The sequence below is a fragment of the Leiobunum rupestre genome, chromosome 8 (genome assembly GCF_980474605.1).
Source record: "Leiobunum rupestre chromosome 8, qqLeiRupe1.1.hap1, whole genome shotgun sequence".
In the NCBI taxonomy this organism is placed as follows: domain Eukaryota; kingdom Metazoa; phylum Arthropoda; class Arachnida; order Opiliones; family Sclerosomatidae; genus Leiobunum; species Leiobunum rupestre.
Window position 1 is genome coordinate 18816647 of NC_143391.1, and position 59638 is coordinate 18876284.

Here is a 59638-nt window from a genome sequence, read left to right on the forward strand (position 1 = left end):
TGCACCCAAGAGTCAAAATAGTTCTTTAGTTCCGTCTGGTTTTGTTCTTTTCCTTAGAACTTTTTCGATTTTAAATAAGCAGTTTTCGAGGTCTTTCCCGATTTTCTGTATTTCCTCCTTGTAGAACACACCCGAAATGAGCTCAGTCTTCAGATCCTCCAGTTTATATACCGGAGGGTCTCTTAGTATGCATTGCACTACTTTGAATATTTCCTCGGTATAATTGGCTTTGTAACCCTTTTCGAAAGTTTTTTATTCTTGTTAATTCGAACCAAGTCACCAACGTCAAAAGGGGATGAAACGGGAGGGGAAAAATTAACTTTCCCGTATAAATTTTGCCATACTTGTTTGAATTTTCACTCGTCACTTCAACTGGTTTACATTTAATTTATTTGTAGTAGTTGTTGTTATAAGCGTCCAACAAATCCGGTAATACGTCGATGTATTTATGCGTATCGTTTTGCGTGAAATAACGGTACATACGACTTTTCCAGGTGCGATTAAACCGCTCTACGATGCTACTTTTCACCTCCGAATGGGTAGCGAAAAGCTTGATACCTCGACGTTTTAATTCCCGTTGTACCTCCTTGCAAAGGAATTCGTTCCCGTGGTCTGATTGTACAATCTTTGGTTTTCGACCTGATTCCAAGATTGATTTAAAAGCCTTAAGTATGGTCGTTCCTTTCTTATCCTTGGCAGCTACAGCGAAAGCGTATTTGCTAAATACGTCTATACAACATAATAGATATCGATATCCATTGTTCGTCTATCCCATACACTATTGTCTTGTTTCTTCTGAATTTATGTTTTATCGGCTTGTGTAAAGTATACGTATCCTGACGTTTTAGAAATTCCTGAACGTCATTTATGGAAACTTTAAGACCCTTTGCTCTGGTAGCCCGATAAAGACCGTGTATTCCACCATAACTTCCGGGGTCCTTTACACTAAAGTATATTTCTTCAAGCCTATCCATTCATCGTACAGTTCAGTTTCCGTTCGTGATACCAGTACGCGAAATCAAATAGCTCAAAAACGATAATAATAAATAATAACAAAAACGCAGTAATAACTTTAGGTGATTTTAAATAAGAAACAAATAAAGAGGTTATCAACCCAGACGGAGTAGGATCGATGCCTCCTTCCATGTTGAAGTCGAAAACGTAAGTGAAAGAACTGAAACCTGATGTATGATTATATTCTTTATTTCAAATTTATCCAACTCAATAATCCATTGCCATACATTGATTCGGGACTTGGGGGAAAATAATCTGAATCATCGTATACCTTCTCTGGTGAATCGTTAGAAATAATAGCTACATTATCAATGGGGGATTCAAAGGGGAATTTATTTTTTACAAGTGATTTGGGAACAATTTCCTTTGATAGCAATTCATAAAATTTATCCAATCCAACAATTTCGTGTTTCGGTTTGGTTTTGTATACTTTAACTGATTCGTGTAAAATGTCCATGATATTAGATCTAACTATAGGGCGTTCTTTATAAAAAAGTTCACCACTGGTAGACCATTCAATTTTACGGTTTCTTTCAATCCACTTGTACAAAGCAATGACGGGCTTAAGATGTGAATCTCGTATCGCGATAGCTATTTCCAAATACCAGTCTTTCTTTCTTTTCGGTTCTTCAACGAGTTTCGCTTTCTTAGTTCTTTTGTTACGTTGTAATAAATGGTTGTACAGCTCTACTTTTTGTGACTGATTAAGATTTTGATTATTTAAAACCACTTTCGTATCCAAGTTTTCGTCAAGTTTTGGTTGCGAATTAAGTCGTCGATACACGTCTTCGGGAACTAGGATCATCTTTCTAGCCATTTTTGATAGCTCTACTTATAGCCGCGCCTGCCGCACTGCTCACAATTGAAAGAAGTGGTGCTAAGAGTAACGGTAAAAATCCTCCCTTCTGTATTAATATCTTTTTCCGTTTTGCGATTGTATTGGGTTTAGATATCTTCCGCAAAATATGACAATGTCGCTTCAATCGCTTCTTATGATCATCTGACAGTTTCACATTGCCATGCACGCAGAACATTTATACAAGATTCCACAATAGCTTTAATCGCGTCGTTATTAGCATATTTGATGGCAGCATTTCTCTGACACGAATTACACGTAGACAGATATTTTAAAAACTCCTTATGATTATGAATTATCTTCATTTTGGGATAAAAACGGCAGCTTCTTCACTTGGTATAAGTCCGGTTCTTAGTCTGTGATCATCTGACGTAGTTGGTTTCAAGTCCACCCATAAAAATCCTCCCTTCTGTATTAATATCTTTTTCCGTTTTGCGATTGTATTGGGTTTAGATATCTTCCGCAAAATATGACAATGTCGCTTCAATCGCTTCTTATGATCATCTGACAGTTTCACATTGCCATGCACGCAGAACATTTATACAAGATTCCACAATAGCTTTAATCGCGTCGTTATTAGCATATTTGATGGCAGCATTTCTCTGACACGAATTACACGTAGACAGATATTTTAAAAACTCCTTATGATTATGAATTATCTTCATTTTGGGATAAAAACGGCAGCTTCTTCACTTGGTATAAGTCCGGTTCTTAGTCTGTGATCATCTGACGTAGTTGGTTTCAAGTCCACCCATAAATACCCAAAGTCTCTAGCAATTGCTTGATGAAAGGCGTCGATGACATATTTACTGTTAGTTGGATAAATCTGTCTAGCCAAATGAAATATCGCCGATTTGTCACGTGGTGTCTTGAAAATTATCAGATAGTGCGCGTTTAAATTTAACGTTCTAATTTCCTTCCCAGGATAATACAAATTTTGCATAAGTACAAAAACCGACGTGTTTTTATGATGAGAACCTCTTATAAACAAATTCGTGACATCCTTGTTATTTGATATTTCACAAAGTAAATCATCAAGAATAACAAAATTTGGGTCTAAAATATTCACGTCTAATAATCCTTCGTGAAATTCAACTGTAGGTGTATCATCTAATACCGAATTAAACAGTATGGGCTGATATTCCGTATAGCACCATATAATTCTCTCTGGTGGGGGCGAAATACACGTATCTTTATATTTGATAAGACTAGCCACGAAAAAGGATTTTCCCGACTGAGTCGCACCTGCGATCAGACCGTTAAAAGGATGTTGCAACCTGAAATCCATTTTAAAGAATGACACATTTTCCCAAAATCAAATAGTTTTTATTCATAAATGTTGTTTAGCGTTACAGACTATTCTAGCGACCATGCATTTACAAAATTCTTAATTTAAAAAGGTTTTTAAAGTAATAAGTTTATCGTTTCACTTCAGAACCGCTGAAAAAGCATGATGGTCCTGGCCCCCTGGGACGTCATCCTTCTCGAAGAATTTGAAATTCACCACCAGTGGTAGCCTAGCGTTGCTAGTTCACCACTCAGCACCACCCTGCCTTTGTACGTTCACCACCAGCATCACCCTGCCTTTGTACGTTCACCACCTAAGTATTTACCCTTCATCATCACCCCTGCCTTTGGCTGTTCACCACTTAAGTATTTACCACTATAGTCGCGGGAGGTGCGGTCGGTGCGGGAGGTGGCCTTCCACTGTATACTCCCTGGTGGAATGGGCGGAATGGGTGGAACGGGTGGAATGGGAGGAATGGGTGGAACGGGAGGTGGCCTTCCACTGTATACTCCCTGGTGGAATGGGTGGAATGGGAAGAATGGGTGGAATGGGTGGAACGGGAGGAGGCCTTCCACTGTGCCTTTTGGGACCCGCTCGAAAACCCTACTACTATGAGTTTTATTGATATCCGCCATTTTCCAAAATGGTGTCGGATTTCTATAAAAATCTAAAGTACGAATTCATTCGGGCAGGTAATGTAACGTAGAAAATCTTAGGTTAATCGGATACAAATTACCTAAATTATTACACCATGATTTATATTTGTAATCGCCATTTTATAAAATGGCGTCGTTTTTCAATCAAAATCTAAAAATCTGTTTACATCGTTCAGATAATGTAATGTAGAAATTTTAAGATTTATTAGCGAAAATATATGGCAGCTAGGAGCAACAAACACAACACCCCACACAAGGAGAACGCAACCCATCAAAAGTCGTGGATTTTCTCGTGTACATTTTTCATTGGCTAGACGCTTTAGCGCCTGCTGCCGTCAGAAGGGGGAAATTCGGAAATTGTCTTCCCCCCGCCCGTAAAACGTTCATCGTAAAGGCTCGTGACGCTCGTCCAATGAAATTCGTACACAACCCTTCGTTAGCGTGTTTAAGGCTAGCTGCGTTCTCCTTGTGTTTGTTGCTCCTAGATGGCAGTTATCACGGCATAAGTTTTACAAATATTTTGTATTATACTCAAAATTTCGACGTATTTATTCAAATTTGCTCGAGTTCACCCAAAATGGTTTTTATTCCCCCCTATTTGTCCAAAGTAATCCAAAAATGTTAAATTTACTATTTTTTTATTCTTTTTTAAATAATTTTTTTTGATTAATTGAAGTTTTGCTTAGAATTTGTCATTTTCGCATGTTATTTTACATTGACTTTTTCTTATTTTATGTTTTCAAAAACATTTTTGGTTGCCATGGCAAAACGGAAGCCCAGCGTACCTTTTCCCTTTAACGGGTTTCATGTTACATCTAGGTCTAACAATCCTCCAACTTTGAACCAAATCGGTGAGAGCCACCTCGAGTCGTCTCCTTGTGAGTTCCCATTGTCTGCGAGACTCTGGGTCGAGTTTTTCCTTGACTATGTGCAAGAGGATTGCATCCCATTGATCCACTGGCTCATTCAAAACCTTTAAAGCTCGTATACATTCGCTAGTGGTGTCGATGAGGCAACGAATCGCAGATGCCGATTCCTCCCGGACCGCTGGCTGGTTGAATAGACGCTTGATATGCGCGTCGATGACCTCTCTCGTATTATTGTACCGGTTGAGGATAATTTCCCAGGCTTCTATGTAGTTTCCGTTGGTTATAGGAATGGATTCTATTAGCAAGGCGGCTTCCCCTCGTAGCGACGTTTTCAGGTACTGCAGTTTCTGGGCTCCGGACAACGATGAATTGTGAACAGTGGCGGTGAATAAGTCATGGAACGTCAACCATTCCACGTAGTTTCCGCTGAATAGTGGTAGCTCTAATTTGGGAAGACGAATGTCCGACGTTGTTTGTTTTGTAGACATGGTGTTCATCGCTGTCTGTCGACTCATCAGCTCATTGAAGAAAAAACAGATTGTTTCCGCTCTTTCGATAAGTAGATTGTATTCTGTTTCGATGTCGTTGAAATTTCTATCGTCGCTTTTGTCTACGATTAAGCATTGTAAGTCATCAAGCTCGTTTTGTAGTTTGTCGGCTTTGTCCTGATATGTTCTCATAGCACTATCGGACATAGGTTTCATAGCATGTTTCTGTATGACAATCTCCAGTCTTGTTAATTGACCTTTTATCGCTCGTCTTTTGCTGAGAAGGGCATCCATTCTGAGTAACAAGGATTTGACCAGCTTCTTCGCTTAATTAACAACTCTCACCAATCTGCTTTTCGCGAAGTAAGTAGTGAATACCCTCGGCTGAGGTGTAACTTCAACGGTTGTGATGGGGATCCAGCTCGACGGACCAAAATGAAGGCGTGACAGACGATGACGGGTTGATTTCAAAAAAGACGATTATTTTACAGACATAAACAAGTTTATTTAAAATATTATTAATGAGCTATGTACATCGTAGTTTGAGAATGAAAATCAGCAAGTTGGCAAGCTTGCCAAAATATACCTCTCCTCGGAAGAATTGTCCCTAGTGGTATTAATTTCTCGAGATGATCCTCAAAGATATATCTCCGCAATTCAGAGTTATTTACTAAAAACGTAATCCCGGTTCCATCCCGCCTGGTATAAAATTTTAATTATAATTAAAATAAATGAGACGAAACAACCGATTTTAATTTATTCAAATTATTATAAATTAAGTAGTTACAACAGTGAGTTAGACGTACTAAAACAATGCACAATTGAATTTAACCCTTTTTACAGTACAAGTTTATCAGTTGAATATAATACGAAGCAAATTTTAATGAAAGAAATATCTACAGATGGTATTTGTATTTTTCTCGCTTACGAAATACTTGCCGCATGTTTAACGCTCATTTTATTTCAACACTCGTAGACTTCCAGTTGACGTTGTGACACATACCGCATGAAAAAGACCAATACCATCCAATTTCCAATATCTTATAATGACTCGCACACCCAGGAAATCATTGACTGCGTTAGAATTCGTAGATATCCAAATATCCACACCAAAAGTATTAACAAGAAGCAAAAACCTTACCATCAACAAAGCACAGAGAGCCACTTGACTAAACGGCAGCTCTTATATCAATAATCGTTAAATAAACGCATTTGCGTTATTACAACTATATTTAAGACGATAATAAAACCCATAAATAAATAACAAAAAACTAACAAAGTGGACCACCCACAGGTTCTACCCTTTAACCCTCTTATCTCTGCTGACTGCGCTAAAAGTAAAACAATTTGTAATAAACACATTACGACGAACTATACTTAGAATCACTTAAAATAGACCTAGATGTTATTATATTAACATAATCTTTTAAAATCTTAAATTGTATAGAATTCTCCATAAATGGATACCACCATGTCTTCTCGAATACCACTATAAATAAAAAATGATCGAATCATTATTTACATAATAGATAATTTAACCTACTTCGAAAACGATTTTGCTTTATCAGGAGTAACGATAAAATGTATTGATGTCAAATTACCTAATAATAATGTGGCAGATTTTATTAATGACTTAAACTTAAAACTTCCAACAATTACTGTAAATAAAAATGTAATTTGGACCGGTGACATCAATATAAACAGTCTAACACCAGAAGATAAAACAGTTAGGAATTACTTAAATATACTTATAAAGTCCTTATCTATTCCGTCTGTTCAAACTCGCCACAAAATCAATAATTTAAGCCTCCTCCACATTTTTTTTATAATAATTTAGATCTAAATTTCAATGACTATTTCTCTACATGCAATTCCTCCGGTACCAGGGGTCATAGTTTAAAACTTTCCAAACCAAGAGCTCAATCTAATGTCCGTTTGAAGTCTTTCTCCCACAGTGTAATAAATGACTGGAATTCACTCCCCAACAATATTGTAACTGAAAAATCCTATCCAAAATTTCGCGCCCTTCTATTTGATTTCTTAAAAACACCTTAAGTTTTTACCGCCTCCTATCTATATTGTTCTACGCTTTACTCTGACCTGATGTTTACACATAAGCCTCCGCCCAGGCTTTGTAGACCTTGTTATTATAACCAAATAAATAAACAAATAAAATAAATAAATACTATATGAAGAAGGCTTTGCCTCCTGCATCAACAATACAACCAGATAAACGAATACTTCTTGCAGCTGCATCGACCATTTTTTTATCAAACATAATATGAACAATGAAATTATAACCACTACCCACAAGGTTAAAATAACAGATCACTACCCTACCCTAATAAATATATCTAAGATCTACAATACCAAAAGAAACTACACTTAAAAACCTTTAACTCAATCGACTATACAAACTTATTTAAAATCATTGAAAAAGAGACATGGAATTCTGTTTTATATGAGAACGACGTAAATAAAGCCTCAGAAATATTTGTTAATACTCTTAAAACACATATCAAAGTGGCTTCTAATAGACGATCCAATTTCAATTCTCATAAAAATTAAAGTTAAAGCCCTGGATATCTTCTGCCTTAATTGTGTCAATCCGGAAAAGAGAAGCGTTAGAAAAACGTCTCAAAAAAGAACTATTTAATCGGTTTTTAAAAAAAATACCTAAAATATAGAAATAAACTAACCCAACTTATACGTTTAACAAAAAATAATTATTTTAAAACCGAAAGCGATAAAGATCCTAAAAAAATCTAGAAAGTGATAGATGAAGCTACAAATATTTATAAAAAACATTACTCTATAGAAAAAAATAAAGTTAATGATACAATCTACACCCTGGTGACGTAGCAAACTCATTTAATGACTTTTTTTCTTCGAATAAAAAAAATCCTATGTCACTGTTCCTCTCGCCAACAACCCCTTACGACGTTATGAATGTTATAAATTCACTAAATAATTCTAAATCTAACGGTCACGATGATGTAAGTATCGAAATTCTTAAAAAATTAAATAAAGTACTCGCAAAGCCATTATCACATATTATTAATTGGTCTTTATCGTCTGGGCCCTCTGGGGTATTTCCCAATACTTTTAAAACCGCCATAATTATACCAATTTTCAAATCTTTCACAAAAACTGAACTTGGAAAGTATGAACTGATAGCTCTTTTGAGTAATATTTCAAAAATTATTGAAAAAATTGGAAAAAAACAACTTAATAGTTTTTTGGAAAAATCTAAATATTTATCTTCTCACCAATTCGGCTTTAGAAAGGGACTTAATACAAACGATGCTATATTAGAATTAACTGAAACAATATATAGTGCCCTAGATACAGGGGGGGGGGCAAGGGGGGCAATGCCCCTCCCTAGAATTTTACTGGGAGGGGCAACTAATGTTATTGCCCCCTCCAACTTTTTGGTCAGTTGAAATCTTCGCAAGGCTCAAATTATCATTTTAAAAGCATATAAAGCTTATAGAACCTCAACTGCGTTTAAATTTCAATCTTTTCCCGCCAATGTATATAGTAGAAAAATGTACAAATGCATTGGGAGAAGCTAAACTCCATTAAAAATTCAAAAACATTCTCCAGACCCCTTTTGGTTTCACTTTGCCCCCTCCAACTTCTAGAACGTTCCTACGCCCCTGCCTAGATAAGAATACTAAAATAATAGACCCATAACAAAAGAGTGGCCGCAGACGAGGCTTAAGTGAGACCTCTGGACGGAACACAATCGTAAGCGTAGCTTTTTTCTAGGAACCTTGGTCTAGCCTTAGATTGGTTTAGGAGTTACCTACACCGAAGGGAAACCGTGACAAAAATTAATAAAAATTTCAGTAACCCACGTTCAATGAAATTTGGTATACCACAAGGGAAAATCATTGGTCCTATGTTATTTTTAATTTATATTAACGACATTTGAAACATGAAAATTGACGGAAAACTAATTTCTTTTGTTGATGACACTACACTCCTGTTTGAAGGCTCTACCTGGGATGAAGTTTTTTTATATAGCTCAAAAGTGTATTAATGAAATTCATGTTAAACTTCGAGATGATTTATTAACACCTAATATTAATAAAACCAATTATATCTGCTTCTCCTCTAGAAATCCTGAACTAACTCATAAACTAACAATACATAATAACAACTCTTATAATAATTGTTTGCGCTGTACCGCTAGCTGTTTACAACTTAAACGAGTATATAAAGTAAAATTCCTAGGTATAATTATCGACGCTAATTTAAAATGGAAAGACCATATATCCTATATAGTTAACAAAATAAGACTTTTCCTTTACAAATTTCGTGAAATCCGAAATGTTTTAACACTTTCATGGCTAAAAACAATATATTTTGCATTAATTCAGTCTATAATGTCGTACGGGGTGGTTGGCTGGGGAGGGACATATACAACAATTTTAGACCCATTAAAAACAATACAAAAGATAATTATACGAATATGTTTAAAGAAAGGCAATGATTATCAAATCAATTTATTGTTTCGTGAATTTAAGGTCTTCTCGTTTCGACAGTTATATGCGAAAGATATACTATTATATACTTTTAAAAACAAAAAAAAAATGAAAATCAAGTAACAACCTACAATACGAGATTTCAAGAAATAGGCAATTTAATTCCTGAGAGATCTTTTAAATCAATTGGTTAAAAACATGCCACGTACTTAGGTTCGAAAATATTTAATAATTTAAACCAAAATATTAAAAAATGTACTAATTTCCGAAAATATAAAAAACTGATAATTGAGTGGTTGCAAAAATTGAATATGTCGAACTCCCCCTTCTCGACACCCCTCTTAATATTAACATTCTTGGATCCCCTTTGACGAAATTCTGGCTACGCCACTGACGCTCTGAGCCTTCCAATCAGAAATAAATCCGAGTTACGAATAATATCATTTTTGCTGCCGAAGGTTATCATCGCACGGTGAACATACATATTGCTATTTTGATATGTTATTGTCCATTTAAATATAATTTAAGATATTATGATGTGATTTTATAAACGTATTGGACGTCTAAAATGCAGTATATCAAATGCTTCATTTATTGAATTTCAAGTAAAAAATTATTATCAGTCTCGGATTGGCCATAGAGGTAACCTGCCCGATGGCGTGGATCCCATGGACCGTTCATGATGTGGGCCTCCGTAAACATGGTAGCGTTATAGTTGTTAAATCTGGGACCCTTAGTCTCCTAGCAACCAAAAAATATTAGACCCAGTCCGCCACTGATTATTATAATGCAATTTTAGAAAACATATCGATAAACCAAGCAACATTTAAATTTAAAGATTATTATTATTATATTAGTGACTCTCTCTATAGCCAAGATAGCAATGCTGGAATCTATTGACGCGAAGTGAAAATTCTATACTCTGCGTCGACCGAAATCCGAAAACCAAAATTTGACGTTCGACGTCGTGTTCAAATGTAGTTATTTTCGCGTAAATGAAAACCAAGCTTAATATACCAAAAAAAGTCTATAAAGAAAAAAGAAAGGGCGGCGCGCCGTTCTTTGTATCGGCGGCGGCGGCGGCGTGCGCCGATTTTCGAACAATCGGCGGCGGCGCAATCTGCGCGTTCAAAATTATCGGCGGCGGCGGCGTTTAGCGGCGGCGCAAGCCTCTAACTACAAGTAGCTATTATAACACATTCTTTATAAAATTATATATATTTATAAATTGATAAATAATTTTCTTTATACCTTTGCTTATGAATAAAAATGATAAATAATATATACCTCCCTACCACGCACGAGTATGTTCTCATGTGGTAACTATGTGCTAATATTGATCTGTATCTTTTGTTTGCCTCAATAAATCAAATCAAATCAAATCAAAAATCACAGGTGTTCCGGAACAAAAGGTGTACACCTTTTAAGCTAAATTAAACAATTTGCTTGTTCTGGTGGAGATAATTACCGTACTTGGGTTACACTTTGTACTCCTCAAAAACAGGAATAAAGTGTAAGCTGATAAAATCGTCTGCTTATCCAGAATTTATCTGATAAAATCTATAGAAGCTCCATGATAAAAACCACTTGGTTCGTTCGTTCGTTTTCAAGCTTCTCTCTCTCGGGCTTTTTCCCACGGCCCGCGTTAGTCAATAAGGAAGGCGAAGGCGGGGCGGCGAAGAGAAAGCGATACGCGGAACAGAGGGAAATCGAGACTGCCTTTCGCTTCGTTATGAGGTAGTTCGACTGTAGACTGGGCATCGTGGTACTGCTAGTTATCCGTGCCTGGGTATATCTCTCTCATATCACTTATCTTGCTTGCAAGATACCCATGTAGGGCTCCATGGTGGGCGGTGAGTGGGTTTGATGAAATGTTTTGTTTTTCTTTATGGCTCACGAAAACAACTATCTTGAAACTGGATTCCTCGAGTTTCAAGAAATTTCCGATTCGGAAGACGTTGTCTTCCAGAGGTCCAAGCGACCTCGAAATGACTTTCCAGAGGTAGAAGAGGCGGTTAAAGAGAGTGTCGAAGTTACACTCGCTAGGGAATTCCTCGCCCTAGATAAAGTCCTTTGCAACAAGGACAATAAAGTGCAAATGGCAGTTGCACAGAAGATCAGAACGGTTTTCAAAAAGGTGGAGACCATGGTATATGCCAGTCACCTGGAACTTGCTAGGGTGCAGGGTGCTTTTGAACAACTTAATGAGACTGTGAAAGATCTCAGATAGCAGAAAATGAGCTTCGCTACTGTTGCAGCCAGTAACGTAAGTTCAAAGGTTCCTGAAATTTCCAAGGGCAGGAAGAAGTCCACCGTTAAGAAAGTGGGACCAAAAGTCCCACCAAGGGGTAAAAATGTGGTACTGCTCTATCCCACAGAGCAAGGTGAGACTTCTAGTTCTCTCAAAAAGAGACTAGAGAAGGAGGTTGATCCCTCCAAACTAGAAATAAGTGTTCAGAGTGTCCGGTCCTGCAGGAACGAGGGTCTGGTGATACAGGTTAAAACCGCTGAGGATATGAAGAAGGGAATCAGCGATTGTGCTGCCTTGGCAGACAAAGTGAGTGTGAGAGCTCCAAAGCTCAATAACCCTAGGGTTATCCTTTACGGTGTTGATGAGGACATCGTGAAGGAAGAAATTGTTGCTAAGCTTATAAGTAATAATAAGCTCTCCTGCAAGGAGACGGATATTGTCCCTAAGTTATCGCTGAGGAACAGAAAGGGTGGTGTTAACTGGGTGCTGGAGGGGTCTGCAGGTCAACTTAGGCAAGGGCAAGAATGAAACCTCTGCGCTTAGACAATGTTGCCAGGAAGGCTCTATAGACATTGCCTTACTACAGGAACCATATGCAATTAACGGTCGGGTAATTGGTCTACCCATGGGAACAAGGATCGTCTGTTCCCAGGACAATCCAAAGGCAGCTATAGCTGTCTTCAACTCTCAGGCACAAGTGATCGTGCTCTACGAAGACTCTCACATGGTTGTGGTGGATGTGATTCTGGGGAATCTAAGCTTATGCCTGTTCTCCATTTACATACCACCAAGCGATGACATTGAGTTCCATATCGATAAGATTGCGAATCAATTGGGAGTGCAGAGTGGAAAAAAGGTTATCTTGTGTGGTGACTTTAACGCCCATCACGCGCTTTGGGGATCAAAGCATCACGATGAGAGGGGTAGGTTGTTAATCGACTTGTTCAACTCGTTTGATATGAATGTCGAGAACGATCCGGGTAGTGGCCCGACGTTCTGGACCGTTAATGGTTAGAGTTGGGTGGATCTCACGGTATCCAGTATGGCAATTGCGAGTAGAGTAATTGAATGGCGTGTCAGCAACGAGGAAACTTGCAGTGATCACAAATACATTTTCTTTGAAATTGGTGATCTTGTCCTGGAGAATGATTCGAATGCAATTCGTATCAAGGATATTGATCTTGAAAGGTTACAAGATAGTATCGTGCCTGATTTGGAGAGGTTGATGGAATCTCCACTCAACAATGAGGTTGAGGTCGAGGCATGCGTGGTGGAGATTAATACTCTCATTATTGAGCGTTCAAAAGAATGCTCAAAGTTGCGTAAGAAGAAGGGGCACAAGTCCACTCCCTGGTGGACGAGCGAACTCAGTGAGAAGAGGAAGGAGTTACGGACGCTCAGGAGGAGGTTCCAAATAACCAAGGACCATGCAGCCCGGGAGGCGCTTAAGGTCGATTATCGTCGGGAGTCAAAAAGCTATAAAGCACTTATAGCAGACTCAAAGCTAAAATCCGGGCAGGATTTTTGCACTAGGGTTTCATGGGAGGATCCTTTCTCCCTACCCTATAAGTTGGCCACAAAGAAGGTCAAATGTAAGAATGCATTAAATTGCATCAATAAGCCAGATGGTTCGTTGACCTCAGTATTGATGATGATGAGGAGGTTCATACGACAATAAGGGAGTCATTGCACGAAGACTTCATGAGTCAGACTGATGAACCATTTACGAGTGATGAAGTCTTGGAGACTATTAACCCTTTTAAGAAGGGCAAGGCTCCTGGTGAGGATGGTATCACCATTGAGCTTTTCAAGATACTTTTCTTAGCTTGCCCAGCGTTGTTTGTCAGGCTTTTCAACACTTGCCTCAGTATGGGATACTTCCCGAAGCTTTGGAATGTTGCTAAGTTGGTTTTTCTCTATAAAGAAGGCAGAGACAGGCAGGACGCTAAGGCCTACAGGCCAATCTCGCTTCTTCCTGTGGTAGGGAAGGTGCTTGATAAGCTGTTGTCAAGAAGGTTGTACTACTTTCTACACAGCAAAAAATTGCTAAGCGATAAGCAATTTGGGTTTAGACATGGTCGATCCACGACTCACTGTCTTACCAATATGGTGAACCAAATCAGGGATAACAAAGCAAATAATTGTCACACCAGTCTGATATCTTTAGATATCGAGGGTGCTTTTGACAATGTGTGGATTCCAGGAATCCTACACGGTTTAAGGAACTTTAAGTGTCCGAAGAACATATATGAGATATATGTTAACTATCTGAAGGATAGAGTTGCAGTGGTGAGGGCAGGAAGTACGTGTGTACGGAGAGTACTGACCCGCGGCTGCCCTCAGGGTTCATGCAACGGACCTCTGCTGTTCAATGTGGTAATGGATAGCACACTGAGGATAGAGTACCCAGAGGATTCTCTAATCCAAGCCTTCGCGGATGACTTGCAGTCATTATTTTGGGGCACGTCCAGGCGTGCTCTCGAAACCACGGGTAAGGTGATCGTGGATAAATTGACTAAGTGGAGCCAAGTCTATAAGCTGAGTTTTTCCATTAAAAAGTCGGCGGCTATCACCTTCACCGAAAAATCCATAATGAAAAGGCTCCCAATCTATAAGATGGGAGCCATCAACATTGCAAACGTTGACAAGTTGAAAGTTGTCGGTGTCACCATCGACAGCAAGCTTTCCTTTCTTCCTCATCTCGAGGAAGTAAGTGTCCGGGTGACGAAGCTTGTGCAAAGCATTGCTTTTTTTGCAAAGGTCGAGTGGGGCCTCGACCATAAAGCGTTAAGGACTATCTACAATGGGTGTATTGTGAGAGTAGTGGCTTACGCTTGCGGTGCTTGGTGGAAGAGCACACAAAACAGTGTGATGGTGAGGAAGTTGAGCTCAATACAGAAAATTGCGGCCCTTCGTATTACTTGTGCTTACCGGACTGTCTCGAGCGATGCGCTGCGGGTCCTTGCTGGTATTCAACCGTTGGACCTGGTGGTGAGTCAGGAAGCTGCTGTGTTCAGATCCTTTTCGTTTAGAGAAGACAGCAAGCACTGTGGGGTGGAGTTACACGGTGGTAACTACCTCTACCCAGGCGACCCATGGGAGGACCACCCAGCGGTCAGAAGCATTATAAACATCACAGAGCAACTACCCAATGGCAATGGGATAGAGGTGTTTACTGACGGTTCGTTGTCCGGTCGGGGTGCCGGAGTGGCGTTTGCTGTGTACAGAGATGGTGTGGAAGTGTACAACGAGGTCACTCACATTAATGGTAAGGTGGATGCGTTTTCTCTTGAGCTCTTAGCAATACATGAGGGTATTTGCTGGTTAAGGACGCATGGTCAACGTCCTGGTGATGGTGCAACGGTTTTTACAGATTGTCTTTTTGCTATAATAGGCGATCTTCCCGCGCAAAATTATAAAACAATGGATTTAAAAAAATCAATTTGTTATCGTACTTAATATTTTAAAGTAATTATAATGTTCTTCGCGAAAGAAGTGTAGTGAACTAGTGATACCTTATTTCAGGTATTTGTATGGTTATAAAAGAGATAATCAGGTAAGCTAATAATATAATAACCATGATTAGGCTTAATGACGAGTTTTCGTCAAATTAGGGTAGCGAGGCGCGAGAGTTTTTCTCGTGAGTTTTCCCGCTATAAGACACGCCCATTTCTACGAGATTCACCACGGCCGTAAAAATCTTCCTCAGACATTCCAAGTGTATACCTACAGTATATAGTTTCCTGGTGGTACTTACTTAAAAACTCAAAACAATAATAATTTCTAAACAAGAGAGAATAACATAGGTAATCTAATAATCCACCACGTGGAGAAACACGTGCGCCGTCCTTAAAAAGCTTGTCCAACCAAAACGCGAAAAATCGACAGATGGCGCTGAAAGCAATCCGAAAGTTTGGTGGACCCGGAAAACCGAGAGTGAAATATCCAGTAAGCGTTAGCTTTTATTATTAATCCAAGACCACACTGTTGGAATTTATACAACAGCGCGCCATATAGTGAGTGCTACCCAAGGCATCGTTGAGGTATAGAAAGACCCACATCATGAGAGTAAATCAGCCATTGGACAAGGGGGGTTTAAAGGAGTTCAGAGGGGTTTGGGACGGTGGCGAGTTTTTGAGTAATTTTTCCGGAAAGGGGTTATCACATGGGAAAAGAGGGGAGGGAGTATCAAGGTAATTGTCACATGAGAAAAGAGGGGAGCGGGTACCACGGTAGTTATCAAATGGGAAAAGGGGGGAGGGGGTACTACGGAAATTATCACATTTGAAAAGGGGGGAGGGGTACCATGGTAATTATCACATGGGGAAAAAGGTAACTAAGGGCCTTACTGGGGTGGTTCTACTATGGCGAAAAGAGTACCATGGAAATTATCCCCTGGGAAAAAGGGGGATGAGGCCTTACTGGGGAGGGGGAGGTTCGACTATGGCGTAAAGGGTACCACGAAAATTATCGAGTGAAAAAAAGGGTCGGGGGCCTTACTGCGGTGGTTCAACTATGGGGTAAAGGGTGCCACGGTAATTCTCGCATGGGAAAAAGGGGGAGGCGGCCTTACTGCGGTGGTTCGAATATGGGGAAAAGGGTGCCTCGAAACACACCACTAGCTGAGAAGCCCGCCTGTAATGGATACAGGGAGTTTAAAGGAGTACAGAGGGGTTTGGGACGCCTGCGAGTTTTTGAGTTATTTTTGCGGGGAAAAGGGTACTATGGAAATTCTCGCATGGGAGAAGGGGAGGGGAGTACCATGGTAACTATCACATGGGTAAAGGGGGAGGGGGTACCACGGTAATTATAGCACGGGACAAAGTGGGAGGGGGTACCGCGGTTATTATCACATGGGAAAAGGATGGAGGGGGTACCACGGTAATTATAACATGGGGAAAAGGGTGTAGGGAGTACCAAGGTAATTATCACATGGGAAAAGAGAGGAGTAAGGGCCTTACTGAGGTGGTTCTACTATGGGGAAAAGAGTACCATGGAAATTATCCCCTGGGAAGAAGGGAGAGGTGATTACCACGGTCATTATCACATGGGGAAAAGGGGAGGAAGGGCCTTACTGCGGTGGTTCGCATATGGGGAAAAGGGTGCCTCGAAACACACCACTAGCTGAGGGCCGTGTGTGGTCAGAAGTAACAAATAAGTGTGGCACTTTCTTATCGAAACCGTGTATGGTCAGAAGTAATAAGTAAGTGTGGCACTTTCTTATCGAAACCGTGTATGGTCAGAAGTAATAAGTAAGTGTGGCACTTTCTTATCGAAACCGTGTATGGTCAGAAGTAATAAATAAGTGTGGCACTTTCTTATCGAAACCGTGTGTGGTTAGAAGTAACAAATAAGTGTGGCACTTTCTTATCGAAACCGTGTATGGTCAGAAGTAACAAATAAGTGTGGCACTTTCTTATCGAAACCGTGTATGGTCAGAAGTAATAAATAAGTGTGGCACTTTCTTATCGAAACCGTGTATGGTCAGAAGTAATAAATAAGTGTGGCACTTTCTTATCGAAACCGTGTATGGTCAGAAGTAATAAATAAGTGTGGCACTTTCTTATCGAAGTCGTTTATGTGTGGCACAATATAATATTATCGCCTTCTTGGCGAACTTGTATAGTTTGTATAGTTGGTCCAGAGATTTGGTCTCATTCGATAGAACCTTTTGACGCGCACGCAGTGCCGTTAATTTCCGCCCCCTCCGTACAACCCCCTTAAAGGGAAAGTGACCGAAAAAAACAAGTTGGTCTCATTCGATAGAGCTCTTTGACGCGCACGTAGTGCCGTTAATTTCCGCCCCCTCCGACCAACCCCCTTAAAGGGAGAGTGATCGAAAAAAAAAACAATTTGGTCTCATAGAACAATAAAAGTAAAAGATTGGAATCGTCTACGCTCGCGTCTACTTGAAAGTGTGAGACCAAAAAATCCAGTCGAACTTAGGGCGTGTTGCAAAAGTCTGCTTTGATAGAATCAAACATGTTAAATTCAATGGGCTAGCAATTTGGCTAGGGCTTTGGCAACAGGCCCTTAAGCTGAAAAGTATGCGACCATGGGGACAGAATCTCCGTCTTGCCATATTCTTAGTACATAAATACATTCTTTCAATAATATGATTTATGCAGTTGTTAATAATCCATATTAAATACCTGCTCTAAGAAAATACTAATTTAATCACCGAGATAATATAAAATCACATGGCCTGAACAGCTTTTGTATTGGTTTGCCCACCCGGGTATCCTGAGGGTGGGCAGTGGCCACTCTTTAACATAGGATGGTACATTAAATATCAAACGCTAGGAAATCATATGGCCTGAACAGCTTTTGTATTGGTTTGCCCACCCGGGTATCCTGAGGGTGGGCGGTGGCCACTCTTTACCATAGGATGGTAAATTATATATCAAACGCTAGGAAATCATATGGCCTCAACAGCTTTTGTATTGGTTTGCCCACCCGGGTATCCTGAGGGTGGGCGGTGGCCACTCTTTAACATAGGATGGTAAATTATATTTCAAATGATAGGAAATCACATGGCCTCAACAGCTTTTGTATTGGTTTGCCCACCCGCGTTGAACTATCTTTCCGTAAGGATCCACGAGTAGCTTTTATAGTATTTTACTGTGTTCGCGAACTGCGGAGCGAGGGCAGGCGGGTCGAGGCGGGTACGGAAAATATGCGGACAGCTCCAGCTCGCTATTTTGGTTGAGCTTCGTTAGACTATCTTTCCGTAAGGATCCGCGAGTAGCTTTGTATTTTACTGTGTTCGCGAACTGCGGAGCGAGGGCAGGCGGGTCGAGGCGGGTACGGAAAATATGCGGACATCTCCAGCTCGCTATTTTGGTTGAGATTTGTTGGACTATCTTTCCGTAAGGATCCACGAGTAGCTTTATAGTATTTAACTGTGTTCGCGAACTGCGGAGCGAGGGCAGGCGGGTCGAGGCGGGTACGGAAAATATGCGGACAGCTCCAGCTCGCTATTTTGGTTGAGCTTCGTTAGACTATCTTTCCGTAAGGATCCGCGAGTAGCTTTGTATTTTACTGTGTTCGCGAACTGCGGAGCGAGGGCAGGCGGGTCGAGGCGGGTACGGAAAATATGCGGACATCTCCAGCTCGCTATTTTGGTTGAGATTTGTTGGACTATCTTTCCGTAAGGATCCACGAGTAGCTTTATAGTATTTAACTGTGTTCGCGAATTGCGTAGCGAGGGCAGGCGGATCAAGGCGGGTACGGAAAATATGCGGATAGCTCCAGCTCGCTATTTTGGTTGAGATTCGTTAGACTATCTTTCCGCGAGTAGCTTTTATAGTATTTTAACGTACGCAATCTGCGGGGCGAGGGCAGGCGGGTTAAGGCCGGTAACGAAACACTCTCGGAAGATCCGAAAAAAATAGATAAGGAAAAATATAAAAAAAGAGATAAGGGGGAAGCGTTTAAAATCAGTCTTATAAATTAGATTAATAACCATCTCAGGTATTTTGAATTAGGTGCGATTAGTTGGAAATCAGGCCCTGAGCATTGAGTTAAAATGGTAAAACCTCTAGGGCAGACCGTTCTCGAGTTTTTAGGAAACATATGGCATGCAAATAAATAAATAAATAAATATAAAGTCGAGAGAGTTTCCAAACCGGACAGTGTACCGAAATTGTGCAATAGGCCCCCAATCCCTTCGCATTCCACCAGTGATGGACTGAGTCTTATATTTAAACCAATTATTAAAGAAATTTCTGGAATCAAAGAAATCGCTTTTTTTCAGTGATGGACTAGGTCTTATTAAATTAACAGCCCTGGGCCCACTTCACGAACGGCCCGTGGGGCAACTATAACGCTGTGATGTTAAAGGTGGCCCACTTTCCTCTGTGGCCAGTCCGCCACTCCTTCCACTCCCCTAAATGAATTTTAACAAAGGAAAACTTAGAATTAATTTAAAATTAAAGTCGAACTGAATGTCGGTTGAAATTACAAATGGGGGTTTGTCCCTCGAAGGGCTGACGAGTGTATCATAAGTAGCATAATACATATATATTTTTTATGATAGTTTGTTTCGAGTAGTCTTTCCCAGATAACGGGGAAATATGGAACCAAAGTTACCAAACGCTTTTGCAGACAGTGTATGGGTAGCTTTAATGAACCGGAAGGGTTATATTCGAAAGAGTACGCGAGCTAAGGTGATACGATTCCGGAAATATAATCTACAGGCGGATGAAAACCATTACTATAGGGAACAATTAATGTTGTTTTACCCATGGCGAAATGAAAATGACGATATTGTTTCCAAAGCGCAAAAGCAGTATTACGAAGAAGTGCTTCCTACTATAACAACAAAAAGAATCGAGTTCATTCACGACTCGGATGGAAATGCCATAGAAAGAGCTTTGGCGGAGTTCGAAGAGAATCAGAGCTTGGTGGCATCCAACCAATGAACGATTATCAGAACGAAAGATATAGACATTTTACTATTGACGACCCTGACTATGCCATCGAAGCCACCCGAGCCGGTGAAGGGGACATAGGCTTGGAGATCAACTCCACCGTACCTGTTAATCATACTGTTGTACACCAAATAACGTACGTTGCTGATTCAGAGTATATTTCGTCGTTGCGCTCTTTAAATACTAGACAGTGTGAAATTTTTTACTCCGTTCTTGGCCATTTTAAAACAAAACCTTCCAGTGAATACTTAAGGCTTTTCCTGACCGGTGGCGCCGGAGTTGGTAAAAGTGTTTTAATTAAGTCTTCCTGTTCACCAATACGCCGGACAAATGGCTAGCTTGGACTCTGAATCTCTTAACAGAATGTGATCAACCTATAATGATTTAAAACTATTGGTGATTGATGAAATTTCCATGACTAGTGTCAAAATTCTTAATCAAGTACATTCGAGGTGTCAACAGATTATGGGTTCGAAACGGCCTTTTGGTGGTCTCTCTGTAATGCTGGTTGGTGACTTTCATCAATTAAAACCTGTAGGAGGCAAATTTGTTTTCGAATCGCCAGGGGCATCAACTACGTACTGACATTTGATCGACAGTCCTCTCTGGAAGGAATTCAAACTTTTCGAACTGACAGAAGTTATGAGGCAAAAAGATGATAAAGCCTTTGCGCTTGCGGTTGAATCGTTTGGCTGTTGGTACCATGACACAAGCTGACATAGATATTTTTGAGCGTTGCAAAGTTTCCCGGTGGTGACTTTTTCCTAAAGACGCAATTCACTTGTTTCCAACGAACAAAGCGGTGGACGACTTTAACTCCGTAAGGCTGTCCGAAATGAACTCTGAAACTGCAAATGCCGTATCTTTTGACATGGCCATGGGAGATGTTGAAAACTCCATCAAGAAGCAAATTCTTTCAGCCCAGGAGACTATGGGCTTAGCTAGGGAATTGACTTTAACTTGTGGAGCGCGTTATATGATGACGGTGAACGTTGACACCTCAGATGGATTAGTCAATGGAGCGATAGGTCGACTACATCAAATAGATTACGCCGAAAGGTCTATACAAGGAACTAATACGCGAGAGAAAATACCTAATAGAGTTTGGGTTAAATTTGACGATGATAAATCCGGGAAAGAAACTCGAAATAGGAACAGTATCATTATGATCCGTTCAAAAGTAGATTCATCTTGGACTCCCATTGAAAAGATTTCGAGATCGTTCACTCGTAAACATGGTCAAAAACATGTCTCTGTATCGAGAAGACAATTTCCATTAAAAATATCAGAAGCTATAACTGTTCATAAGAATCAAGGTGACACTTATTCCGCGGTCGTATTTCACACTGATCAGAGACGTGCTATGCCTAGGTGTCAATTGTACGTCGCGTACAGCAGAGCTAGAACTGCCAACGGCCTCTATATTTTGGTGATTTTAAGGCTCCAGTTCCGCCAAAACATGATGACATTGTCGAGGTAGAAATGGTTAGATTAAGAGGGGAATCTACTTTAGAACTGCCATTTCTCAGACAACGTCCACTAATCTGCTTTCTGAATGTACAATCTTTGAATGCCCATTTAATAGATGTTCAATCTGACCATTTTTTAATGAGCTCGGCTATACTTTGTTTCGCCGAGACTTGGACTAAATCTAGTGACGAGCCGAAATTGGTTGGGTTTCGACAATTAAGTTCAATTTGTTTACCCAATACATCTCCTAGAATCGCTTATGGGTCGACAATTTTTGGAACCGATGAAGTGATTAATTGTAGGCCTAACTCCCACGAATTGGTTAGAGATGGTCTGCATCCTAATGGAAGTGTTAATCGTAGAGCGCGATTTGAAAGAATATGGCTTGAATGTACCTTGGGAAGTGCGAAATTAAATTTAATTTATATTTACAAGTCACCCGTGGCTAGCCTGACTGTTGTTTTTACAAATTTAACCCGCGTTTCGACGAGAAATATGACAATTCATTGCCAACGGTTGTGGTCGGCGATTTCAATCTAGATTTCCTTAAAAGCAAAACGGCTTTAACTAAATTCTTTTCCTCGTATGGCATGGAACTTATGCCAAATTTAAAAGGGAGCTTTTCGAGCGACCATGGTACACAAATAGACTTGGCATTTGGGAATGCAGGATTTCGTGCCAAATATAAGCGACGCCTTAAAGGCGGACGCACACGCGCCGCCTGATTAATATAATCTTTTAAGAGAAAAATAGATCTCTGGAAAAAAATTAACATGCACGGGCTCCAAACTTTAAACCGTAGGACCATAGACTAAGGAACTGTTCCACCTTCCTTAAGGGTGACGTACACAGTCTTGGCGAGCGACATCTTCGCGTCGCTTCGCGTGATGTTGAGCACATTATCATTAACATCACGCGAAGCGACGCGAAAATCTCGCTCGCGAAGGCTATGTGCATGTGCGTCCGCCTTTAGTCTATGGTTGGATGAAAGAAAGCGCGTGATCACAGAAGAGAAGGACAGAGGTTATATTGAAGCGTCTATTAAATTATTTCATCAGAGTTGTTGTGGTAGATATATTTCGTATTCTCATTTAGCCTTATCTAAATAAAAATTTTGCCTTATTTAAATAAAAATTTAGCCTTATTTAAATACAAACTTAGCCTTATTTAAATAAAATATTTGATTAGAGTTCTTATGGTGTATAAATTTAATAGTTTAAAGGGAGTATTAATTTCGTAAATGAATTGACAATTAATTAAATAAATATTTGTTTCATGTCTTAAGCCTGACTTTCATTTTTATAACACACATCCGTCCTTTTATTGGAAAGTCGTGGGTTCAAATTCGAGCTCTGAAGTATTATTTTGTGATGATTATAATTGTAATTCTGTACAATATGATCTGTTTAATAGTTTCAATTTTAAATTTTATCATTCACACTAAACAACTTTCGTTGACCATTTTGTTTAGGCATTTTTATTCTTCCAACTAACTTCCCACTTTGAAAGTGGAAGTTTAGTGAATTTTGGATGCGGCTATAATTGTTCGTTTTTACACTGTGCAATTAGTTTGACGGTTAGCGTCTCACTATACAACTTTCTTATATTATTTTCTTTGTATAAACTAAATTTTACTTCTTAGACGACACTTGAATCCCCGCCATTCCGTTAGAACAAGTGTTACATGTAGACAACGGGAGATGTCACCACTATAGTGAAAGAAATTAACTGCTTTAACAATTAGTTGCTAATCCTTTGACCGGAGCTCTGTTGTTTGGGAAATTTTACATGGTGGGTATTTTCAGCTTCAATACTTTCTCCCGAAGATGATCACTATTCACTTTTTTTACCAACTAATTTTTGGATTAGAAATCTATAAAATATAGCTTATGTAGGATTTTCATTGTCCCCCTTTGTCGCGCTTAAGTGCTCACCACCTCTGCTAGAGGTATTGTATTATCCCCTCCAGAAACACCTTCTTTCCTCCAAGAGTCTATAATGCTAAAACCAGGTAAATCATTTCTTAGAGCAAAACCACGTAACTATCAATTTCGTTTAGAAAGCTCCGCTCAAGTCTATGTCAGCCCACGGGCAATGAAATAATATTATCACCTTCTTGGCGAACTTGTTTACCTCTGTGCGCCTGGTGTGAAGGCATCCCGCTAAATACTCCAATTGATCTCCCTTATTATTTTGACCCCCCTTTTCCCCTTTTAAGCTTCATGCCTTAAGGGAACTGTTTACGATCGTTTTATAAATTTTAAAAAGAAAACTCCTAACTCTATGTGCCCCATTTGGCCTCTTTAGGAACGGTTATGGTCATTAGTTTCACCTTAGCTCCATAAAATATTCTAAAAAAATTTACAAAATTATTTTATATTCGTAAAAGATAAATTTACAGATTGTTTCATTTCATTCTGATGATTCTCTATTACTTTTCTGATACCAATGGGAATTTATTAATGTTTTCATTCCACTGCCATCCAACTTAAACTTCTTTTTTCTACCTAAGCTAATATTGTCTCTATTTGCCTTGGGTGACACCGTACATGAGAACACAGACCACCTACCCCAAGAGGGACATGTATGGCTGGTAGTAATTTAATTTTTTTAATGTCTCGAATGTGATCACGGACTCAGGGACGGATTATCCAGCCTGGGAATATGAATGACCCGTATCCTGGAATGGAAAACTGTATTCCCCAATACGGGCTCCCCGTCGCGTCTACGGTGACGTAGCTCGAGCTAAAATTTTAACCTACGTCTATAGCGCCATCTTACGGCAGGCAGTGTTGATAGATTAACATATATGCGTGCACATATAATTTCGCCTGCTAGACGTTCGAAATAAGAAGTAGTAACGGTTTTTTCTTTGGGTTAGTAGTGGAAACTGATATTAATTAGTAGAGGAAGCTGAATGTTTGATTTTAGTAGCAAAATATTGTAATACTATATATATTTACCATTATTTGTCTCTTTTTGTTAAATCTTGATTGTATAGAATGGTTTTTAAATTTAATTAATTAAATGTATATAATTTTAATGTATATAGGTAAATTAGTGTATTGTTATGTTGAATTTAATTTTGTTATATTTGTAATTTCGTAGTGTATTGTAGGTATGTTTTTGTGAATCGGTATTTCCCCACGTATTTTGTAGGCCCCATTTGGGCCAATACCTTTTGTCAAATAAATAGCTAGTAGACCCCCTAGGAAGGGAAGCGAAAAAAGTGTACTGTGGAAATTCCTCAAGTAGCTCGAGGAAGTTGTTTCCTCATGTTGAGAAAGGAAAGGGAATGTGGACAAAGTGTCGACCATCCGCCGTTAGGGTCAGTCTTTAAAAAGAAAAAGGTTTTCGAAAGAAAACCGTTAGAAAGCGGAAGAGTTTTAGACTTAGTCCAGAAAGGAGCGACTGCAGCCGTCTCCTAGTTAAGCGCCCCTTGTGTCAGGGCATTTAGTAAAATAATTTTGTTACATCAGTTTAAATAAAGTAGTTGTTTTGTTTTAAAGTTTGGTTTAAATTCATTTTAATTCTCACGTAACCCATCGTGTCAGGTCAAGAAGTCAGCGATTGGAGTGTTTCAGTCCGCTTTAATCGCCAGTTAATTTAAGCTCTCCCTATAAGTGCGTTTTGGTTTTAGTTTTCAACACTTTTGTACTTTTGGAAAAACAGTATAGTTGTGTTCTTTGAAAATTAAAAACTATAAAAACACGGGGCGTACGAACTAGCAGACGAAAATATTTTCTTAAGTTGAAACTATTTCCGCAAGTTGTCTATATTGTATTAAGTTCAATGAGTTAACGTTTCCAAGCCTGCCTACCCAGTCTACCCTATAGTTTCCATCCTCCTAGATCCAACTAAAAATTCGGCGCGAGAAGCAGGGCTTCCACATTTGATATCTAAATCCCTTTTATCCCTTTTTTTGACTTCGAAATTCCCATTTTTATCCCTCGCTATATTTTGGAGTTTTTAATACTAATTTGTTTAAATATCCAGTTTAATTCTGAAAAGAATTCCAAATATAAGGTTTTATTTATTACAAAATTACTTACATTTGAAAAAAGTCGCAAATGTATTATTTAGATCATGACTTTCATTACTATCTAACGTATTGAAAATATTTTTTACATCTGTGACTCATTACATATCCATGGCTTAAATATATAATTAGAGTAGACTAGAACAGGCAATGTTATCAGAAAAGCTGAAAAATCCCTTTCTTCCCGTGCTAAGAACACTTTTCCCTCACCCCCCCCCCCCCCCGCGAAATGCCGTTTTCCCTCTTAAATTGCATTAAATAAAATACAATAAAAAAATGTATTGTAGAAGCTGGCTCGCGCATGCCGTTTTTATTTTTATTTCGTTAAATAAAGAATTTTCACGCGCTATTTCTGTTTGCTGTATAAAAAGTCGCATCATTTTTGAGACACGTTTTGTCAGGGTTGATTCAAGTTCTTCTTGGGGTAGGACGGTCTGTGGTGAGAATGTCTTGATATAGAAAGAGGGATAATGTCCGATACCCACTCCCCATTTCTGAGGAAAGCAAGTTATTTTCCATTGTGCCTGGCACATACTACTAGTCAGTCTACTAGATACTATAGGTGCCCAGAAAGTTTCCCCGGGCCTTTGACCATCATTTTAATGTAGATCTTTATTTATTGCGTCAAAAATGTAAATCTCCCTGTTAAAAAATACCTTTCCTCTTTCCAAAACCAATACACTTTTCGCTAGCGGCATTTTTCGAAACAGCATTTCAATTTTTAATTCGCGACCAAAAACTATCGCTACGTCCCCTTTGGTTCGCTATTGAAACCTTGATAGGATAGCGGCTAAAGCAGACGCTATTAGTTTTTCCTCGTCGTTATTCGTAAATTTGAATTTATAAATGATGATACTTGCATTTTATTATAACTTTTACAACGTTTACTTACATTTTGATAAGTTTATTTAAGAAAAACGTTCTGATGACTTTTTAATTTGTCTGTAGCCGACGCTAGGTCATAGGCGCAACCTCGGAGAAGCTAGCGTCGTTACGCCACCTAGACTTGTTTCGGTCGCGAATAGCTCAACTTACTCATACTTGATACACCAGTCCTGGATCGTTACTGAAGCCGTAGAAGAGAGAAGCGAAAAATTGAAATTAACCAGGCTTTCCAAGAAATATCACCCTCCCAACTCTGCGTAGCAGCTTTTCTTTTGACTTTCCCCCAGTTTCTAACGTTATAATTTTAGGAGAGTCCCGAGGACTCTTTACTCTCTTGGGAAGAAATTTTGTTAGCAGTCCCGTGATTTTTTAAGGGGTTTTGGACAGCTGGACCCAAAGTAAATAATACTAGAAAGTTAGGAAGCCAAACAAGAGGGAACTAAATTACAAAAACAGTTTGAAAAGAGGAGAGTTGCTCAGAACTCCAATGTGAGCGGGACACAACAGAAGCCTTACGGGCCAGAGGTACCCGTTATATATGTCATGGATGATGGTGACCACCATGTCCGTAGAGCGCGAGTGGAGCTGAGAGAGAGCGCTTTTGGAGTCTGAACAAATTAGCCAATCTTGGAAGGTACAATACGTCAGGAAGCTTTCCACCCACATGAGGAGATTTCCTTCCAAGCCACAATCTTGGAGCTTGGGGAGGAGCGCTTGCTGGTGAACATTCCTGAAAGCGTTTTTTAGATCCAAGAAGAAAACCAAACAGCGCTAACGCACATCTGAGAGCGTTGTCGGTCACACATCGATACTTCCGGAAACCCGATTGCTCTTAAGGCAGAATTTGATTATTCTCCAGGAACAAAACTAAACGGCCTAAAACCAATTTCTCATAGATTTTTCCCAGGTTTGGGAAAAGAGAAATATCTCGGTAGGAATCAGCAGACGTGGGGGACTCGATAAAAATGTAATAGAGAAGTCGTTCGATCGATATTAGTTTATTCTATCTATCCATACCAGTGCTTTAATCCGTTAGCCATATCAATTTAGGCAATCCTTCATTTTTTCTTTACCACTGAGGCACCACCTGAGACTGGGCCAGACCTGCTTAGTTACGCCACTGGCTATCGGGGCCCACAAAACTAGGCATTTTATCTAAAAACGTTTGGGCAAAGTTTGTAAATAATGCATGAATCGATTAGAATTGTAGTAAACACAGGGTCTTTTTAGCGGGTGAGAATTCCAGTAAATAATATACCGAAAAATAGAAAATTAAAAGTAATGAAATGAAATAGAAATTCAAGCAGATGGTATTATTTTTTCTGAACTCGAAGCCTATATATTTTTAGTTCTGTGTTTCGAGGCCTCCCTGCCCCTTTTCCCCATGCCAGAATTACCGGGGTACCCTCCCCCCCCCCGCAAAAATAACCTAAAAACTCGTCTTTCTCTCTCGCCCCGAACCCCCCATAAAGGCACCCCTCCCCATTTTCCCCATGTGAGAATTACCGTGTTACCCTTTTCCCCCTGCGAAAATAACTTAAAACTTGCCTAACGAAGGGTTGTGTACGAATTTCATTGGACGAGCGTCACGAGCCTTTACGCTGAACGTTTTACGGGCGGGGGGGGGAAGACAATTTCAGAATTTTCCCCTAAAGCGTCTAGCCAATGAAAAACGTACACAAGAAAATCCAAGACTTTTGACGGGTTGCGTTCTCCTTGTGTGGGGTGTTGTGTTTGTTGCTCCTAGTTGGAATCAACTTCCCTTATCCAATTAAGCCATTTTTTACAAACTTCAGGCTTCTTTTTCACTTTAGGAAAAGATGCAAAAGAAGTAGTAGAAGGTAAGTCCCTTTTAACGAGTTCAATGACCGAAATCCAAGATGGCGGCCGATATCTTTGAACAGTACTTATGTTTCCCAACCTGCGTTAACTGGTTTTTCCTTGTGGCCACACCCTTGTTTGGAATGTGGTAATACCTTGATTGTTCGAGAGACCCATTCACCAATGATGACGTCAAAAAAATTCAAAAAACCGGTTTTTGACCTTGGAAAATTCGAAAAACATATTTAAATTTTTACCCTAAATTTGACCTTGAAGATGACCTTTGACCTTGACGCCTGACCCCTGACCACCACCCCTAAGCCTCGGTCTATCACCCCAACAAGTTTGGACACGATCGGACAAGCTCGTCCCGAGATATCGGCGGTAATATGTGACCCCACCAAATACTTACGCTTATTCACTTTTGGTGTCACTTTTTTCGTTTTTTTCGTTTTTTCCGCCGTTTAAAATGCTAATTAGCTAATTGCGAGATGGGGAAACGAATTCGCGACCTTCGCTTTATACCCTTGGCAACTTTTGGCCCCACCCAAAATACTTTAAATAACTAAATTAATATAAATAAGTTTTTTTCATTTTTTTCGCAAATATTTTAATAGTTTTATTATTTTAAAACAATGCTAGTTTTAGTAAAAGTAATCAAAAACACAATTATTTATTATAATATTTAATAACAATATATTTTTTTAAACACTTAACAACATATGAAACACTACAAATAAAACTAAGTGTTTCTCAAAAATAGCAAAAAGTAATTAAAATGTAACATAAAAATATTGCTTTTAGTTTTTAGTGATTAATATATACACACATAATAAAAAACAAATTTATTTACTTATTAATATATACACACATAATAAAACAAATTTATTTAGTGATTAATTTTTTGCATTGTAATTCAGTTTCCTACACAGTACCTGTTTATTTATTAGTTCGGCTTTAAAATACAAATTGTCTGATTATTATAGGACAAGAAGATTTACACTTATACGAAAATATTAGTATATTTTCTAGAAAATCATGTGTTGATGTATTATGCAGTAACCGTATGATTAAATCTTATAAGAATTAATCTCGTTATCGTGATGTTTAGGGTTATTTAAAACTGTAAACACTTGAATTCGTAAAATATTTCAAATATAACAACAAAAATAAGTACCAGTTACCGGGGAGAAGTGTATATGAATCACATAATAGTACCGCCCAAGGCTAAAATGCGCTTAAAGGATAGGTAATAGACTTCTTGTTGTTTTACCTTTGAGTAAAAGTGATGAAAATGGAGCCAATCAAGCCTATGGTAATATTGTGAGGTTAGTGGGTTGCCTATTCTGTCAACCTTGGTATTAGGCGATTATTAATGTATTTGCCATATACACTTTATAGCGTTAAGGTTTTAAAATTTATTTAAAAATGGTGTTCTATGTAATATATTGCTAGGTCAAAAAAGCTTTATTAGATAAATGGCCAAAGTTTAAAGATAACATTTTTTAAATTTTAAAAATATAAAATTTATCATAACATATTTGACTATATATAACATTGTGGCGCCTAGTAAGCTTTATAATTATTTTTCGTGTTATTTTATGAAAATTATAGTAAAATATCGCATTAAGAAACATTTTCATAGAAGACGTTTTTAATGGAATATGCAATTGTCATTATAAAAGTAGTAATCCCTCAATTTGATATTATAGATGTAAGAACTAGACGTAACATAAAACAAACCAAAGGGAAAAGCAAATCTATATCATTTTGTTTACAGTCTATTAATTTTGACTAAGTTCAATTTACAAGGTGTAAATTCATTTACTACAGGGTACATAGGAATAATGTGGGAAAAATTACATATTATCTGGTTAAAATAAATATTGGATAAATTTGTGTTTTATTTTTGTAAATAAATGAGTACTTGAAACGAACAAAATGACAGAATTGTTGTAGAATAACTATGGATTTTATCGGAGCATGATATATTTTGCAAATTTTTGTGCCAAGTGTTTTTAAAACAGTTGGTATAATTTATCACTAGGTCGAAAATAGGTAGCTGTTTTAAATTGCCCTATAATATTACACATCTCTGTAAAAACTTTGGCTTTTCCGGTAACATTATTATTATTATTAAATAATCCAGTTTTTTTACAAACTTTGAGGAATATTTTATTAATACGTGCTCCACATTTTTAATGATTTAAAATAATTTTGTGTGGAAATATGAATTTAGATTGAGGTCGATGCGATCAATTGTTAATAAAAACTTATGCGTTAGTGACTTGTTATCACTAAATGATTGATTAAAACAATACCAACTGTGCTTCCCTGTATGGTGTTTTTAGCATTTCGATAAAAGATCTGAATTCCACGACGATTATGTTTGATATATAGGCCTCTGTGATAATTCGTTATTAACGAAAGGCATTATTTTTCATATAGAACTTAAACAAAAAAAAACCAATAAGTATTAACCGGCTGCTTTTTAAACGAAATACAAACAAATACCTAACTAGCGTTATATTTTGAAAAAACGTTTGAACAACCCTAAAACCCAAAATGGGCGTAAGACAAAACCTTTGCAACCCGGTTTTATACAGTAAATTATCAAATTGTGTTCAGGAACTGCACAGAGTGTCTATTTTTATATTATTTTTCACTTTAAATTGAAAGCTAAAGTAAAAAAACGTAAAAAATAAAACAAACAAATAATCGGTAGCAGTAACAAATTCGAATAACGTAAAACAACTGAGATATGAAACAATTTATATAAACACTATTATAGGAAGCTTCTCCGATACGCCATCATTTTCTAAAACTATAAACGTTCTTCAAACTACTGTTAAGGTGGAAATGTTTAGGATCACACAATTTCGGGCCATTACAAAAGTTGAAGACCAAAAAAAGCAATTAAACGGACATAATTACCGCCTCACGACCAATGTGAACTAATTTTCTCCTTAAACGTAACAATTCGGCTCGATTCATGAGATTTCTAATGCAATTTTGTTTCTGAAATTATCCTCGCTTGATAGAGAAAACACTTTAAACTACAAAATAACATTAAGGTTTGAACGACGTACCATTATAAGTCGTATTCCTTTAAGTAAAAATAGACACTCTGTGCAGTTTCTGAACACAATTTGATAATTTACTGTATAAAACCGGGTTGCAAAGGTTTTGTCTTACGCCCATTTTGGATTTTAGGGTTGTTCAAACGTTTTTCAAAATATAACGCTAGTTAGGTATTTGTTTGTATTTCGTTTAAAAAGCAGCCGGTTAATACTAATTGTTTTTTTGTTTAACTTCTATATGAAAAATAATGCCGTTCGTTAATAACGAATTATCACAGAGGCCTATATATCAACCATAATCGTCGTGGAATTCAGATCTTTTATCGAAATGCTAAAAACACCATACAGGGAAGCACAGTTGGTATTGTTTTAATCAATCATTTAGTGATAACAAGTCACTAACGCATAAGTTTTTATTAACAATTGATCGCATCGACCTCAATCTAAATTTATATTTCCACACAAAATTATTTTAAATCATTAAAAATGTGGAGCACGTATTAATAAAATATTCCACAAAGTTTGTAAAAAATCTGTATTATTTAATAATAATAATAATGTTACCGGAAAAGCCAAAGTTTTTACAGATATGTGTAATATTATAGGGCAATTTAAAACAGCTACCTATTTTCGACCTAGTGATAAATTATACCAACTGTTTTAAAAACACTTGGCACAAACATTTGCTAAATATATCATGCTCCGATAAAATCCGTAGTTATTCTACAACAATTCTTTCATTTTGTTCGTTTCAAGTACTCATTTATTTACAAAAATAAAACACAAATTTATCCAATATTTATTTTAACCAGATAATATGTAATTTTTCCCACATTATTCCTATGTACCCTGTAGTAAATGAATTTACACCTTGTAAATTGAACGTAGTCAAAATTAATAGACTGTAAACAAAATGATATTAATTTGCTTTTCCCTTTGGTTTGTTTTATGTTACATCTAGTTCTTACATCTATAATATCAAATTGATGGATTACTACTTTTATAATGACAATTGCATATTCCATTAAAAACGTCTTCTATGAAAATGTTTCTTAATGCGATATTTTACTATAATTTTCATAAAATAACACGAAAAATAATTATAACATCTTTTAAAGCTTACTACGCGCCACAATGTTATATATAGTATATCAAATATGTTATGATAAATTTTATATTTTTAAAATTTAAAAAATGTTATCTTTAAACTTTGGCCATTTATCTAATAACGCTTTTTTGACCTAGCAATATATTACATAGAACACCATTTTTAAATAAATTTTAAAACCTTAACGCTATAAAGTGTATATGGCAAATACATTAATAATCGCCTAATACCAAGGTTTACAGAATAGGCAACCCACTAACCTCACAATATTACCATAGGCTTGATTGGCTCCATTTTCATCACTTTTACTCAAAGGTAAAACAACAAGAAGTCTATTACCTATCCTTTAATAGTACCGCCCAAGGCTAAAATGCGCTTATGTGATTCATATACACTTCTCCCCGGTAACTGGTACTTATTTTTGTTGTTATATTTGAAATATTTTACGAATTCAAGTATTTAAAGTTTTAAATAACCCTAAACATCACGATAACGAGATTAATTCTTATAAGATTTAATCATACGGTTACTGCATAATACATCAACACATGATTTTCTAGAAAATATACTAATATTTTCGTATAAGTGTAAATCTTCTTGTCCTATAATAATCAGACAATTTGTATTTTAAAGCCGAACTAATAAATAAACAGGTACTGTGTAGGAAACTGAATTACAATGCAAAAAATTAATCACTAAATAAATTTGTTTTATTATGTGTGTATATATTTATAAGTAAATAAATTTGTTTTTTATTATGTGTGTATATATTAATCACTAAAAACTAAAAGCAATATTTTTATGTTACATTTTAATTACTTTTTGCTATTTTTGAGAAACACTTTTAAAATCAACAACCACTGCTACGGTTTCTTCAAATTAAGTTCTGAATATATTGAACTCCATTATCTGGGTCGCCAATTCTAAGGTTTGAGTAGAGATAGATCATATTTGAACATGTAAATCCAAGATGGCCGCCAAGATGGCCGCCAAAACAACCCCAAAATATTTTCCAAAAACCAATTTTTGACCTTGGAAAAGTAAAAAAACATATTTTAATTTCAATCTCAAATTTCACCTTGAAGATGATCTTTGACCTCGACGCTCGAGCTAAGCCTCGGTCTATCACCCCAACAAGTTTGGACACGATCGGACAAGCTCGGACCGAGATATCGGCGGTAATATGTGACCCCACCAAATACTTACGCTTATTCACTTTTGGTGTCACTTTTTTCGTTTTTTCGTTTTTTCGCCGTTTAAAATGCTAATTAGCTAATTGCGAGATGGGGAAACGAATTCGCGACCTTCGCTTTATACCCTTGGCAACTTTTGGCCCCACCCAAAATACTTTAAACAACTTTTAAACGAATCTAAAATGTCGATAAAAACTATTTCTATAAATGATAATTCTTTTGACATTTAAAAACCAAAGGATATGTGTAAGCGTAAGACGTCTCAAAAGTCGAGCTCTTTAAAGGTTTGAAAAATGAAGTTATTTATGGGGAAACCAGAAATTAAATGCAAATCTCCTACCGAGAACCCTTGTTATTACGAGGAACCATGTCGCAAACACGCGTTTGATTTTATAGATAGTTTTAAATTTAGTGTTAAATGCTGGGTTTGTCAAGCATTATTTCTGGAACGAAGAGTTTTTAAGATGCATCTGATGAATCATTTGACATCTAGTTATTCTAATAAAACACTTCTTAATATTGATGTTTGCGATTGTCTTCATTCAAATCAACCGAAATACACAAGCGAAGAAGAAATATTAGACGACCAAATTATTGATTATTTGAACGAGTTTAACGTAAAAAATCAAGAATGGCTCGACGGGTTTGTTAATGATAATGGAACTCCAAAGAAAATTCATCGTAAAAAAAAGACAACTGGTATTAAGTCCGAAGAAACTTTAAATTCAACAATGAAACCAAATGTTGTATTTCCACCGGACTTTGTCATGCCGTCTGACGAGCAGATGGAAGCTATTATCTTTTTTCAAGAATATTGTAAAAATAATCAAATTTTAAGTCTTAATCAAGTTGAAACGCCCATTGAGGTTTTGGAAAATCTTGAAAAAACTTGTCAAATGATTGAAAATATGTGAATAAATTTGTTTTTCTAATAAACATATTGTTCTTATTTTTCGTACGTAAAAATAGATAATTTTAACTCTTTCATGTTAAGGTTTAGCGTGGTAGATCGGTAGCGTTGCAGGATATAATCAAATAGTTTCAAGTTCAACTCCCAATCCTTTCGATCTATCACGCTAAATCTTTTATTAATATAAAACGAGATGTCGCCCAACTAAAACTATCATTATAAAGATGTCAAGTTTCGTAGTATTTCTACCTTCGAACGCATCACCCATATTTACCCGGAAAATACACCTTCTACCTTTAAAGTACAGTTATCAAAACCTTTAAATTTTAACAATGAAAAATGGGCTTGTGCATTAGCAGAGATAATTCTTCCTGAAACTTATTCAAATATAACAAAGGAGTATTCGCATTTCCAAGTAGGGCACTTGTCAGATGTTATTTCACCCGAAGAAAATCAATGGGATTATATTAAAATTGAAATTCCGCCCAAACGTTACGAGGGTGATCTAGATCGAAATAAGAATACTATTCCAACATCTCTTCAAAATAATATACTTAACGAATTTGCTAAAGCTATTGAGGCCAATCAAACACTTAAAGGAAAAATACATATGAATACGGTAAAAGTAGATGAAAACGAAGATAGTTCAAAATTAAAAATACAGTTACAAAAAGATGTGCAAGTAAGAATACCTCAAGCATCGCCCCTAGCTTCTGTTCTGGAATTTCGAGAAAATGATTTTGTCGACAGTGATTATCTTTCTAATTATCCACTCTCGAATCACGCCAAAACTATTTCTTTAACTTACGCAACAAATTTTATCGAAGTACGAATAAAAAAAGCGTTAATTGTGAATAAATATCAACAAAAATATTTACCACGACAAATTCCCGTGGAAGAAATCCAATCACAACCCAGGAGGAAAAAACAGAAAATAACAAGAAACCGAAACTAAAGCTAGAAGTAAAACAAGAAGAAAAACCAAAACTTGAACCAAAACTAATTTTAGAAGAAAAGCCAAATCTGAAACCAGAAGAAAATCTAAACAACATTTTACCAACAGAACCTTTAATTACAAATATTAATGGAGACGTCAACCAACCAGAAGTTTTAAATCCTTCCGAAGAAAATAATTTACCAAGTTCTCTTCCAATAGCAGTTAATCTACCATCTCAGCCTGTTATTAAACAAATACAATGGAATAATTACGCAATTGTGTTTGAGGCGGGCAGATATGAGGGAGAAAGACAATATAATAATGAAATTCAACCATTCACATTACACTTAATTATACGCGATTTATTAGAACGATGTAAACCGAGACAGTTTGATGGATTAAAAACCGCGATATCGTCCGATGATGAAGATAATTTATATTTTAATTTAGAAATACCGGTAGGGATGGAAATTAAATTTCAAAATCCATTAGCAGATCTTTTTAAAATTCCACCAGACATTTATTTTACGGGTATTCAAAAATTTGGCCCGTTAAATAATTTAAATAATATTACTTTTAGTTCGAGCAAGAATTTTATCGACATACGTATTGAGACTACAAAAATACCGCAATTTGAGCAGGCAGATTGGGCTTTCTACTCTGTATCAATTATCCAACCTTTTTTATTTGAAGGTCAGAGAGATGATTTTGGAAATATTATCCCATTATCTTTGCATAGGCAATTAAAAAACGAAATTCAACAGGCGACAAACTTCCCCCCTTTAAATCGGTTCGAAATTAGTTACGTAATCGAAGAAATAAATCGAGGTCATTACTTAAAAACTTCATTCCCTCGAGACCTACAGGCGGCCTTCACCGGGAGCTTAGCAAATATTTTTAATATAAACGCGCCAGAATTTCAAGATGTTGTAATTAGCAGTCAAAATCCTTTAAAAGTGTATGAGGAAAAATTTATGTCAGATGAGGATTCTATTATAGATTTTAGGTATAATAAAAATATTCCAATTGAACCGCCTAACTGGGAAAATGACAGTTATACGTTTGAACGTAATTATTACGAGGCTAATAAGGATTTAAGCGGGAATTTAAAACCGTTATCTCTTCATTTCAAAATTTTAAATGAACTTCAAAGATATTTTGATTCGCATGTTTCTCTTAAAGCTGGATTTTTTATTTTCAAAGAAAATGGAAAATATTATTTTCAAATTGAGTTAATGAGTGGGTTGGAAATTAAAATATTTGGACCTCTAGCAGACCTCTTACAAATTGAGTACAAAATAGATTATATTTCCTCAGTTTATAAAAGCAAAGCATTAGACCCTCTTCAAATTAGATTAGAATTAGATAATACGGTTAATTTTATAATTTTTCGAAACGATTTAAACAGAGTTGAGAATAGTCGACGACAAAAACGTGATATTGATTTCCACAATTACGAACAAGTTAAAAATAATAAACTAAATGTTGTAGACAAATTCCATTGTCGAATTCCAAGGGGCGTTTACCACACTATTGAAGATGTTTTAATTGCAATGAAACACTCATTACCACATCAGAGTTGGGCTAAATTCGAGTTTAATTTAAATTCAGATTCGACAGTTTCAGTTAAAGGATTGGGCGGAAACAGTTTTTTAACCTTTCCAATAGATAACCCCAAACTCGGACAAATGTTAGGATTTGCACCCAATCAAATCGAAAGACCTCTTTTTAACGAAATTAGTATGTACCCCGCAGATCTCAACCACGGAATATCCGGAATTTATGTCTATACAAATATTATACAACCTGTAATTACAGGTCACACCAACACACCCCTGCTGAGAATTATCAAATTAAACGAAAATAAAAATCGAGCACAAGTTGAAAGATTTCATTTCTTAGATTATTTTCCAATACTCTATGATCAAATACAAACTATAGAAATTTCTTTAAGGTCGGATTACGGTGAACTCCTGCCATATAAGACAGGAAAGAGTATTGTTAAATTAATATTCAAAAGACTGGATTCTTAGTCTAAAGTACACTTAAAACAAGCTCATCATGGAAATATATTATAATTATTATGTACAAACAGGCCGTGGCTATAACGTATTTCGAGGAAGTCAATATCAAACTGGTCGTGGATTTGGGTCAATTTTTAAAAGTTTAGCAAGATTCGTAACACCTCTTTTTCGACCCGTATCTAAATCACTCGGTATCCAAGGTTTGGTTATGTGTAAAAGAATAATGGCCGATGTTGTTGCGGGTCAAAATTTTAAGGAGTCGTTAAAAAAAATAGTAAAATTGCCGGAACAAATCTTTTAAATAGTCTCGGTGATTCCATATTAAATACACAGAAGCGCAAATCAAAATTACGCAATAAAACAAAAAAACGACCCAGAACCAAATCCGATTTTCTTGACTAAAGTATTATGCCTCAATTTGAATCTATGTGTTCGGAGTTAGAGCTTTTTAACGAACCCCTGATTAATGGAAATATTGAGGGGAATAAATTTGTAGATTATTTCCCTATAGCTCCCTTGTCTAATGCTACACAGATTGATTTTTCTATCCCCGGGGGAGATTATTATATCGACATGTCGAACTTAATGCTTAAAATTCGAATTCGTGTTAAAAAAGAACAAAACGGGATTTTAATAGATATACCTGCAGCCGAAAAAAAGTATCCCTATGTAATCTTCCATTGCATTCTATTTTTAGTCAAATAGACGTATTTATGAATGATACTTTAGTACAATCTAGCAACAACTGCTACCTGTTTTTAGCATATTTAGCAACAGTTTTAAATTTTGATAAAGGAGCCAAACAATCTTACAAGTCCGCGGAAGGCTATTACGAAGACGGGTTTTGCGACCCAGCGTTAGCGTTTGAAGATGTTAATAAAGATAAACAAAACAATGGAATTTTAAAAAGAAGTAAAGATATTGCAGGATCGAAACTTTGTGAATATATGGGTAGACTTCATGTTGATTCTTCTAAAATAGACAAATTTCTTTTAAACAAAGTTAATTTAAGAATTCGACTCTTGAAAAATTCCGATGAATTTATAATTATTTCCCAAGAAGATGTTAATAAGAAATATAAATTGATTGTCGAAGATGCCATTCTCACGGCTAAGCATATTCTCGTTAATCCAGATCTCCAGCTGGCACATAATGCGATACTTCATAAACAAAGAGCTTTGTACGATCTAACACAAACTGTTGTTAAAACTCTGACAATCTCAGCAGGCGCGAGCGATTTCGTGAAGTCAAATATTTTTTTAGGTAAAATTCCAAATCTGGTAATAATCGGAATGGTAAACAATTCTGCGTACAATGGCGCCAGTCAAGAAAACCCTTTTCAATTTAACCATAATAATCTCTCGTTCTTACAACTTTCATTAGATGACCAGAATGTCCCAGAAACTGCTCTAACTCCAGATTTTAATAAAAACCTCTACACTAGGTCATATTATTCACTATTCTCGGCAATGGATTTAATCGGAAATAACTCTGGTAATTGTATTGATTACGAAAATTATAAAAACGGTAATACATTATTCGCGTTTGATTTAACTTACGACTCCTCGGCGAATTCTAACAATCTCTCAATTCAACGAAATGGTAGTTTACGGATGGTAATGAAGTTTGCTTCCCCCTTAACTAATATTCAAAACATAATTATTATTGGAGAATACGAAAACCGATTTGTCATTAACCAAGAGCGTCAGGTTACTTATATTACGGAATAAAAAACAATCAACGAGGGCAAAGAATGTTTAGTTGCTTCGTGAAATCGTAGTGGTAAAGATGTCTCGAACTCACAGTCTCTCGCCTAAACAAGAAGTATCGGTGATAGGTTATGTCAACCCATCCATCAAAATTTACAGACTAGACACTTGTGTGATGCCAATCCGCTAGGACGGAGGGGATGAAAATTTGGTTTTACTGAATTTCTAAAGGTCCTATCGAGTGGGATCGTATATCGTAGTAACGCGTATTGAAATCGAAACGGATTTATTTTAAAACAATAACTTTAATAAACAGGAGGGCAATACTTACAAAATTACAATAATCTTACTAAATTTCGCCGCGACTGGTAACATAAATGTACTATTTATTCTCCAAAATCGCGGAAAGGAAAATTGGGCGCGTGTGACCCGTTGGAAGTGAGAAAAAGATCTATTTTTTCTTTACTAAACAAAAAAGAAGGTAGTGCCCGAGAACGACCGTTACAAAGGATGTAAAATGGGGGGGGGGGGCTGGTTAGGTTTTCCAAGAACGGATTGACCAGCGAAAGCGGGCTAAAGTGCATAAGACGGTGGGAAAAAAATGGGGTTACATTCCACCATCTAGGGAGTGAGAAAATTCCTACAATGACAAAGTAAAACGACCTTGGAGAATATTGGCGATAAAAAGAACGGAAAATATACAAGGTGTTTGAAATATTGCCGTACAAGAAAACGAATTGAATTAAATGTTTAAACAAAAAAAACCCAAATTAATTACACATTAATATTAAATTAATATGTAAGGGGAACTGTTGTGATTTAACAGACTCCACCCCATTGGACTGTTACTGGTCCAATCAAAACGTTAAATTTAAATTTCTAACAAATACAATAGTTGAATTGGACGGCGTCTTATTGAGCCATCAGAAAGTCTTATCATGCAGGACCTTACGTGGCCATCGCGACCATAGAATAGTTTGTCAATAACGCCTATCTTCCATGCCAGTCGTGGCATTTTCAGTTCTTCGATGAGAACGACATCTCCAAGAACCAGGGGCTTTGTTGGAATGTTTGGAGTTCTGAAGTGGGCTGAACGTAACGCTAAAAGATAGTCCGTTTTCCACCTTTTCCAGAAACCGTCTGTTAGTTTTTGCTGATAGTTACGTCTACGTTCAAGTTCTCTTCTTGTTGCTTTGGCGTTAAAGGGTTGCATGGTCAAACGCGGAGGTAAGCCGGTCAACCGATCCCCGACTAAGAAATGCGCGGGCGTTAGCGGAATTGGTTCACCTGGGTCTTCGGATATATATGTCAATGGCCGAGAGTTGATAGTGGCCTCTGCTTCTATGAGTGTTGTCTCCAGCTCTTCGTACGTAAAACGCGATCTGCCGAGGACTTTGCGGAGCGCGGTTTTTACTGATTTCACAAGGCGTTCATAAAAACCGCCCCACCAGGCAGCTCTGTCAGCGATAAATACCCATGAGATTTGAGCGTTCGCGAAATATTGAGCGACCGCTGGCGTATTTGCTTGCTGCCACAGTTCGCGTAACTCGAGGTCCGCGCGCTTAAAAGTTTTGGCATTGTCCGATACTATTCGCTGAACCATTCCCCGACGACTCACGAAACGCCTGAAAGCTAAGAGGAAGTTGTCCGCGGTTTGATTCGTCACGAGTTCTAAATGAACTGCGCGCGTTACTGCACAGGTGAATAAGACTACGTAGCATTTCGACTCGTCGCGCGTGTACAGCGGACCTGCGAAGTCTAAACCGGTAGTATTGAAGATCGGAGCGGGAATAACACGGTAATCTGGCAGCGGCGCCATCACGGTGTCCGAGGGCTTTGCGCGAAAGTATTTGCAGATGACGCACCGCTTCAGAATTAGGGTTACTGTCAGTCGACCTTTAATTAGCCAAATTTTTTCGCGTATAGCGACTAGAGTTTGGTTGACTCCTCCATGCATCACCTTTTCATGTGCGGCGCGTATGATCAATTCGGCCAAATAGTGATTCGGTGAAAGAAGCCAGGGGTGCCGTTCTTCGTATGAAAATTCGCTTTTCTGAAGTCTTCCTCCTAGGCAGAGGATTCCATTGTTGTCCAACTTCGGGTGTAGCCTTAGTAAATGTGACTGCTTCGCAATCTCTTCGCCGTTTTTCAGTTGTGTAATTTCTTGAGAAAAGCTTTCCATCTGCGCTGTTTTTACCCAGTAGACTTCGGCTTGACGAATCTCGTCGGCACTGAGCTGGCCTGGTATCTTCGTTTTTAAACAGTTGTTTGCAAATCTAATTGTCCATGCGGTGACTCGGTAGAGTCGCTGTAACGAGCTGTATAATTTAATTGGTAGAAGTGCCGTTTCTCGCGAACCCTCTGCTATTACGAGCGCGGCCTTACGCAGCTCTTCTGAGACGTCTGCCATTTCGGCGTCCTCAACCATGTCCGCTTGAAGTTCCGAATGTCGTTTAGTTCGGAGAAATTGCGGACCCTCCCACCAGAGCCTTTTGGTTGTCAGGTCGAGTAACTTGATTCCACGCGTGGGAAGATCGGCGGGGTTTTCTACGCCTTTGCAGTGATGCCAATTCGAAGGATCTGATATCTTTTGAATCTCTCGTACTCGATTCTGGATGAAGGGTTTCCATTTTTCAGCGGGGCCTTGAATCCAGCCTAAGGCTATTCTCGAATCTGTCCACAGATATTTTTGACTGGGTTTAGTCCTTAAGGTCTCTGTCAGATGTTTGACGAGTTCGGCTCCCAACAACGCTCCCATTAGTTCAAGACGCGGGATTGTTAATGTCTTTACTGGTGCTACTCGAGATTTCGAAGTGATGAAACTTGTAGTTATCTCTCCTTCCGCTGACTGGAATCGAAAATAAACCACGGCCGCATAAGCGCGTGGGCTCGCATCTGAGAAACAGTGTATTTCAACGTTGGGATTTTCCTCTTTCTTATTTTCAAAGTAGTAGCGTGGAACTTTGATTTGGCTTAAATTCTTCAGTTCAGCACACCAAGCGTTAAACGTCTTCGCCAAGTCCTCGACTAATTCGGTGTCCCACGTGACGTCTTGGATTTTCCAGAGTTGTTGGAAAAACATCTTCCCTCTGACGGTGAAAGGTGTTACCAGTCCTAATGGGTCGAAAATGCGGGCTACTGACTTAAGTACCCAGCGCTTGGTGTTTCTTCTCTCTTGAACGAATTGTAGGAGGTCTTTAATTTCGAAAGTTAGAACGTCTTCCGTGCTGTTCCAGGAAAGACCAAGTACTTTTCCTTCGGTGAAGGAGCTCGTGGTTGGACCATAATCCTTTGGCAAGCTGTCCCCAGAGAGGAGCCGTTGAAGATTATACGCGTTAGTCTTCCATTTTCTCAGCTTCATTCCCGCTGACCTCATTATATTGCTTGTTTCTTGGATTAGCTTATAAGCTTTGTCTTCATTGTCTGCTCCGGAGACCAAGTCATCAACATACGTCGAGTCCTTGAGTACAAGACTAGCTTCGGGTTTTGATGACTGAAACTTTGCAGCGTGAAGGCGAATTACTCCAGCAAGCAGGAATGGCGAGGGCTTGACTCCAAACGGAACGCTTGTAAAGCGATAAACTTCAAAGTTGCGGCTGGTATGGGGATTTTGAACGTTGACCCATAGAAAACGAAGTGCATCTCGGTCTTCTTGCTTTATTCGGATTTGGAGAAAAGCTTTAGCGATATCTCCTAAGAAAGCGACTTTGTTTTCTCGGAATCGAAGGAGTACGTTGTACAATTCTGGATTTAAGTTGGGTCCTGTCTCCAGACAGTTATTTAGGGAAGGAATTCCCTCGGCGTGGGCCGAAGCGTCGTACACAATTCGTGTTTTGGTAGTTTCGCTTGTTTCCCTTATTACTGCGCGGTGAGGCATGTAATAGATGGGGTTGGACGACTTAAACTTCGCTTCCGGTTTGACTTGTTCAATGATACCAGATTCAATCTGATCTTTGATTATTGAATTGTATTCCTTTAGAAGGTCAGGATATTTTCGAAGCCTCTGGAGGAGGTTCTGAGTACGAATGTTTGCGATTCTGTAATTGTCTTCGAGCTCCGATGCGTTTGAATTCCAGGGTAGAGCGACTGTATAGCGTCCATCACTATAAGTGGTTGATTTTTCGAAGTCTTCTAGGACCTTGTTGTTGTTGTTGTTTACGTCTTCTTTTGAGTCGTGGACGCCGAAGGACTCGATCTCCCAAAACTTTTGTAGTTGATTGGATAGGCCTTCTTCTTGGTCGACGTTTGCTGAAACTCGCATGACTGCAACTGTGTTAATTGCCATTGTGGATGACCCTACTGTCGTCGGACCTTGTATTGTGAATCCAAAAATTGTCTCCAACCCGATTAGCGTAGGACCGAAACGCTCTATCCTTCCATCTTCTACTAGGATGGCTCCGATGTAATTTGCGCCGATGAGAACGTCGATAGAAGACGAATTACGTCGCTTATTTTCGGTGCCTATAGCGTCTGCCATTGCCAATCCCTTCTCCTTAAATTGTTGCGCGAGTTCGTCGCTGGGAACTGCGAAAACTGAGCCGCATATTTCTGGAATTTCGTAGGCTTCTAGAATTACCCTTTGGTAGGGATCGTGGCGACTCCGTAGACTGAGGAGTACCCTTCTTCTCTTGGCTCGTACCGCGATCGGAGAACCGAAACTGTGTAGATCGAAGAGTCTCTTCATTGATTACTTCGAGGCCGAGCTGCTTTGATATGTTATCTTTGACAAATGTCACATGGCTACCAGTGTCTAGCAGACAGCGTACTTGGAAACTATTGCCGCTTGATGGGCTTTGCGCTATCGCTACGGCTGTCTGTAGTAGTATCGTTCCAGTGGGAACTTGAACTCCTGCCGCGCTGGCTGCTACTTCTAAGCTGGTACTGGGCGATTCGGAATCTTCATGCCGCTTGGGTTCCGTATCTGGAGATGTGTCGCAGATAAGATAATGATGACGGCGACTGCACTTCCTGCAGTTCATGGACTTCGGATGATAATCCCTGGATTGGTGGCCCTCGCGCAGACATACGAAGCATCGTCTTTTCTTGATAAGAACGCTCTTTTTACCGTCTAGGGACAGCTTGTCGCAACTAGAGGTTAGATGATCGCTGGTGTCACAAAATAGGCAAGGACGTAGCGTATTTCCTAAGGTTAGAGCTCCGGTGCTGGGCAACAATTTTGATATCGGGCGGTGGCTACGACTGAAATGATCGCGCGTGCTTGATCCTGAGCTTGGTCGTTGCGATACGGACGAAGGTTTTGGCTTCCTTTCCGTTTCATGTTTTCCTAGTATTCTAGCGCGCTCTCGGCTAGTTATTTCCTTTTGTAAAAATTCTAAGAGGTTTTCTATTTTGAGATGTTGGACATTGGAGTAAGCTCTACTAAAGGCCAGGTTAATTTCTGCTGGGAGGCGCTGCGTTACGATGGGGCAAAGAAGGCTTCCGTACGTATCGTTGACTAATCCTAACGAGTTGAGGCTTCTTATTTGTATCCGACATGTATCGTGCAATTTTCGTAGGCCTTCTACGTCGTTCGCTTCTCTAACTTCAGGTAACTTCAAAAGCTTTTCCATATGTTTGCCTATTAAGAGCACTGGACTCCCGAATTGTTCTTTCAAAATGGTGGTGGCTTCATCATAATTTTATGCTGTTTGCGCCAACCCTTCTATAGCCCTAGCGGCGTCCCCTTCCAAAAGAGATACTAAATAATTGTTCTTAGCTCCATTGTCATAGTCCTTGTTTTTATGAATTTGGCTTTCGAAGGTACCCCAGAACGTTTGCCACTCGGTGGGTATGCCGCTGTAGTGTCGAATCTGTAGTTTGGGTAGCTTTACCGACTGAGGTAGCTTTTCCGGCACTGGTTGTCGATTGTCCATTGCCTTTTGATTGGATTCTGTTACGAGACGCGTAGCGCGCACCATTGTAACGGTAAGATTGTCCATATACTCTTGGGCCTCTTGCAGCTCCTTTTCGAGGTCGATTGCTTCAATCAGAGGCTCGATTTGTTCGTAAATCCGCGAGAGAATTGGTTCCTTCCTTTCCAGTACCTTTAAGAAGCCTTCGACGACTCCTACGTCTGGGTTAGGTAAATTTAATTCATCATCGAGTTTATCCTTGATTTTTGTAGTGGCCGCCGTGGTACTTTTTCGTCTCGCCTTTAATGTCACTAAATCTTCCGGCATTGTAGGTGTAAATCACGCAATAAACCCGAATAATCTACGTTCGCCGTTGCCAGAGTTCCCGGGTTTCGGCACCAAATAATGTGATGCCAATCCGCTAGGACGGAGGGGATGAAAATTTGGTTTTACTGAATTTCTAAAGGTCCTATCGAGTGGGATCGTATATCGTAGTAACGCGTATTGAAATCGAAACGGATTTATTTTAAAACAATAACTTTAATAAACAGGAGGGCAATACTTACAAAATTACAATAATCTTACTAAATTTCGCCGCGACTGGTAACATAAATGTACTATTTATTCTCCAAAATCGCGGAAAGGAAAATTGGGCGCGTGTGACCCGTTGGAAGTGAGAAAAAGATCTATTTTTTCTTTACTAAACAAAAAAGAAGGTAGTGCCCGAGAACGACCGTTACAAAGGATGTAAAATGGGGGGGGGGGGGGCTGGTTAGGTTTTCCAAGAACGGATTGACCAGCGAAAGCGGGCTAAAGTGCATAAGACGGTGGGAAAAAAATGGGGTTACATTCCACCATCTAGGGAGTGAGAAAATTCCTACAATGACAAAGTAAAACGACCTTGGAGAATATTGGCGATAAAAAGAACGGAAAATATACAAGGTTTTTGAAATATTGCCGTACAAGAAAACGAATTGAATTAAATGTTTAAACAAAAAAAACCCAAATTAATTACACATTAATAATAAATTAATATGTAAGGGGAACTGTTGTGATTTAACAACTTGCGCCGAATTTGAACTGAGTTTGGAAGCCTGGCAATCTTTATTCACATTTGAAAAGGAAATAACGGATTTTTTTGAAGACCAAGTTGCTAGTTTTCACACCTGGCTTCCTCTTGAAGGTTCAAAAATAAAAATCGACTGTTTCAAGGGACAAAAGGAAAAACTCGTGGATGTACGATCTTGCGCAAGAGGAAAAAACCATTTGTATCATCTTTTTTATTCAACAAATTATGGTTTTACTCTCAACCAAGCAGGGTGGAAAATATTGAAGCATTGTAAACATACAATTGATCAGGAGATTAATTTAATTTTGTCGGCAAAAAATATTATGCGTGACATAATTGTACATGAGCTCACGGATAAAATGTTTGAAATTACCGAGAATTGTGAGAATCCACATTGTAAATCTTCGATTACTCATGATGTCTCCAGTAAACTAGGATTTAGCACAAATTTTGAAGACCGAGTGGAAAATATGATATTATTAGCCATTCCACAATTAAATTTTGATCATATTGTTGTTAGATTCCAAAAGGAATTTGGCCTTGACCCCTTAATAGTAGAAAGTCAATTATATTTTGATATTGTACAAAATGTTTCAAACTTAAAATGTGATTTAATTTATTAAAATAAAAACTTTTACTATAGTCTGTTTTTATTATTACTATACATACATTTAAAGATGGTGGTGTCAAAAACAGACAAACAATTAAGTAAAGTTTATTACGATGTTGAAAACCCACACAGTTATTCTAACAGTGTTACATTAAGAAAACCTTTTCCCAAAATTTCGGAAAAAGAAATTAAAAATTTTCTCAACAAACAACCAACTTACACACAACACAGAGCTAGGAGATTAAATTTTAAACGTAACAAATTATATCTAACAACTATTGACGAGACATTTATGGCCGATTTATTAGACCTCCCTATTTTACAAACTTTTAATAACAATTACCGTTTTACGCTCTTAGTTCAGGATATTTTAAGTAAATTCGTTTTTATTTATCCAATAAAAAATAAAACCTCGAGCGAGATTGTGAAGGGCTTTAGAGAGATTTTCAAAAAACGGGTACCCCTTAATTTATGTACCGACGCAGGGTCAGAATTTAGAAACGCCCCATTTCGCGCTCTTTTAAAGCGTTATAGCATACACCATTACCACTAATATTCTGAGAAAAAGGCCTCTATGATTGAGAGACTTGTTCGCACGGTAAAATCTAAAATTTTTAAAATAATTACCAAGACCGGCGATTTACATTATGTTAATAAACTACCATTAATTGCAAAATCTTATAACGCTCGAAAACATTCTACAACAGGAATCGCCCCTAAAGATGTCAATAAAAACAATGAATCGGCAATTTGGAAAAAAAATTATGGTAACCTTAGCATGATTGGGAAGCCAACTTTAAAAATTGGGGATAAAGTTCGCTTAGCCGTTGCAAAATCAACATTTGATAAAGCAAACAGGGGAACGTTTACAGCCGAAATATTTGAAATACATAGAGTGATTACGAGAGATCCCTGTATGTATATTGTGAAAGATTTGACCGGCAATATAATTAAAGGGGGGTTTTACGCTCAAGAAATAGTTAAAATTGAAGTGTAGAGCACTACAGTCTTTATTCAACATTTTGTTAACCATGGGTAAAGTACACGTTCTTCTGGGTCTCGCGATCGTAATAATTGGTGTTAGCGCCACAATAGTGTCATCCGCGATGAAATTAAAAAAACGAAGTCCCGAATATAGCCTAGACATTGGAGTTTGTGACAAAGCATACGATCTAGGAAGAGACACGTACCTCGTAAAATGTAACGAGACTTTCGACGTGTGACATTTTAAGAAAGAAGACGGAAGTTTGAAGCCATCTATCAGGGGAATCAACTTAACAAAAGATCAATATGAAAAATTATGCATTTTGACGGTGACGTGAAAGATGAACACTAATCAAATCCAATCTATACTTAAGTGTGACCCCCGATAAATTTATCGGAGTGTTTCCCGCTAATAGATTACCAAAAGTTCCAATTAAAAAAAATCATATTGTTTCGTAATCAACACCGATCCTGACACTCTTCCAGGGTCTCATTGGACGGATGTTTACAAATCGGGCGACACTCTGGACTTTTTTTGTTCTCTAGGACGATCACATCATGACTATGGATTTTTGCTAGAGCGATATAGCAAGCGTATTCAATACAATACTCATAAATTTCAATCAAATAAAAGCCAAAACTGCGGACCACATGTAATTTATTTTCTAACCTCGAGATGTATGGGGATTTCTTACAGTAAAATAATTAACGAATTGTATAATTTCGATTTAAAAATAAATGATAGTTTAGCGTTGTTGAATATATGTATTCATTTGATGAAAGAGTGGAAACGAAATAAATCGATTTGTTTAGAATAAAAAAATGTTTATTTATTTCACACAAAATTATTTTTACACATTTTTATTATTCTTGCCAGCGAGTAGGAGGCCTGGTCTGTCTTTTTGGCCAGGGAGATTTTTTAGGCGATGGTGATTTTAATTTTTTTTGCGGTGATGTTAGAACGCCACCAACAGCACCCTCCTCCAAAGATAGCTCTCGATCCCAATCATCTTCCTTGCTTAATTGACTTCCAATATCGGTATTCTTCAAATATTTCATTTTCTTGATTTAATCGTTTTTGCATTCTATCATCAGTAATTGTCTTAACAATCGGCGTAGATGATTTCCTTTTCCAAGAATCTACAGTCTTTAAGAGACTCGGGAATTTGGCCTCTCTCCTAGTCTGTTCGTTTTCTCTCTCGCTGAGATAGTCTTTCATTTTGCGTGTCATAGTATTTAGACGCAGCTCTGCGGCTTCGCCAGCGTTAGCCCCCTCGGGCGTTTTGAAGGGTGAATAAATTTGCGAGGTGAACGGGGAATTTAATGGGGCAACAGGTACGGGTGCTTGAAAGTTTGTAATTTCAACCTTAGGTACGGGTATCGCTTTCCTCATTTCTCTGGCCTCGCTCAGTATTTTTTAGAAATTCTCGTAATTTGGAGCGGCTGTTTAAATTAGAAGTTACTATATTTTGCAGCTCATTATCTAATAAGTTATAATATGTTTCCTGGGGAGAAACAAGCTGTTTATTTTCTTGAGATATTTGTCTTTTATTGAATAAATTGGCAATTAAAGGAACGATAGATCCTAGTAGGGCCGGTATGAAGAACCCCCTACCTTTCTGAATTATTAAAGCACGCTTCCTTTTTTGTGAAATTTTCGGACTGGCCAAAAACCGTATTGTTTTTTTATATTTCGATAATTGTTTTTTTTGGCTTTAGATAATATAATTCCACCCCCTTTCAAGTTTTTTCAAACGGTCTATAAGGCTTTTAATTGCGTTGGAGAACTGTTAGCTAATAAATTTTTACGTATCCCTCCTTTAGATTTATACAATAAATTTAAATATGGATAGTGTGTTTTAAACCTGTCAGAGGGATTTGCAATAGGAGTCGTTTTTTTACGTACTGTCTTTTTTGGAGCCATTGTCTTTAATGAAGTTGCCAATAATATAGTAAATTATTTATTATTGGAAAAAACTACCATTTGTGGTCCGTTTTGATTAAATGTGTACGATCTTAATCGTAAGTTATCTGGAGTGGTGACAGATGTGTCTATAAATAGGGAATTGTAAGGTTCGCTAGTAGCCATATCGTAGGCTATTTTAATTATTTTTGTATTATTGGGAGATATTTGATTGGCTAAATATTGAATTTGACTTAAATCTCGAGGAGATTTAAACAGATTTAGATATGACATATTAAGAGAGATTAAACGAGATTATTTCCCTCGAGGAAATAGGGTTTGTGAGATTAATACGACTGAAATTTCATAATGATGACTGTCGACGGTAACCAATTTAGCAATTTGGTCATTTTTGTAAAGTTCATCTGCTAGATCATCGATAATAAGTAAGGAATTTCCCAAAACTCGCTCCCCATCGGAGGTAGTCCTTGAATAAACTCTATATCGGTTAAAAGTTGAGATAAAACCTGGTAACCTGATTGCCAAACCGAATAACAATAAATAATTTTAATAGGAGGTTTATCGATTAATTCATTCCTCCATCTAATTAGTGAGTTCGTCCAAAATGATTTGCCTGACATAGTAGGCCCTGACACCATCATTCGAAACGGTGAAAGAAATTTAATATAAGACATTACTGTTTAAACAAAGACAACATACTACGTAGTTTGTTAGTAAATTGACTGTTTTATAGAATATATGTAAAATCAACAAACACATTTTAAATTAAAAAAATTATTTTATTAAAGTATAATATGTCTCTTATCAAAAAACATTCCTTCACCAGTTATATAAACTTTCAAAAAATAACATACAAAAATAACATTTTTGAATAAAAAATAAATCATAATAATTCTTTCACAAAAAAATTATACATTAATTCCCGTTTTTTAGTAAAAATTCAATTTTAGAAGTTAAAAGTTTAAATCTTAGGTTGCTTAAAAATAAAGTATTTACTCGATTTTCGGAAGAGATTTCATTTACGATAACTATGTGATTGAATGAAACCTGTTTTGCAAGTGTTTTTGTTACATGTTTTTTAGAGTTATAATTAAAAGATGGTAATTTTATTTTACAATTCGCCATCTTCACATTCTAAATAGCCGTAGGGGACACTAGAGATATTCTCTTTTAGCACACGTTTACAAAATGTTTTTTTGAAAGTTTTACTTAAGTTCCCAACACGTAAAAGCATTTTGTACTTATCTTTTATTACGTTAAAAGGAATTTTCACCTTAAACTCGGGATTTGGTACAAAAATCATCTGTTTAAAAGAATCGAAATGGATGATTTCTGAATTCTCCCTGGTAAGAGTTATCCCTTTTAATTTTATAATTGTCTGATTATTTTCAAGTTGAAAACTGTAACTTTTTGGCCCGGTTGATACGAATTTTGTTATATATGTATTCGGGGTCTCGCACGTAAGTTCACCTAAATTACCACCGAGGGGCGTAGCCAATCGTTTGGAAAATGTGTAAATTTCACTCCGTCTGTGTCAAAATAAATTACACGCTTTCCCAACTTATTAATTAACTTATGCAGATGAATACGCCCGTAACTGGTGACAAAGGCAGCAATTATTACATTACCTTTTGAAAATGTGGGTGCCAGCTCACTTTTTTTTTATAACCTACCATGGCAACATCGTTGTTGATTAGATGAAAGTCTGTTAATTTATTCGTTGTGTCTGCTATAATCTCGGTTAATTGGGAGTAGCGATGGATGATTTTAGTTGTTGATTTATCCATTCTTAAAGCCATTCTTCCATATAATGAATTTTGCGCCAATTTCGCGGAAGTTCTTAAGGATGGGTTATCAACAATTTCTTCAGGTTCTAATCTTACTCCATCGGCTTCGTATATCGCGTCTAAATACTCTTTTTGCTTTTGATATGTTTTAATATTAGGTGGAAATCCTGAATTTTTAACTTTTGCTCTAAAAAAATGTCAATATATGGTTTGAAAAAATTGGTTGTAATATTGTAATGGTACACCTCGAAAATTTCTAACAGTTGGTAATTACACTCTTTTATTGAGTAGTAGATTTCCACCGAGGGTAAGACTACCGTTATAGCTCGTTCGTCAATACTATGGGTACATTTTTCATCATTATTTATCACACAACTACCACATAAAGGATAATAAAGTTTCTTATTAAAACGGTAGGGAAGAACGGGTAAGTAGAGGTCTCTGGGGGGGAGGATTCGACAACTAATTATTCCAAAATAGGCGTCAGGTGCATAATCAAAGTTGTGTGTGATAACTTTAACATTTTTACAACCATATTCCATTTTTTGTAAGCAATACGCATATAGACTACAAAAGTCAAAATATCGGATTTGTTCTCCAACTGAGGGGTCTATTTCATAGTACAGCTTAATTGTTTCTACACGCCCTCCAACTAAAGAATCTCTAGGGTTAATTTTAGGAATAATTTTAATTGTATTAAAAAAAGCTTTCGCTTCAGTATTTTTTCTCAAAAAGTCTAATATCTCACATTCAAAAATTTGAATATATGTGTGGTTTGGTAAATTTTCTTCAATAAATTCTTTTCGGTCTAATTCTCTTTCTCTAATTTCTTTAAATGTTTTTCCGATAATTGTATTAAAGCTCGAGCCAGAAAAATGTTTTGGACAACCGTGCCAGAAATCACCCATTACATCAATTACTATGGGTGGATTTTCACAGTAGCCATCTACGAAATACGGACCTACAGCCGCGAATCTGACCGTTTGCAAAATTAAATTATTTTCCTTCTCGTACCAAGATAAATATTTTAATGCAATCTCACTTTGATTCTGTCTACTTGCCAAACCGATAGCCGGAATAGTACATAATGTATATGGTTCTAAAAACTTGTCAATAAAAACATTGTTTAGTGCCCCAGAAAGAGAAATACCCCCATAATTACTGATATCAATTTCAATTAGTTCTTTATATAAGATGCGAAATTTCTGCATAGCTAAGCGTAATAAATTACAATCTAAAAGACAATACGCTCTGGATTCTGATTTAATACAATATACCGGTTCGAGCTGTTTGTGTGAATACCAATTTTTTAAATTCTCGGTATTCCATCTCTTTCATTTTATTGGGCTCAAAATATTTTTCGTCCGGAATTGGTCCTGAATAGTTTAAAGTGTCTTTTGTCCAAAAAATATAGGGAAAATATCCTTTAGATTTAGGCAAAGAAAACATTTTAGGAAAATGCCTTAGTGGTGCACTAATATAGTTTAAAGAATCTACAAAACGAATGTCTACTCCTTTAATATAAATAGTAAGAATTTTGGCTCCATCGTAAATAACCTCGGGAATGACATGTTTAATTAATTTAGAAATAATAAACATTCCGTTGAAAGATCTCAGATTATGGGCCATTACGATGAGGTTGGTAAATTTCGGTCTAATTGTTTTTCTTTTCCGTTTCCCATCCGTAGGTAAAATAGTTTCATGTTGAAACAAAAAATTGAGAAAGTTCTTTACACAATAGTGTCCTTCAAAAACCGTGGTTTCCACAGGCTGATTTAAAATTTCACTTTGTGCCACTAACAGAATAGGTTTATGAATATTATGCTCGGTTATAGTCTCAATATCAAAATATACATAGGATCGTGGTTTTTTTTAAAGGTCGACTGTTTAACATAATGCTGGTTAGGAGGATGTTCAATTTTACAAGAGTTGCAAGCTGTTTCACATTTGTGAGTTTTTAAAGTTTCAAATTGAACACAGCATTTTTCGCATCTGTGGAAAAGCTTGCAAGTTTCATTTTTAAAATGAAAATTGTAACATTCCCCTTGTTTTAAATACCTATTACAAAGTTTACAACGAATTAAAGGAATTTCTAAAATTTCGTGAAAATTTATACTTAAACACCTTTTACATTTAATATTTCTAGTGTCAAAGCAGTGGTGTTTGTTCCTACGATCGGTGGAATAAAAAAAAATTTCACAGTCTAAGCCCGAAGCTACGCCACCCCAAATGGAATGTAGATTTTTAGCTAAATGAACGTGCGTGCCAATTTTTACAAGTAGAATTTTGTTTTCGGAAGGTGGAAAACCTTTTAAATAAATTTGAAAATTTTCCGTTGCGTTAAATATTATTATCTGATATTTTGGGCCTAAAAATGTCTGAAATTTAGCTATATCAACAATTTCTACAGCTCCTTGTGCAATTCCTACATCATCATGCAATTGCTTAGCTGCTTTAGTTTGTAATTTACTACGAAAGAACGTTAAGGCTCTATATTCTTTAAGAACACTTGTTAATGGAAGTTTTTTCTTTTTGTACTCGGCAATTTGACAGAGTTTTTTTCCGACTGTGAGGGCTCTTGCTACGCATACATTATCGATGTTATTTATATAGTAAAAATTGGTTTTAGTTTTTAAAAAAGCATCAAGATCAATAATGTCTCTGTTTTTTAATGCTAAAACATTTCTACCCATTTTTTTGTGGGGATTTCAAAAGAATTATACTGAATTTAATTTCTCCATCTAGTAAGAAATCTTTTTTCGATTGAGCAATGCGAGCTATATGGTTAAATATTCGAGAAACAGTTAACTGATCAATTTTAATAAATTTAATGTTAATTAGATGTTCTAAATTTTCCGATTGAATTGCAAATCTGAGGAAATCGAAACCTGGTGCCTCTTGTTTTACGTATTTGATAATTTTGGACAGAATCTTTTCAAATACTGTAAAAAATAAATGTGTGGGGATTTCGTTTAAATCTATTAGTTCTAATTCAATATCAAGTTGTTTACATTTCCACTTTTTTGAATTTCTAGGACTTAATTTTTTAATTTTATAAAACTTTTTATAATTAAAACTGTTTAAAGATGAAAAGTCTAATTCACTGTCCGAACCGTAATCACTGGAGTCTTCCATATTCTAATTTCGTTTCCAGGTCTAAAATGTTATTCTAATTACTATTACGAATAATTAATTAATGAGTTTAACTTGCCTTCGTAGGTGGGCAAACAATTTTTCCTTCCGTCTGGTCAATTATCTTTTTCAGCCTGTTTGTTGAGTTTATGATTCGGATAACGTCCAGGGATAGGGTGTTGGCTAAGAATTTCACTCTTTTATAATCACCCTTCCAGAGCTCATCTTGAGGAAGATGTTTAATGTTTTTATACGAATATATCTGAATATCTAGATATATGCCCTTGTCGCTCGCCTTTTTTCTCGGAGTTTTAGTTTCGTAAGAAACCCCACCTTTCTTAACTTTCACTGATTGTTCGATACCAACTTCTTCGATATTTGACATACGACGTACCTCTTGAATAAAGTCCCCATCCGATTCGTCCGAATCTAATAACATCTCCTCTTCAGGCCTATCAAAAACTGAAACTGCTTGACTCGCGGAGCTTTGACTATTGCTTGTGGAAGCCATTTCAGGGTGTTATGTTTTAATAGTCAAATTTTGCCCTTTTATACCAAAAGAATTTATTTTTTCATTAATTTTTTCAAAAATATAAAACCTTGAATATTAAAGTGTTTAATACTACAAGGATAGAACCTAGTTATAATTTATCGGTATGTAAATGGTATTTAAAATTGTTTGTGAATGCCAATTTAAATAAAGACGTGTATAAAAATATAAAATTATTAATTATTTTTTGAAGGACTTTATATTTAATCAGTTTTTTATAATTGAATCAAATATTTTTTCCGTGACAAAAAAGAAAACGCCCTAAGAGTTTTAATATTTTTGCTTTAAAAATCGATTATAGATGTAAGAATTTTGTTAATTACAGGGTTAGATGTTTTAAAATTCTATGGGAAGAAATATATTTCTGCGAGGTATAAAATTTAAGCGAAGGGATAAAAATTATATTTCTGCAGGGTGTTTTTGATAAAAAAAATTGTCTTTTGACTTGATTTTAAACAGGTTAAATCAGGATGTAAAAAATTGAATATTTCTAAAAATTTTCTTATAAAAGAGTCTTTACCGTATTCGTTTTATAAACCATGGGCTCTCGCGAAGTTTTGACTTTTTCCGGTAAGATTTCTCATCCTCTCGCTATTAACCCTTTTTCACTTAAATATCTAGCATTACGCAAAGTTAGGAATTATAATCTTTTTAAAATTAACGATGTTTCAATTAGACTTGAAAATTACTGTATGAAAACAGTCTTTCTTGAGTGTCAAGCATTAGTAGAACCTTTTAAAAAAATCATTTTTGCGTGCCCCTTTATAAAAAAATCTTTCAAATTATCTCCGTCTGTTTCTGCTTCAGTTTTTTCCAGAAGAATCAATAACAATTCTTGTCTATTTGACGTTCATTCTAATAATTTTTTCTGTCCCCACGATAGTTTTGAGTTTGACCGTTTACTGTTCCACACTCAAACCACTCTTGAGGGCTGGTTTTCTTACGAAATTTTACGTTTAATTGGAAAACATATGCGATTATATCAAAATTTAAATAAGATCCCATGGTTTCGTCAACATAGAAATCGTAGGAACCTTCAACACGACCTTTTAATTATCTATCAATTACAACAACTTTCTTTCTTTCGAAAAAAACAATTAACTATAACTAATGACTTTCGCCTAACAAGATATACCATCCGTTTAGAATTAGGAATGATAGTTCTATTTTTTATTAATGATTTGGATCGACAAGAAGTTAAAATAGTTACAACTTTAGAGTAAGGAATACTAATTTTAAAAATAATTACAATAATTAAGATAAATATTTTTATTTAGTTGCAAATTATCTCCACAACATTCAAATTTAAACGATCGTCGGCGAATTTTACAACTACGACTCAAGGTATTTACAATATTTTTTATTTATTTAATTAAAAAAATTAAATTTATTTTTTTTTAAAATAGGACTCAAATCTGATAAAATTTTAATTTTGTGAATAGACATTTTTTATTTTAAAAAAAACTTTATATGTGTTTTTTTATTTTTTAATTGTTTTTATTTGGTGAAAGATATTAATTTTTGAAATGTTTTATATTTTTTATTTAAAATGTTTTCTTTTTAAAGGGTTTAAGTGTTTTTTAATCATGTTTTCGAATATAACTAGTTTTATTAATTTAATTCAGGCGGTGGAGGCTCTTTTTAATACTTCATAATCTACTTTTTCTTTTTTAACTAGTTTTATTAATTTAATGTTGGGATTTGTGCAAAGCCCTTTTTTTCTATATTAAACATCCTTTGTTTTCATCTTTTTTAAACAATAAATTTTCCAGAAATGGTATTCTTATCTTTTTGACAGGTATCAAATTTTTTGGTTAAATTAATTCGGTTATATAAATATTTTTTTTGTTTTTATTGGTATTAGAATTTTTTATATTTTATTTTATTATTATTATTATAATTATTATTTAAAAAATTTCTTGAAAATTTATTGTTTAAAACTGATTTAAACAAAGTTAATCTGGGATACAATCTATTGCTCATTTCAAACTACCTATTGGTCATTTATTATTCTTATTTTTTTGATTTTTTTCATGTCTTCTATATACTTTTTTCTATACTAATATCGTGCTGCTCATTTCAAACGACCCATTGGTCATTTATTATTCTTATTTTTTTTATTTTTTTCATGTCTTCTATATACTTTTTTCTATACTAATATCGTGCTTAAACTATAGTGTTTGATTTTCTTATATGTTTATTTTGGTAATTGTTGAATATATTAAGTGGAATTTTATAAGTACATTTTGTACTAGGTCGTTTAAAAAGTAAATATAATTGTTTTTTATTAATTTATAAAAACTTGTTTAAGAAGGATAGGGATAATTAGTTAACCTTAGTTGTATTACAAAATTAATAATTATTCCCAAAGGCAATATTTTTAAATTTTAAAATATAGGTCAGGCTTAAACTATAAAATCTCAATGTAAAGGATTTTTACCAGGAGAAATCTAGAATCAAGATGTCTGGTGAATTCTATCTAAAGCCTGTAGTTTCTTTGCCCCGATCGTTAAAATTTCTCTCTCTTCGAGTAGTAAGAATGAATAATCTTTTTAAAAAACAAACTATTTGTAGAGAATTCGAAGAACGTTGTTTAAAAACTGTATTTCTAGAATCTAAAACAGTAATCGAACCATATGGTTCGATTGAGTTTAAATGCCCCTTTTTTAAATATTCCTTTAAGTTAAATCCCTTATTTTTTGTCGCACCCTACGAATCGCGAATTGAAAAATCGCAAAACTTTTGTTCTTTTTCTGTGCATGATAAATGTTTTAAATGTTATCGTCCAGGAATTGTGTACGATGATTTATTATTCCATTGTAGGGTAATGTTAATCGGTTGGTTTAGCTACGAAATTCTTCAATTATCTAGCAAATATATGCAGATATTTTGTAATACTAGTCAAATTTCGTGGTGGAATCACAAGAATTTAAAAAAGTTTGAGTATGAAGTTCACGTGTTAGATCAAATTCAACATGTTGGCACTGTACAACATAACGTTCGATCTACTTTGATTAATTCAGACATTCTTGAACTGTATACTTCCGAAGCGATTAAGACCAAAACCAGTGTTTTTATTCGTGCGATGGTAGAGCAACAAAAAAAAAGTTAAAGAATTCTTGTGGTAAATATTTTTAGATATATTCATTTTTAATAGATTAATTTATTTATATTTATAAATTCTAGCCCGAATTTCCAACCCGACATGTCGTTTTGTACCGAAGAGGAAAAATACCTTCTACGAATTGATGTAATTATAATTATTTTTAATTATACATTTAAAATATTTTTAACATTGTGTTTTTTATATTTTTTAGCCTTCAAATTATTTATACCCCCTTCTTTAATTCTTTATTATTTATTAATTTAATTTGTTAGATTATATTTTTTAGTTTTATTTGTAGTGTTTCATATGTTGTTAAGTGTTTAAAAAAATATATTGTTTGAAATATCATAGTTATTAAATATTATAATAACTAATTGTGTTTTTGATACTACTTTTACTAAAACTAGCATTGTTTTAAAATAATAAAACTATTAAAATATTTGCGAAAAAAATGAAAAAAACTTATTAATATTAATTTAGTTATTTTAAGTATTTTGGGTGGGGCCAAAAGTTGCCAAGGGTATAAAGCGAAGGTCGCGAATTCGTTTCCCCATCTCGCAATTAGCTAATTAGCATTTTAAACGGCGAAAAAACGAAAAAACGAAAAAAGTGACACCAAAAGTGAATAAGCGTAAGTATTTGGTGGGGTCACATATTACCGCCGATATCTCGGGACGAGCTTGTCCGATCGTGTCCAAACTTGTTGGGGTGATAGACCGAGGCTTAGGGGTGGTGGTCAGGGGTCAGGCGTCGAGGTCTAAGATCATCTTCAAGGTGAAATTTGAGATTGAAATTAAAATATGTTTTTTACTTTTTCCAAGGTCAAAAATTGGTTTTTGGAAAATATTTTGGGGTTGTTTTGGCGGCCATCTTGGCGGCCATCTTGGATTTACATGTTCAAATATGATCTATCTCTACTACTGGTTTGTACATCTATAACAATCGCCAAAAAATAATTATAATCTAATCAATAACAGATGGCAAACTACAAAATGTGTTTTAATAATTGTGCATCAGCGACTCATCATTCTTCCAACGCTTCTTAAGTTTTTTGTTTTTTGCAAATTTCAATTTATAAACAATTTCCGCGATTTGACGGTTTAT

General features: G+C 36.6%; 2 protein-coding genes across 2 annotated transcripts; one reads left to right on the forward strand and one right to left on the reverse strand.

Annotated features, from left to right (window-relative positions):
* Nucleotides 1-21179: 21179 nt before the first annotated feature.
* LOC149932620 (ATP-dependent DNA helicase PIF1-like) lies at nt 21180-21824 on the forward strand. Its single transcript, XM_090157153.1, has one exon. The coding sequence runs from the start codon at nt 21180-21182 to the stop codon at nt 21822-21824; it is 645 nt and encodes a 214-aa protein (XP_090013279.1).
* Nucleotides 21825-40391: 18567 nt separating this feature from the next.
* On the reverse strand, nt 40392-45090 carry LOC149932621 (uncharacterized). The gene is made up of 2 exons (XM_090157154.1): nt 44097-45090; nt 40392-44053 (listed from the first exon to the last, which is right to left on the reverse strand). Exons 1-2 carry the CDS (start codon nt 45088-45090, stop codon nt 40392-40394), a joined length of 4656 nt encoding a protein of 1551 aa, XP_090013280.1.
* Between the last annotated feature and the right edge of the window lie 14548 nt (nt 45091-59638).

Excerpts from the sequence above, each read along its gene's own strand:
- LOC149932621 (XM_090157154.1), bottom strand. The coding sequence starts at position 45,090 with ATGGAAAAGCTTTTGAAGTTACCTGAAGTTAGAGAAGCGAACGACGTA. Across the intron at positions 44,054-44,096 it reads GCCACGATCCCTACCAAAGG|TTTTCGCAGTTCCCAGCGAC; the intron begins GTAATTCTAGAA and ends TATGCGGCTCAG.
- LOC149932620 (XM_090157153.1), top strand. The coding sequence starts at position 21,180 with ATGAACTCTGAAACTGCAAATGCCGTATCTTTTGACATGGCCATGGGA.